Source organism: Oncorhynchus gorbuscha, unplaced genomic scaffold (genome assembly GCF_021184085.1).
Source record: "Oncorhynchus gorbuscha isolate QuinsamMale2020 ecotype Even-year unplaced genomic scaffold, OgorEven_v1.0 Un_scaffold_1669, whole genome shotgun sequence".
Classification (NCBI taxonomy): Eukaryota; Metazoa; Chordata; class Actinopteri; order Salmoniformes; family Salmonidae; genus Oncorhynchus; species Oncorhynchus gorbuscha.
Genome location: NW_025746383.1, coordinates 13,841 through 85,929, shown reverse-complemented (window position 1 = coordinate 85,929; position 72,089 = coordinate 13,841). Strand labels below are relative to the sequence as shown.

At 47.3% G+C, this 72,089-nt stretch overlaps 1 protein-coding gene and 1 pseudogene across 1 annotated transcript in view; both read left to right on the top strand.

Annotated features, from left to right (window-relative positions):
• Positions 1-5,461, top strand: part of LOC124023651 (26S proteasome non-ATPase regulatory subunit 13-like) — a 6,308-nt gene extending 847 nt beyond the window's left edge. Inside the window, exons 2-11 of the mRNA XM_046338007.1 lie at positions 46-159; positions 300-355; positions 499-629; positions 1,009-1,180; positions 1,372-1,451; positions 1,684-1,809; positions 2,106-2,168; positions 3,665-3,745; positions 4,488-4,604; positions 4,873-5,461. Of these exons, the coding sequence (XP_046193963.1) occupies positions 46-159; positions 300-355; positions 499-629; positions 1,009-1,180; positions 1,372-1,451; positions 1,684-1,809; positions 2,106-2,168; positions 3,665-3,745; positions 4,488-4,604; positions 4,873-4,968 (1,036 nt within the window). The 3' untranslated portion in view covers positions 4,969-5,461. The remainder of the gene's footprint in view (positions 1-45; positions 160-299; positions 356-498; positions 630-1,008; positions 1,181-1,371; positions 1,452-1,683; positions 1,810-2,105; positions 2,169-3,664; positions 3,746-4,487; positions 4,605-4,872) is intronic.
• A 24,863-nt stretch (positions 5,462-30,324) lies between these two features.
• Positions 30,325-63,227, top strand: LOC124023654 (annotated as a pseudogene).
• The last annotated feature ends 8,862 nt before the right edge of the window (positions 63,228-72,089 follow it).

Sequence of the window (72,089 nt, the reverse complement as noted above, 5' to 3'; positions counted from 1 at the left end):
CATGTAATTCTAGTACCTAACCATACCTCGTCTTTCCATTGACAGGTTGTGGCATCAGTTGACCCTGAAGCTCACAGACTTTGTAAAAGACCCTTGCTTTGCCACAGGAGATGGCCTCATACAACTGTATGATAACTTCCTCAGTGACTTTGACCACAGGTAGGACCAACACCAACCTACAGTAATAACTGCTTCTCTGACAATTGGAAGAGTAGCTAGAATTACAACACTGTTTAGTAGTCTAATCTCTGAGTGTTCAGTTGTAACCTTTTCTTTCTCTGTCTCTCTGTCGTTTCTAGAATCAACCCCCTGTCTCTGGTGGAGATCATCCTGTATGTTGCCAGACAGATGACAGGTAAGAACACAGTCGTGACATGCAGTCTGTAGTCCTATCACCTTCTTCGCTGATGCTAAGTAATTGAACATGAATCCACTCAGATACAGCATGTATCAGCACTCATGGTATTTCAACCAGCTCAACCATGTTCTCCTTTTCAGATCCTAAAGATGCTATCACTTTCCTTGAGAAGACGAAGGAGAAGGTGAAGAGCAACGACGAGTCGGTCATTCTGTGCAAGACATCTATTGGAGCCCTTAAACTGGAGATAAATGACCTTCCAGCCACAAAGGTAACACACTGTCTGGCTATACAGTAACTTACTTGTAGGTAAAAACCTGGAAAACAAACATCTCAATGGAGACCTGTCCCAAGATGGCAGGAATCAAAACAATCAAAAACATACAATAGCTTACTGAAGCCGGGTGTACATGTATGTACATTTCAATTCAGTGTATATTTTGATTTTATTTTACCTTTATTTAACCAGGCAAGTCAGTTAAGAACAAATTATTATTTTCAATGACGGCCTAGGAACAGTGGGTTAACTGCCTGTGCAGGGGCAGAACGACAGATTTGTACCTTGTCAGCTCGGGGGGCTTGAACTTGTAACCTTCCGGTTACTAGTCCACCGCTCTAACCACTAGGCTACCCTGCCTTCCGTCCTACAGATATTAATTGAGGAGGTGGAGGAGACGCTGAATAACTTGCCGGGTGTGACGTCAGTCCACGGGCGATTCTACGACCTGTCCAGCAAATACTACCGCATCGTGGGGAACCACGCCTCTTACTACAAGGACGCGCTGCGCTACCTCGGCTGTGTCGACATCAAAGACCTGCCAGGTAACATCTGTTTACAATGTACAGAGGCAGTATGTTGCACTGAAATCATACAGCAGAATTTAATGTTGGTAAAATCACAAAAGCATCATTAGAATTCTTTTTCTTTTTTTTTTTACAATTGTTTGAAGGCGTTATTAGTTGGTGTGCTAGTACTCACTAGCTGTCATAACTGATGTCTTTATATCCATCAGAGACAGAGAAGCAGGAGAGGGCTTTCACACTGGGTCTGGCTGGACTCTTAGGAGAAGGAGTTTACAACTTCGGAGAGCTGGTAATTACCCATCACCACCCTTGTGATAGTTGTGTTTTTGAGGTATCCTCCCATTTGGTGAGATATTAGTCTGGCTGATAATAAGCATCAAGCAGCCATTTTAAAGCTAGTTTTGGCTGAGCTACAGCCACCAAAGTTTGGGCTCAAGTTTTACCTTCAAAGCACCAGATGGCTTTGACAGCCTCGGTTTGACAGCCTCGGTTTGACAGCCTGTCTCTGCTTGTGTTTTTAGCTGATGCACCCGGTACTGGAGTCCCTAAGGAACACAGACAAACAGTGGCTGATAGACACATTGTACTCCTTCAACGGAGGCAACGTGGAGAAGTTCCAGGCCTACAAGTCTGCCTGGGGAGCGCAGGTAACCAGCACAACTGGCTATAGTACGGCCTACAACAGCCGGTTGAATGTACTCTATGGAAACTATCACTGCAAGAAATAGAGAGCGAAAACTATTGTAGCTCCCGTTGTCTCGATCCAGAATGTGTTATTGTTTATACACATGGACATGGGTTTGTTGATGTGCTATGATTGGAGGCCCATTTTTGTTTAAATGATAATGCAAGTTAATAATGTTACAATAATCGCAGAAGATTAGAAATCACCTGTCATTTAACCAACAAACACAACTCATCTCAACGTGTGTCTGTGTTGCAGCCTGACCTGGCAGCCAATGAAGCCAAACTGATGCAGAAGATTCAGCTGCTGTGTGTGATGGAGGTGGGTTCTCCTTTCTCTCTCTCTTTTCCCCCCCCCCACACGGCAGAACTAATGCTCTCTCTAATTGAATGTTTTATAGTGCAGGAGAACTGACGTTTGGATACAGGTTTTTACTTTTCATAATGAATGTGTTTGTTTTACCCAAGGGTAGGAACTGAAAAATGGCATGTTTTTAGAGGAACAGAATCTGAACTGGGAACGAAAGTGATCTATACAGTTCCGGAACAGAACAGTTATTTTGAAAGCATGGGAACCGATTAATAACTTTACATTTCGGGTATTTTTTTCTTGTCCCACAAAAAAACAAAGTGGCTATGCAAAGCTCTCCCTCTGTCACTCAAACTTCTTCCAGTGTCTACCTGCCCCTCCCCCTCCTTCTGAAGCCCTCACTTTGTCACTCAGAAACTTCTTCCAGTGTCTGCCTGTCAGATCTTTGCCAGTGTGTGAGTGAGTGGGCTACTGTAGCCCCTCCCCCCTCTGAAGCATAGGCTACTGTAGCCACTCCCCCCTCTGAAGCATAGGCTACTGGAGCCCCTCCCCTCTGAAGCATAGGCTACTGGAGCCCCTCCCCCTCTGAAGCATAGGCTACTGGAGCCCCTCCCCCTCTGAAGCATAGGCTACTGGAGCCCCTCCCCCTCTGAAGCATAGGCTACTGGAGCCCCTCCCCCTCTGAAGCATAGGCTACTGGAGCCCCTCCCCCTCTGAAGCATAGGCTACTGGAGCCCCTCCCCCCTCTGAAGCATAGGCTACTGGAGCCCCTCCCCCCTCTGAAGCATAGGCTACTGGAGCCTACTGATGTTACAGGCATGAAAACAGAAGAATGCTAGTTAATGATACTATAGTTATCAAATTTTATTTGTCACATACACATGGTTAGCAGATGTGAATGCGAGTGTAGCGAAATGCTTGTGCTTCTCATTCTGACCATTCACAACAACTACCTTTACACACAAGTGTAAAGGAATGATTAAGAATTTGCACATAAAAATATATGAATGAGAGATGGCCCAACGGCATAGGCAAGATGCAGTAGATGGTATAGAGTACAGTATATACATATGAGATGAGTAATGTAGGGTATGTAAACAAGATGCAGTAGATGGTATAGAGTACAGTATATACATATGAGATGAGTAATGTAGGGTATGTAAACAAGATGCAGTAGATGGTATAGAGTACAGTATATACATATGAGATGAGTAATGTAGGGTATGTAAACATTATATGAAGTGGCGTTGTTTAAAGTGGCTAGTGATGCATTTATTACATCCTGAAAAAGGGGACTTTTCTTTTTTGCTGAGCCAATTTTTTTTTTTTTTATGGTTCAGAATGAAAATAAATTAGGTTCCAACACCTGATTTTTACCAGCTTACTGTTGGATGCACTGATTGGTCAGTCTCTCTGGGTCACAGCGCCTGCTTAATGACGAGGATAAATTTAAGTGATGTTCCCAAACAGCCCTAACAGGTCTACCTCTTCTTCTCTCCTCCGTCTAGATGACGTTCACTCGTCCCGCCAACAACAGACAGCTGACCTTCCATGAGATTGGACAGAGTGCCAAGATCCCCGTGAACGAGGTCAGTTGGTCGTCAATCCACCAATCGTATGTCACTTATAACAAATCATTAATATCTGGAGGCTTCTTATGAACATAGGTCTGTATCCGTGGTCACCTGGTCCACAGGTGATTTGCCCAGCACAATAACAACTAAATAACATAACATTTAGTTGAGTCGGTGCTTTACTGTCTGGAACTATAGGCCTGCACATCCTGTGGCTCCACCTCCAGAGTTAGTGACAACTGGGGTTTATCTGGAGACCAGGGTTGGTGACAACTGAGGTTTATCTGGGCACCAGGGTTGGTGACAACTGAGGTTTATCTGGGCACCAGGGTTGGTGACAACTGAGGTTTATCTGGGGACCAGGGTCGGTGACAACTGGGGTTTATCTGGGGACCAGGGTTGGGGTTTATCTGGGGACCAGGGTTGGGGTTTATCTGGGGACCAGGGTTGGGGTTTATCTGGGGACCAGGGTTGGGGTTTATCTGGGGACCAGGGTTGGGGTTTATCTGGGGACCAGGGTTGGGGTTTATCTGGGGACCAGGGTTGGGGTTTATCTGGGGACCAGGGTTGGGGTTTATCTGGGGACCAGGGTTGGGGTTTATCTGGGGACCAGGGTTGGGGTTTATCTGGGGACCAGGGTTGGGGTTTATCTGGGGACCAGGGTTGGGGTTTATCTGGGGTTTATCTGGAGAGTTGATTGTAAACGGTTTGAACCTCCTGACTGGGTCTGATTGTGATTCTTGGTTGTCCCCTGCAGGTGGAGCTGCTAGTGATGAAAGCTCTGTCTGTGGGTCTGATCAAAGGAAACATTGACGAGGTGGACCAGAAGGTTCAGATGACCTGGGTGCAGCCCCGAGTACTGGACCTGCAGCAGGTAAATGCATACCACTCTTTAACATATTCATATTCACGGGCCAAGGAATAATAATCAATCAATGAGAAGCACCGGTTCTCAGAGGCTGGACATGACTCCTGGTTTGGACCAGAAACAGGGACTATAATGTCCTCTGTAACACAAGACATTGAGACCAATCCTAGTTGTAGTTAAAGTGGCTTTGAGCTATAGAAATCATGCTCGACATATGGAAAAGCTTTTTGAATGTTAACCTTTGACCCTGACTCTCTTCCTTGTCCTTTTTCAGATCAAGGGCATGAAGGACCGGTTGGACCTCTGGTGTGGGGATGTGAAAAACATGGCTGTGTTGGTGGAACAGCAGGCCCACGATATCCTCACCTAGACGGGCCTCCTCCCCCTTGGTTTAGCATCACTTAGACAGGCCTCCTCCCTCTGGTCTCCTCCATGGCCCTGTCCAGAACAACCCCCTAACCTCTAGACACTTGTAGAGATCAGAGAACATTTGATAGGTTTATGCAGTATGATGATAGTACCTTGCCCTCTGATAGTCTAGGTAGAGTTTTGGCCATATTGCTTCCACCAGTTAGATCCTCTCAGACAAGGGTCTAGGGTGTAGGTGCCAGGATGTTCTTCTGGACAGGGCCCTTCCCCCAGCCTGTTCACCCCTAGAACAGACCCCCCATCACAGGAATCCTCTCTTCATTCCTCTACCTACTTATCTCCCAGAAGGACTGATGCATCCAACTTTTTCAGTGTTTTTGTATTTTTGTTGGGGTTCTGTGTACGTTCTTGTTACTTTATAGCAGTAAATAAATACAAGAAAACATTGTTCAATTTTGAAATAAAAATGACAAATGCTTGTTGATGAAACATTACCCTTCAAGCATGAATTGTGGATGTGACTGTGTTTTTAGACCGATTGGTTGTATTGTACCAGGGGTACATGAGGTCCAGGACTAGAGGGGTATGAACCCAGGGGTACATGAGGTCCAGGACTAGAGGGGTATGGTGAACCCAGGGGTACATGAGGTCCAGGACTAGAGGGGTATGAACCCAGGGGTACATGAGGTCCAGGACTAGAGGGGTATGAACCCAGGGGTACATGAGGTCTAGGACTAGAGGGGTGTGAACCCAGGGGTACATGAGGTCCAGGACTAGAGGGGTATGGTGAACCCAGGGGTACATGAGGTCTAGGACTAGAGGGGTATGGTGAACCCAGGAGTACATGAGGTCCAGGACTAGAGGGGTATGAACCCAGGAGTACATGAGGTCCAGGACTAGAGGGGTATGAACCCAGGGGTACATGAGGTCCAGGACTAGAGGGGTATGAACCCAGGGGTACATGAGGTCCAGGACTAGAGGGGTATGAACCCAGGGGTACATGAGGTCCAGGACTAGAGGGGTATGAACCCAGGAGTACATGAGGTCCAGGACTAGAGGGGTATGAACCCAGGGGTACATGAGGTCCAGGACTAGAGGGGTATGAACCCAGGGGTACATGAGGTCCAGGACTAGAGGGGTATGAACCCAGGGGTACATGAGGTCCGGGACTAGAGGGGTATGAACCCAGGGGTACATGAGGTCTAGGACTAGAGGGGTATGAACCCAGGGGTACATGAGGTCCAGGACTAGAGGGGTATGGTGAACCCAGGGTTACATGAGGTCCAGGACTAGAGGGGTATGAACCCAGGGGTACATGAGGTCTAGGACACGGGGGAAACTGTTCATATAATTAAAATTACTGACTACTGAGCTTAAAAGCCTCCTGATATACGCTGAGTATACGTACCAAACATGAGGAACATCTGCTTACTATTTAGTTTCACCCCCTTTTGTCCTCAGAACAGCCTCAATTCGTCAGTGCATAGACTCTACAAGGTGTTGAAAGCCTTCCACAGGGTCTCTACAAGGTGTTGAAAGCCTTCCACAGGGACTCTACAAGGTGTTGAAAGCCTTCCACAGGGTCTCTACAAGGTGTTGAAAGCCTTCCACAGGGACTCTACAAGGTGTTGAAAGCCTTCCACAGGGACTCTACAAGGTGTTAAAAGCCTTCCACAGGGTCTCTACAAGGTGTTGAAAGCCTTCCACAGGGTCTCTACAAGGTGTTGAAAGCCTTCCACAGGGTCTCTACAAGGTGTTGAAAGCCTTCCACAGGGTCTCTACAAGGTGTTGAAAGCCTTCCACAGGGACTCTACAAGGTGTTGAAAGCCTTCCACAGGGTCTCTACAAGGTGTTGAAAGCCTTCCACAGGGACTCTACAAGGTGTTAAAAGCCTTCCACAGGGTCTCTACAAGGTGTTGAAAGCCTTCCACAGGGTCTCTACAAGGTGTTGAAAGCCTTCCACAGGGACTCTACAAGGTGTTGAAAGCCTTCCACAGGGTCTCTACAAGGTGTTGAAAGCCTTCCACAGGGTCTCTACAAGGTGTTGAAAGCCTTCCACAGGGTCTCTACAAGGTGTTGAAAGCCTTCCACAGGGTCTCTACAAGGTGTTGAAAGCCTTCCACAGGGACTCTACAAGGTGTTAAAAGCCTTCCACAGGGTCTCTACAAGGTGTTGAAAGCCTTCCACAGGGACTCTACAAGGTGTTGAAAGCCTTCCACAGGGTCTCTACAAGGTGTTGAAAGCCTTCCACAGGGTCTCTACAAGGTGTTGAAAGCATTCCACAGGGTCTCTACAAGGTGTTGAAAGCCTTCCACAGGGTCTATACAAGGTGTTGAAAGCCTTCCACAGGGTCTCTACAAGGTGTTGAAAGCCTTCCACAGGGCCTCTACAAGGTGTTGAAAGCCTTCCACAGGGACTCTACAAGGTGTTGAAAGCCTTCCACAGGGTCTCTACAAGGTGTTGAAAGCCTTCCACAGGGTCTCTACAAGGTGTTGAAAGCCTTCCACAGGAACTCTACAAGGTGTTGAAAGCCTTCCACAGGGTCTCTACAAGGTGTTGAAAGCCTTCCACAGGGTCTCTACAAGGTGTTGAAAGCCTTCCACAGGGTCTCTACAAGGTGTTGAAAGCCTTCCACAGGGCCTCTACAAGGTGTTGAAAGCCTTCCACAGGGACTCTACAAGGTGTTGAAAGCCTTCCACAGGGTCTCTACAAGGTGTTGAAAGCCTTCCACAGGGTCTCTACAAGGTGTTGAAAGCCTTCCACAGGGACTCTACAAGGTGTTGAAAGCCTTCCACAGGGTCTCTACAAGGTGTTGAAAGCCTTCCACAGGGTCTCTACAAGGTGTTGAAAGCCTTCCACAGGGTCTCTACAAGGTGTTGAAAGCCTTCCACAGGGACTCTACAAGGTGTTGAAAGCCTTCCACAGGGTCTCTACAAGGTGTTGAAAGCCTTCCACAGGGTCTCTACAAGGTGTTGAAAACGTTCCACAGGGACTCTACAAGGTGTTGAAAGCCTTCCACAGGGTCTCTACAAGGTGTTGAAAGCCTTCCACAGGGACGCTGGCCCCATGTCGACTCCAATGCTTCCTACAGTTGTGTCAAGTTGGCTGGATGTCCTTTGGGTGGTGGACCGTTCTTGATACAAACAGGGAAACTGTTCAGCATGAAAAAACGTTGCAGTTCTCGACACACTCAAACCGGTGCGCCTGGCACATACCTCGTTCAAAGGCACTTAAATCTTAATTTGACTGAAGTGGATTTAACAAGTGTCGTCAAAAAGGGATCATAGCTTTTACCTGGTCAGTCTATGTCATGGAAAGAGCAGGTGTTCCTAATGTTTTGTCCACTCAGTGTAAACGTAGGCAATATTATCACCACTGATTTACCATACAACAAATTATTAAATCGATGCATTACATTTATAGAAATGGTATTATGAATATCTATTCTAACTTCAACATTCTTAATGCAGCATCTTAATTCAATCTTAATAATGAAGGGTTTTCAGAAAATGTCTACAGGAAATCTATTGAGCTAAATTAGTCTTAGATTGTCCCTGAGGTAAAGGAACAGCAACCAACAACAACGAGAGGAGATCGTGACAAACACATCCACCAGCTCACTACGTGGTTTCCAAGGTGATTCATTAAAGTCTTCCATTCAATCAATACATTTTTATGAGGCTATGAACTACATAACCACATTATCAGGCTATGAACTACATAACCACATTATCAGGCTATGAACTACATAACCAAATTATCAGGCTATGAACTACATAACCACATTATCAGGTATGAACTACATAACCACATTATCAGGCTATGAACTATGTAACCACATTATCAGGCTATGAACTACATAACCACATTATCAGGACCATGAACCACTTATCAGTACATAACCACATTATCAAAACTATGCCACATTATCAGGCTTGATTAACCACATTATCAGGCTATGAACCACATAACCACATTATCAGGACATGAACCACTTGGACATGAACCACTGTGATTAAAATTATCAGGACATGAACCACTGTACATAACCACATTATCAGGACATGAACCACTGTACATAACCACATTGTCAAAATGCCACCTTGATTATCATAGGGGAAACATTGAGGTGATTAAAAAAAATATGTAATTGAACATCTGAAACTGTTATGAATTAACATAAATATGATGTGAAAACAGAAAACAAATATAAAAATGGAAAACGTTGATTTAATCAGGTATTTAATCATTATTAAAATTATTAGATCATCTTAATTTATGAAGATGCCCTTGCTTTTATTTTAATGCACTTTATAAGAGAGAATTATGTGGAAAATGTGTGGTTCTTATCCAAGAAAACGGTTCAAGACTCTCCCAATATCTTCATATTGGCAGACGGCGAAAGACGTGGGAGGTTCTGATTATCTGCGCTGTTATCAAAGTGAATTGTGTGATTGACTGTGGGTGCGACTCAAATGGACCCCTATTCCCTATAGAGCCCTACGGTCCCTGGTGGAAAGTAGTGTACCATACAGGGAATAGGGGGCCATTTGAGTCGCAGACTGTGATGTCATCCGTGTTAAATGGCTACATACTGAACACAGTGTAAATACAGTTGCCACAATCAATAAACTAAATCAATAATCCTATAGGCTGGTAGGTGTAGCCACAATCAATAAACTAAATCAATAATCCTAGGCTGGTAGGTGTAGCCACAATCAATAAACTAAATCAATAATCCTATAGGCTGGTAGGTGTAGCCACAATCAATAAACTAAATCAATAATCCTAGGCTGGTAGGTGTAGCCACAATCAATAAACTAAATCAATAATCCTAGAGGCTGGTAGGTGTAGCCACAATCAATAAACTAAATCAATAATCCTAGGCTGGTAGGTGTAGCCACAATCAATAAACTAAATCAATAATCCTAGACTGGTAGGTGTAGCCACAATCAATAAACTAAATCAATAATCCTAGGCTGGTAGGTGTAGCCACAATCAATAAACTAAAACACTAATCCTAGACTGGTAAGTGTAGCCACAATCAATAAACTAAATCAATAATCCTAGACTGGTAGGTGTAGCCACAATCAATAAACTAAATCAATAATCCTAGACTGGTAGGTGTAGCCACAATCAATAAACTAAAACACTAATCCTAGACTGGTAGGTGTAGCCACAATCAATAAACTAAATCAATAATCCTAGACTGGTAGGTGTAGCCACAATCAATAAACTAAATCAATAATCCTAGACTGGTAGGTGTAGCCACAATCAATAAACTAAAACACTAATCCTAGACTGGTAGGTGTGGCCACAATCAATGAGTTTGTTTAACACAGAATCAACATGCTGTAAACAGGAAGAACAATCCATGCCTACACTATAATCACCCTGTTGAACCGGCCTAATGGAACTACCATGTCATTATACATGTTACTACCAGTAATGTGGTCATATCATACCTACACTATAATCACCCTGTTGAACCGGCCTAATGGAACTACCATGTCATTATACATGTTACTACCAGTAATGTGGTCATATCATACCTACACTATAATCACCCTGTTGAACCGGGCCTAATGGAACTACCATGTCATTATACATGTTACTACCAGTAATGTGGTCATATCATACCTACACTATAATCACCCTGTTGAACCGGCCTAATGGAACTACCATGTCATTATACATGTTACTACCAGTAATGTGGTCATATCATACCTACACTATAATCACCCTGTTGAACCGGCCTAATGGAACTACCATGTCATTATACATGTTACTACCAGTAATGTGGTCATATCATACCTACACTATAATAAACCGGGCCTTTCTAAAAGATTTGAGGTAGAATGTCCATTGGTCAGAAGTATCTTTCATTGACTATGATGTCATGTATTTTGCAATATAAAGATAACTTTGATCAAAGGACGGCCTCGTGGTAATGGTCGGAGCAGAACCAGTGGAGGACGGCCTCGTGGTAACGGAGCAGAATCAGTGGAGGACGGCCTCGTGGTAATGGTCGGAGCAGAATCAGTGGAGGACGGCCTCGTGGTAACGGTCGGAGCAGAATCAGTGGAGGGCGGCCTCGTGGTAACGGTCGGAGCAGAACCAGTGGAGGACGGCCTCAGTGGAGCAGAATCAGTGGAGGACGGCCTCGTGGTAATGGTCGGAGCAGAACCAGTGGAGGACGGCCTCGTGGTAATGGTCGGAGCAGAATCAGTGGAGGACGGCCTCGTGGTAATGGTCGGAGCAGAATCAGTGGAGGACGGCCTCGTGGTAACGGAGCAGAATCAGTGGAGGACGGCCTCGTGGTAACGGTCGGAGCAGAATCATTGGAGGACGGCCTCGTGGTAACGGAGCAGAATCAGTGGAGGACGGCCTCGTGGTAACGGAGCAGAATCAGTGGAGGACGGCCTCGTGGTAACGGAGCAGAATCAGTGGAGGACGGCCTCGTGGTAACGGTTGGAGCAGAATCAGTGGAGGACGGCCTCGTGGTAACGGAGCAGAATCAGTGGAGGACGGCCTCGTGGTAACGGTCGGAGCAGAACCAGTGGAGGACGGCCTCGTGGTAACGGAGCAGAATCAGTGGAGGACGGCCTCGTGGTAACGGTCGGAGCAGAATCAGTGGAGGACGGCCTCATGGTAATGGTCGGAGCAGAATCAGTGGAGGACGGCCTCGTGGTAACGGAGCAGAATCAGTGGAGGACCGCCTCGTGGTAACGGTCGGAGCAGAAAAAGTGGATCTTGTGTGTTTGATGCCATTCCATTCGCTCCGTTCCAGACATTATTATGAGCCGTCCTCCCCTCAGCAGCCTCCCCTGCCTTTGATGTAATTAAAATGCTATATTCTATGGTTGGGTTCAGTACCATTTCAATTCCAGTCAATTCCCAAAAAATGTAAACCAAATTCCAAAACCAAATTTCCCCCATTGAAAAGCATTGAAGAGAGTTGGAATTGGAATGTCAATGTACTTCCTGAATTGACTTGAAATGTAATGGATCCCAACCCTACTATGTACAGTGGCAGGAAATAGTATGTGAACCTTGAACCCTATGGAACTACTTGGATTTCTGCATTAATTTGACATAAAATTTGATCTTATCTTCATCTAAGTCACAACAGTAGACAAATACAGTCTGCTTAAACTAATAACACACAAATTATTGTATTTTTTCTTGTCTATATTGAAAACATAATTGAAACATTCACAGTGTAGGTTGGAAAAATTGTGTGTGAACCCCCGAGGCTAATGACTTCTCCAAAAGCGAATTGGAGTCAGGAGTCAACTAACCTGGAGTCCAATCAATGAGACCAGATTAGAGATTTTGGTTTGAGCTGCCCTGCACCATAAAAAACACTCACAAAATGTGAGTTTACTTTTCACAAAAAGCATTGCCTAATGTGAACCATGCCGCAAACAAAATAGATGTCAGAAGGCCGAAGATTAAGAATTGTTGCCTTGCATAAAGCTGGGAAGGGTTACAAAAGTATCTCTAAAAGTCAGTCCACGGAAAGACAAATTGTCTATAAATGGAGAAAGTTCAGCACTGTTGTTACTCTCCCTAGGAGTGGCCATCCTGCAAAGATGACTGCAAGAGCACAGTGCAGAATGCTGAATGAGGTTAAGCATGTCAGCTAAAGACATACAGAAATCTCTGGAACATGCTAACATACATCTCTGTTGACGAGTCTATAAAACGTAAACAACATCAAGGCGGTGGCCCGTTCCTGTAGGTTCATGCTCTACAACATCCGCAGAGTACGACCCTGCCTCACACAGGAAGCGGCGCAGGTCCTAATCCAGGCACTTGTCATCTCCCGTCTGGATTACTGCAACTCGCTGTTGGCTGGGCTCCCTGCCTGTGCCATTAAACCCCTTCAACTCATCCAGAACGCCGCAGCCCGTCTGGTGTTCAACCTTCCCAAGTTCTCTCACGTCACCCCGCTCCTCCGTTCTCTCCACTGGCTTCCAGTTGAAGCTCGCATCCGCTACAAGACCATGGTGCTTGCCTACGGAGCTGTGAGGGGAACGGCACCTCAGTACCTCCAGGCTCTGATCAGGCCCTACACCCAAACAAGGGCACTGCGTTCATCCACCTCTGGCCTGCTCGCCTCCCTACCACTGAGGAAGTACAGCTCCCGCTCAGCCCAGTCAAAGCTGTTCGCTGCTCTGGCCCCCCAATGGTGGAACAAACTCCCTCACGACGCCAGGTCAGCGGAGTCACCTGAAACCCCACCTCTTTAAGGAATACCTAGGATAGGATAAGTATTCCCCCCCCCCCTTTAAGATTTAGATGCACTATTGTAAAGTGACTGTTCCACTGGATGTCATAAGGTGAATGCACCAATTTGTAAGTCGCTCTGGATAAGAGCGTCTGCTAAATGACTTAAATGTAAATGTAAATGTAAAACACTATGTTCATGGGAGGACACCATGGAAGAATCCACTGCTGTCCAAAAAAACATTGCTGCATGTCTGAAGTTTGCAAAAGAGCACCTGGATGTTCCACAGCGCTACTGGCCAAATATTCTGTGGAGAGATGAAACTACAGTTGTGTTGTTTGGAAGGAACACACAACACTATATGTTGAGAACAAAAGGCACAGCACACCAACATCAAATCCTCATCACAACTGTAATGTATGGTGGAGGGAGGATCATGGGTTGGGGCTGCTTTGCTGCCTCAGGGCCTGTACAGTTTGCTATCATCGATGAAAAAATGTATTCCCAAATTTATCAAGACATTTTGCAGGAGAATGTAAGTCTATCTGTCCGCCAATTAAAGCTCAACAGAAGATAGTGATGCAACAGGACATCAACCCAAAAGACAGAAGTACATCAACAACAGAATGGCTTGAACAGAAGAAAATATGCCTTCTGGAGTGACCCAGTCAGAGTCCTGACCTTCTGGAGCGACCCAGTCAGAGTCCTGACCTTCTGGAGTGGCCCAGTCAGAGTCCTGACCTTCTGGAGTGGCCCAGTCAGAGTCCTGACCTTCTGGAGTGACCCAGTCAGAGTCCTGACCTTCTGGAGTGACCCAGTCAGAGTCCTGACCTTCTGGAGTGACCCAGTCAGAGTCCTGACCTTCTGGAATGGCCCAGTCAGAGTCCTGACCTTCTGGAGTGGCCCAGTCAGAGTCCTGACATTCTGGAGTGGCCCAGTCAGAGTCCTGACCTTCTGGAGTGGCCCAGTCAGAGTCCTGACCTTCTGGAGTGGCCCAGTCAGAGTCCTGACCTTCTGGAGTGGCCCAGTCAGAGTCTTGACCTTCTGGAGTGGCCCAGTCAGAGTCCTGACCTTCTGGAGTGACCCAGTCAGAGTCCTGACCTTCTGGAGTGACCCAGTCAGAGTCCTGACCTTCTGGAGTGGCCCAGTCAGAGTCCTGACCTTCTGGAGTGGCCCAGTCAGAGTCCTGACCTTCTGGAGTGGCCCAGTCAGAGTCTTGACCTTCTGGAGTGGCCCAGTCAGAGTCCTGACCTTCTGGAGTGGCCCAGTCAGAGTCCTGACCTTCTGGAGTGGCCCAGTCAGAGTCCTGACCTTCTGGAGTGGCCCAGTCAGAGTCCTGACCTTCTGGAGTGGCCCAGTCAGAGTCCTGACCTTCTGGAGTGGCCCAGTCAGAGTCCTGACCTTCTGGAGTGGACCAGTCAGAGTCCTGACCTTCTGGAGTGGCCCAGTCAGAGTCCTGACCTTCTGGAGTGGCCCAGTCAGAGTCCTGACCTTCTGGAGTGGCCCAGTCAGAGTCTTGACCTTCTGGAGTGGCCCAGTCAGAGTCCTGACCTTCTGGAGTGACCCAGTCAGAGTCCTGACCTTCTGGAGTGACCCAGTCAGAGTCCTGACCTTCTGGAGTGGCCCAGTCAGAGTCCTGACCTTCTGGAGTGGCCCAGTCAGAGTCCTGACCTTCTGGAGTGGCCCAGTCAGAGTCTTGACCTTCTGGAGTGGCCCAGTCAGAGTCCTGACCTTCTGGAGTGGCCCAGTCAGAGTCCTGACCTTCTGGAGTGGCCCAGTCAGAGTCCTGACCTTCTGGAGTGGCCCAGTCAGAGTCCTGACCTTCTGGAGTGGCCCAGTCAGAGTCCTGACCTTCTGGAGTGGCCCAGTCAGAGTCCTGACCTTCTGGAGTGGACCAGTCAGAGTCCTGACCTTCTGGAGTGGCCCAGTCAGAGTCCTGACCTTCTGGAGTGGCCCAGTCAGAGTCCTGACCTTCTGGAATGGCCCAGTCAAAGTCCTGACCTTCTGGAGTGGCCCAGTCAGAGTCCTGACCTTCTGGAATGGCCCAGTCAGAGTCCTGACCTTCTGGAGTGACCCAGTCAGAGTCCTGACCTTCTGGAGTGACCCAGTCAGAGTCTTGACCTTCTGGAATGGCCCAGTCAGAGTCCTGACATTCTGGAGTGACCCAGTCAGAGTCCTGACCTTCTGGAGTGGCCCAGTCAGAGTCCTGACCTTCTGGAGTGACCCAGTCAGAGTCCTGACCTTCTGGAGTGGCCCAGTCAGAGTCCTGACCTTCCGGGAGTGGCCCAGTCAGAGTCCTGACCTTCTGGAGTGGCCCAGTCAGAGTCTTGACCTTCTGGAATGGCCCAGTCAGAGTCCTGACCTTCTGGAGTGGCCCAGTCAGAGTCCTGACCTTCTGGAATGGCCCAGTCAGAGTCCTGACCTTCTGGAGTGGCCCAGTCAGAGTTCTGACCTTCTGGAATGGCCCAGTCAGAGTCCTGACCTTTGGAGTGACCCAGTCAGAGTCCTGACCTTCTGGAGTGGCCCAGTCAGAGTCTTGACCTTCTGGAATGGCCCAGTCAGAGTCCTGACCTTCTGGAGTGCCCAGTCAGAGTCCTGACCTTCTGGAGTGACCCAGTCAGAGTCCTGACCTTCTGGAGTGGCCCAGTCAGAGTCCTGACCTTCTGGAGTGGCCCAGTCAGAGACCTGACCTTCTGGAGTGACCCAGTCAGAGTCTTGACCTTCTGGAATGGCCCAGTCAGAGTCCTGACCTTCTGGAGTGACCCAGTCAGAGTCTTGACCTTCTGGAGTGGCCCAGTCAGAGTCCTGACCTTCTGGAGTGGCCCAGTCAGAGTCCTGACCTTCTGGAATGGCCCAGTCAAAGTCCTGACCTTCTGGAGTGGCCCAGTCAGAGTCCTGACCTTCTGGAGTGGCCATGTCAGAGTCCTGACCTTCTGGAGTGGCCATGTCAGAGTCCTGACCTTCTGGAGTGGCCCAGTCAGAATCCTAATCTTCTGGAGTGGCCCTGTCAGGGTCTGACTTTCTGGAGTGGCCCAGTCAGAGTCCTGACCTTCTGGAGTGGCCCTGTCAGAGTCCTGACCTTCTGGAGTGGCCCAGTCAGAGTCCTGATCTTCTGGAGTGGCCTGTCAGAGTCCTGACCTTCTGGAGTGGCCCAGTCAGAGTCCTGACCTTCTGGAGTGGCCCTGTCAGAGTCCTGACCTCAACCTGAGTGGCCCAGTCAGAGTCCTGACCTCAACCCGATTTGAGATGCTGTGGCATGACCTCAAGAGATCAGTTCACACCTGACATCCCAAGAATATTGCTGAACTGAAACAGTTTTGTAAAGAGGAACGGTCCAAAATTCCTCGTGACCGTTATGCAGTTCTGATCCGCAACTACAGAAAATGTTTGGTTGAGGTTATTGCTGCCACAGGAGCGTCAGCATACGTTTCCCACAATGCACTGTGAATGTTTACACGGTGTGTTCAATAAAGACATGAAAACATATGATTGTTTGTGTGTTGTTAGTTTAATCAAGCAGACTGTGTTTGTCTGTTGTTGTGACTTAGATGAAGATCAGATACAATTTTAGGACCAATTTATGCAGAAAGCCAGATAATTCTAAAGGGTATCACAACCTTTTTCTTCCCACTGTACACGATATAGAGTGCTACATACATTAGGATGTCTTATGGACAGGCTGACTGGGATGTGGAAGAAACAGAAGCTTCAACAGGAAATACATTTGGTTTTATATTCTGCACATGTGTTTTTATTAAGGTTCAGAATAAGAATGTGAAAGTCCTTGAGTGGCCAAAGCCCACATTTTTTGGAAAGACTTGAAGATTGCTGTTCACCGCCACTCCCCATCTAACTTAACATACATAGCCTGAGACAAAATCTGCAGAGAAGAATGGGAGAAAATTCTTAAATCCAGATGTACAAAGCTGATACAGACATACCCAAGACAACTCAAAGCTGATACAGACATACCCAAGACAACTCAAAGCTGATACAGACATACCCAAGACAGCTCAAAGCTGATACAGACATACCCAAGACAACTCAGAGCTGATACAGACATACCCAAGACAAGTCAAAGCTGACACAGACATACCCAAGACAACTCTAAGCTGATACAGACATACCCAAGACAAGTCAAAGCTGATACAGACATACCCAAGACAACTCTAAGCTGATACAGACATACCCAAGACAACTCTAAGCTGATACAGACATACCCAAGACAACTCTAAGCTGATACTCTTACCCAAGACAACTCTAATTGATACAGACATACCCAAGACAACTCTAAGCTGATACAGACATACCCAAGACAAGTCAAAGCTGATACAGACATACCCAAGACAACTCTAAGCTGATACAGACATACCCAAGACAACTCTAAGCTGATACAGACATACCCAAGACTGTAGTTTCAAAGCTGATACAGACATACCCAAGACAACTCTAAGCTGATACAGACATACCCAAGACAACTCTAAGCTGTACAGACATGGTGAAGACAATCAAAGTTGATACAGACATTAAAGACAACTCTAAGCTGATACAGACAAGAAGTCAATCAAAGCTGATACAGACATACCCAAGACAATGGATCTCAGCTGATACAGACATACCCAAGACAACTCTAAGCTGATACAGACATGCAACTCTAAGCTGATACAGAATACCAAGACAACTCTAAGCTATACAGACATACAAGACAAGTCAAAGCTGATCAGACATACCCAAGACAACTCTAAGTTGATACAGACATTACCCAAGACAACTCTAAGCTGATACAGACATACCCAAGACAAGTCAAAGCTGATACAGACATACCCAAGACAACTCTAAGCTGATACAGACATACCCAAGACAACTCTAAGCTGATTTACATACCCAAGTCAAGAAAGCTGATACAGACATGGAAGACAACTCTAAGCTGATACAGACATACCCAAGACAAGTCAGGATACAGACATGACCCAAGACAACTCTAAGCTGATACAGACATAGGGGGAGACAACTCTAAGTGATGGGGAAGACATGATGGGAGACAACTCTAAGCTGATAGAGACATGAGGGGAAGACAACTCTAAGGTAAAGTGAGGGGAGAGGGGGTTCTACATCCCAGAGTATTGACTGTGTGAATACTTTTTTTTAAAGAAGAATAATTTTAGAGGGAGTGAGGGGGAGAGAGGAAGTATCCAATTGTTAGTCGCTACTATCTTGTCTCAGCTAGAACTCCTGAGGGGAGAGAGGCCCAGATTCTCTGGTGGCACAGCTGGGGAGTGCAGTGCCCTTAGCAGTGGTTACGTAAATGTGATGTTTCTGTATTTTCAATATATTAGCAAAAATTTATAAAATAATGTTTTCAATATTTCATTATGAGGTATTGTGTGTAGATGGGTGAAGAAAATGTTTTTATCAATTTTAAATGCAGGCTGTGACACAACAAGATGTGGAATAAGTCAAGGAGTATGAATGCTTTCTGAAGACAATGGATCTCATGATGCACAGTAAAGATCTTTTGACTCTCTGACATGCAATTGGCCAGAAGAAGAGCAGGAGAACTCCAAATAAAGGTCATGTCAGTCAGAAGTGATCTCATCAGTTTGTCTGCTTTGTTTTATTACAATGTTATAAATACAGAAATGAAGTCCGAGAGTACACTTTACGGGATCAGACAATCACAGACACAGAGCCACTAGTATACAACTAAATACATAGCTAACTTTCCAGTTGTTTATCTTAAAGAGGAAACAGGGAGAGGATGGAGAGAGAGAGAAAGAGAAAGAGTGAGGAGGAGAGAGGGGAGTGAGGGGAGAGAGAGAGGAGTGAGGGGGAGAGAGAGAGGAGTGAGGGGAGAGAGAGGAGTGAGGGGGAGAAAGGAGTGATGGGGAAAGAGAGGGTGATGGGGAGAGAGAGGAGTGAGGGGAGAGAGAGGGAGTGAGGGGAGAGAGGGGAGTGAGGGGGGAGAGAGGGGAGGGGGGAGAGAGGAGTGAGGGGAGAGAGGGGAGTGAGGGGAGAGAGAGGAGTGAGGGGAGAGAGGGGAGTGAGGGGAGAGAGAGGAGTGAGGGGAGAGAGGGGAGTGAGGGGAGAGAGAGAAGAGTGAGGGGAGAGAGAGGAGTGAGGGGAGAGAGAGGGGAGTGAGGGGGAGAGAGAGGTGAGGGGAGAGAGAGAGGAGTGAGGGGAGAGAGAGGAGTGAGGGGAGAGAGAGAGGAGTGAGGGGAGAAGAGAGGGAGTGAGGGGAGAGAGAGGAGTGAGGGGAGAGAGAGAGGGAGTGAGGGAGAGAGAGGAGTGAGGGGAGAGAGAGAGAGTGAGGGGAGAGAGAGGAGTGAGGGGAGAGAGGGGAGTGAGGGGAGAGAGAGAGGAGTGAGGGGGGAGAGAGAGGAGGGAGAGTGGGGGGAGAGAGAGGGAGTGAGGGGAGAGAGAGGGAGTGAGGGGAGAGAGGGAGTGAGGGGAGAGAGAGGAGTGAGGGAGAGAGAGGAGTGAGGGAGAGAGGGGAGTGAGGAGAGAGGGAGTGAGGGAGAGAGGGAGTGAGGGGAGAGAGAGAGAGGAGGAGAGAGAGGAGTGAGGGGAGAGAGAGAGGAGTGAGGGGAGAGAGAGGAGTGAGGGGGAGAGAGAGGAGTGAGGGGAAGAGAGGGAGTGAGGGGAGAGAGAGAGGAGTGAGGGGAAGAGGGGAGTGAGGGGAGAGAGAGAGAGAGTGAGGAGGGAGAGAGGGAGTGAGGGGAGAGAGAGGAGTGAGGGGGAGAGAGGGGAGTGAGGGGAGAGAGAGGAGTGAGGGGGAGAGGGGAGTGAGGGGAGAGAGGCGGGTGGGGGAGGATGGGGAGGAGAGAGCGGAGTGAGGGGGGAGAGAGAGAGGAGTGAGGGGGAGAGAGAGAGAGAGGGGACTGAGAGACAGAGAGTGGTAGAGATGCGCGAGGGAGGAGAGACAGACATTTGAAATATCTAAATTATTTTGTAAGTGTAATGTTTACTGTTCATTTCTAAATGTTCATTTTGTTTATTGTCTATTTCACTTGCCTTGGCAATGTAAACAATGTGACTGTACAAAAGACGAGGTGAATCCAGGTGAGTCCAGGTGAGTCCAGATGAAAGCTTTGATCCCTTATTGATGTTACCTGTTAAATCCACTTCTATCAGTGTAGATGAAGGGGAGGAGACGGGTTAAAGAAGGTTTTTAAAGTCTTGACACAACTGAGACATGGATTTGTGTACGTGAGCCATTCAGAGGGTGAACGGGCAAGACAAAAGGTGTACATGCCTTTAAACGGGGTGTGGTAGTAGGTGGTAGTAGGTGGTAGTAGGTGGTAGTAGGTGGTAGTAGGTGGTAGTAGGTACCTGGCGCACCAGTTTGAGTGTCCCAAGAACTGCAAAGCTGCTGGGGTTTTCCACGATCAACAGTTTTTGGTGTGTATCAAGAATGGTCCACCACCCAAAGGGCATCCAGCCAACTTGACACATCTGTGGGAAGCATTGGAGTCAACATGGGCCAGCATCCCTGTGGAACGCTTTCAACACCTTGTAGAGTCCCCGTGGAATGCTTTCAACACCTTGTAGAGTTCATGCCCCAACGAATTGAGGCTGTTCTAAGGGCAAAGGGGGGTGCAACTCAGTATAAGACATGTGTTGCTAATGTTTTGTACACTCAGTGTATGTTTCCCATGCCAATAAAGCCCTTCAAATTAAATTGAGAGAGACAGAGGGAGAGGTGTGAAACAGGGAAGGGACTCAGGGGCTATGCTAATTTGGTAGAGAGAAGACCTAACTCACTCCATTAAATTAATCAATACAGAAACATTTTACATTTGGCTAGAAATTCAAAAGGAAATGATCTTAACAGAAACAAATGTCCTCCTGTGTGCTACCTATACCCCCCATTAGAATCCCCATACTTTAATGAAGACAGCTTCTCCATCCTAGAGGGGGAAATCAATCATTTCCAGGCCCAGGGACATGTACTAGTCTGTGGTGACCTAAATGCCAGAACTGGACAAAAACCTGACACCCTCAGCACACAGGGGACAAACACCTACCTGGAGGTGACAGCATTCCCTCCCCATATGCCCCACTAGGCACAACTACGACAACATAACCAACAAAAACGGGTCACAACTCCTGCAGCTCTGTCGCACGCTGGGTATGTACATAGTCAATGGTGGGCTTCTAGGGGAATCCTATGGTAGGTACACCTATAGCTCATCTCTTGGCAGTAGTACTGTAGACTACTTTATCACTGACCTCAACCCAGAGTGTCTCAGAGTCAGCCCACGGACACCCCTATCAGACCACAGCAAAATCACAGTGTAGTTGAACAGAGCAATAATACTTCATCATGAGGCATCAAAGCCCAAGGAACTGAGTAATATTAAGAAATGGAAGGAATGTAGTTTGGAAACCTACCAAAAAAACAATTAGGCAACAACAAATTCAATCCATTTTAGACAACTTCCTGGACAAATCGTTCCACTGTAATTTGTATTTATTTATTTTATTTCACCTTTATTTAACCAGGTAGACCAGATCACCTTTATTTAACCAGGTAGACCAGATCACCTTTATTTAACCAGGTAGACCAGATCACCTTTATTTAACCAGGTAGATCAGATCACCTTTATTTAACCAGGTAGATCAGATCACCTTTATTTAACCAGGTTCATTTAAACCAGGTAGACCAGATCACCTTTATTTAACCAGGTAGACCAGATCACCTTTATTTAACCAGGTAGACCAGATCACCTTTATTTAACCAGGTTCACCTTTAACCAGGTAGACCAGATCACCTTTAACCAGGTTTAACCAGGTAGACCAGATCACCTTTATTTAACCAGGTAGACCAGATCCCCTTTATTTAACCAGGTAGACCAGATCACCTTTATTTAACCAGGTAGACCAGATCACCTTTATTTAACCAGGTAGACCAGATCACCTTTATTTAACCAGGTAGACCAGATCACCTTTATTTAACCAGGTAGACCAGATCACCTTTATTTAACCAGGTAGACCAGATCACCTTTATTTAACCAGGTAGACCAGATCCAGGTAACCAGGTAGACCAGATCACCTTTATTTAACCAGGTAGACCAGATCACCTTTATTTAACCAGGTAGACCAGATCACATCACCTTAAACCAGGTAGATCACCTTTATTTAACCAGGTAGACCAGATCACCTTTATTTAACCAGGTAGACCAGATCACCTTTATTTAACCAGGTAGACCAGATCACCTTTATTTAACCAGGTAGACCAGATCACCTTTATTTAACCAGGTAGACCAGATCACCTTTATTTAACCAGGTAGACCAGATCACCTTTATTTAACCAGGTAGACCAGATCAGGTAGACCAGATCACCTTTATTTAACCAGGTAGACCAGATCACCTTTATTTAACCAGGTAGACCAGATCACCTTTATTTAACCAGGTAGACCAGATCACCTTTATTTAACCAGGTAGACCAGATCACCTTTATTTAACCAGGTAGACCAGATCACCTTTATTTAACCAGGTAGACCAGATCACCTTTATTTAACCAGGTAGACCAGATCACCTTTATTTAACCAGGTAGACCAGATCACCTTTATTTAACCAGGTAGACCAGATCCAGATCCTTTATTTAACCAGGTAGACCAGATCACCTTTATTTAACCAGGTAGACCAGATCACCTTTATTTAACCAGGTAGACCAGATCACCTTTATTTAACCAGGTAGACCAGATCACCTTTATTTAACCAGGTAGACCAGATCACCTTTATTTAACCAGGTAGACCAGATCACCAGATCACCTTTATTTAACCAGGTAGACCAGATCACCTTTATTTAACCAGGTAGACCAGATCACCTTTATTTAACCAGGTAGACCAGATCACCTTTAAACCAGGTAGACCAGATCACCTTTATTTAACCAGGTAGACCAGATCACCTTTATTTAACCAGGTAGACCAGATCACCTTTATTTAACCAGGTAGACCAGATCACCTTTATTTAACCAGGTAGACCAGATCAGGTAGACCTTTATTTAACCAGGTAGACCAGATCACCTTTATTTAACCAGGTAGACCAGATCACCTTTATTTAACCAGGTAGACCAGATCACCTTTATTTAACCAGGTAGACCAGATCACCTTTATTTAACCAGGTAGACCAGATCACCTTTATTTAACCAGGTAGACCAGATCACCTTTATTTAACCAGGTAGACCAGATCACCTTTATTTAACCAGGTAGACCAGATCACCTTTATTTAACCAGGTAGACCAGATCACCTTTATTTAACCAGGTAGACCAGATCACCTTTATTTAACCAGGTAGACCAGATCCCAGATCACCTTTATTTAACCAGGTAGACCAGATCACCTTTATTTAACCAGGTAGACCAGATCACCTTTATTTAACCAGGTAGACCAGATCACCTTTATTTAACCAGGTAGACCAGATCACCTTTATTTAACCAGGTAGACCAGATCACCTTTATTTAACCAGGTAGACCAGATCACCTTTATTTAACCAGGTAGACCAGATTTAACACCTCACCTTTATTTAACCAGGTAGACCAGATCACCTTTATTTAACCAGGTAGACCAGATCAGGTAGACCAGATCACCTTTATTTAACCAGGTAGACCAGATCACCTTTATTTAACCAGGTAGACCAGATCACCTTTATTTAACCAGGTAGACCAGATCACCTTTATTTAACCAGGTAGACCAGATCACCTTTATTTAACCAGGTAGACCAGATCACCTTTATTTAACCAGGTAACCAGGTAGACCAGATCACCTTTATTTAACCAGGTTCACCTTTAACCAGGTAGACCAGATCACCTTTATTTAACCAGGTAGACCAGATCACCTTTATTTAACCAGGTAGACCAGATCACCTTTATTTAACCAGGTAGACCAGATCACCTTTATTTAACCAGGTAGACCAGATCACCTTTATTTAACCAGGTAGACCAGATCACCTTTATTTAACCAGGTAGACCAGATCACCTTTATTTAACCAGGTAGATCAGATCCCAGGTAGACCAGATCACCTTTATTTAACCAGGTAGACCAGATCACCTTTATTTAACAGGTAGACCAGATCACCTTATTTAACCAGGTAGACCAGATCACCTTTATTTAACCAGGTAGACCAGATCACCTTTATTTAACCAGGTAGACCAGATCACCTTTATTTAACCAGGTAGACCAGATCACCTTTATTTAACCAGGTAGACCAGATCACCTTTATTTAACCAGGTAGACCAGATCACCTTTATTTAAACCAGGTAGACCAGATCACCTTTATTTAACCAGGTAGACCAGATCACCCAGGTTCACCTTTATTTAACCAGGTAGACCAGATCACCTTTTTATTTAACCAGGTAGACCAGATCACCTTTATTTAACCAGGTAGACCAGATCACCTTTATTTAACCAGGTAGACCAGATCACCTTTATTTAACCAGGGTAGGCCAGATCACCTTTATTTAACCAGGTAGACCAGATCACCTTTATTTAACCAGGTAGACCAGATCACCTTTATTTAACCAGGTAGACCAGATCACCTTTATTTAACCAGGTAATTTAACCAGGTAGACCAGATCACCTTTATTTAACCAGGTAGACACAGATCACCTTTATTTAACCAGGTAGACCAGATCACCTTTATAGACCAGATCACCTTTATTTAACCAGGTAGACCAGATCACCTTTATTTAACCAGGTAGACCAGATCACCTTTATTTAACCAGGTACCAGACCAGATCACCTTTATTTAACCAGGTATACCAGATCACAGATCACACCTTTATTTAACCAGGTAGACCAGATCACCTTTATTTAACCAGGTAGACCAGATCACCTTTATTTAACCAGGTAGACCAGATCACCTTTATTTAACCAGGTCAGGTAGACCAGATCACCTTTATTTAACCAGGTAGACCAGATCACCTTTATTTAACCAGGTAGACCAGATCACCTTTATTTAACCAGGTAGACCAGATCACCTTTATTTAACCAGGTAGACCAGATCACCTTTATTTAACCAGGTAGACCAGATCACCTTTATTTAACCAGGTAGACCAGATCACCTTTATTTAACCAGGTATCACCAGATCACCTTTATTTAACCAGGTAGACCAGATCACCTTTATTTAACCAGGTAGACCAGATCACCTTTTATTTAACCAGGTAGACCAGATCACCTTTATTTAACCAGGTAGACCAGATCACCTTTATTTAACCAGGTAGACCAGATCACCTTTATTTAACCAGGTAGACCAGATCACCTTTATTTAACCAGGTAGACCAGATCACCTTTATTTAACCAGGTAGACCAGATCACCTTTATTTAACCAGGTATACCAGATCACCTCTATCTAACCAGGTAGACCAGATCACCTTTATTTAACCAGGTTAGGCCAGTTGAGACCAAGTTCTCATTTACAACTGCAACCTGGCCAATATAAAGCAAAGCAGTGCGACTCAAACAACAACAACAAAGTTACACATGGAATAAACAAACGTACAGTCAATAATACAATAGAAAGTGTATATATACAGTGTGTGGTAATGAGGTGAGATAAGGGAGGTAAGGCAATAAATAGGCCATGGTGGCGAAGTAAATACAATATAGCAATTAAACACTAGAGTGATAGAAGGTGAATGTGCAAGTAGAAATACTGGGGTGCAAAGGAGCAAAATAAATAAATAACGGTATGGGGATGAGGTAGTTGGATGGGCTGTTTACAGATGGGCTGTGTACAGGTGCAGTGGTCTGTGAGCTGCTCTGACAGCTGGAGCTTAAAGTTAGTGAGGGAGATATGATCCTCCAGCTTCAGTGATTTTTATAGTTTGTTCCAGTCATTGGCAGCAGAGAACTGGAAGGAAAGACGACCAAAAGAGGAATTTGCTTTGGGGGTGACCAGTGAAATATACCTGCTGGAGTGCATGCTATGAGTGGGTGCTGCTATGGTGACCAGTGAGCTGAGATAAGGCAGGGTTTTACCTAGCAAAGACTTGTAGATGACCTGGAGCCAGTGGGTTTGGCGACAAGTATGAACCGAGGGCCAGCCAACAAGAGCGTACAGCGTAATAGCGAAGGTGTGAACTTAGCAGTAGAAAATCTTAACAGTATATTTGACCTCTCAGCTTCCCTATCAAATCTAAAAATCTCAAATAGAAAACCGAAGAAAATGAACAACAATGGACAAATGGTTTGATGAAGAATGCAAAAACCCAAAAAAGATATTGAGAAACCTGTCCAACCAAAAAATATAGAGACCCGGAAACACTGAGTCTACGCCTTCTCTATGGTGAATCACTAAAACAATACAGAAATACACTACGGAAAAAGAAGGAACAGCATGTCAGAAATTAGCTCAATGTAATTGAAGAATCGATAGACTCTAACCACTTCTGGGGAAAATTGGAAAACACTAAACAAACAACAACACAAATAATTATCTATCCAAAATGGAGATGTATGGGTAAACCACTTCTCCAATCTTTTTGGTTCTATAACAAAGAACAAACAGCAAAAACATATACATGATCAAATACAAAGTTTAGAATCAACTATTAAAGACTACCAGAACCCACTGGATTCCAGAACCCACTTGATTCCAGAACCTGCTGGATTCTCCAATTACCTTGAATGAGCTACAGAACAAAATAAAAACCCTTCAACCCAAAAAGGCCTGTGGTGTCGATGGTATCCTTAATGAAATGATCAAATATACAGACAACAAATTCCAATTCGCTACACTAAAACTCCTTAACATCCTCCTCAGCTCTGGCATCTTCCCCAATATTTGGAACCAAGGACTGATCACCCCAATCCACAAAAGTGGTGACAAATTTGACCCCAATAACTACTGTGGGATTTGAGTCAACAGCAGCCTTGGGAAAATCCTCTGCATTATCATTAACAGCAGACCTGTACATTTCCTCAATGAAAGCAATGTACTGAGCAAATGTCAAAAAAAATGTTTAACCAAATTATCATATGACAGACCACGTATTCACCCTGCACACCCAAATTGACAAACAAACAAACCAAAACAAAGGCAAAGTCTTCACATGCTTTGTTGATTTAAAAAATGCTTCGACTCAATTTGGCATGAGGGAAAGTGGTGTTGGGGGAAAAACATACAACATTATAAAATCCATTTACACAAACAACAAGTGTGCGGTTAAAATTGGCAAAAAACACACACATTTCTTCACACAGGGTCGTGGGGTTAGACAGGGATGCAGCTTAAGCCCCACCCTCTTCAACATATATATCAACGAATTGGCGAGGGCACTAGAACAGTCTGCAGCACCCGGCCTCACCCTACTAGAATGTGAAGTCAAATGTCTACTGTTTGCTGATGATCTGGTGCTTCTGTCCCCAACTAAGGAGGGCCTACAGCAGCACCTAGATCTTCTGTACAGATTCTATCAGACCTGGACCCTGACAGGAAATCCCAATAAGACCAAAATAACGGTGTTCCCAAAAAGGTCCAGTCGCCAGGAGCACAAATACAAATTCCATCTAGACACTGTTGCCCTAGAGCACACAACAAACTACAGGTAACTTCGAGAAAGCTGTGAACGATCTGAGAGACAAGGCAAGAAGGGCATTCTATGCCATCAAAAGGAACATAAAATTCAACATACCAATTAGGATCTGGCTAAAAATACTTGAATCAGTCATAGAGCCCATTGCCCTTTATGGTTGTGAGGTCTGGGGTCCGCTCACCAACCAAGAATTCACAAAATGGGACAAACACCAAATTGAGACTCTGCATGCAGAATTCGGCAAAAAATATCCTCTGTGTACAACGTAGAACACCAAATAATGCCTGCAGAGCAGAATTAGGCCGATAACAGCTAATGATCAAAATCCAGAAAAGAGATGTTAAATTCTACAACCATCTAAAAGGAAGTGATTCCCAAACCTTCCATGAACCTGGAGAAGAGTCCCCTAAACACGCTGGTCCTGGGGCTCTGTTCACAAACACAAACACGCCCCACAGAGCCCCAGGACAGCAACACAATTAGACCCAACCAAATCATGAGAACAAAAAGATAATTACTTGACACATTGGAAAGAATTAACAAAAAAACAGAGCAAACTGGAATGATATTTGGCCCTAAACAGAGAGTACTCAGTGGCAGAATACCTGACCACTGTGACTGACCCAAATTTAAGGAAATTTTTGACTATGTACAGACTCAGTGAGCATAGCCTTGCTATTGAGAAAGGCCGCCGTAGACAGACCTGGCTCTCAGGAGAAGACAGGCTTTGTTCACACTGCCCACAAAATGAGGTGGAAACTGAGCTGCACTTCCCAACCTCCTGCCCAATGTATGACCATATTAGAGACATATTTCCCTCAGATTACACAGATCCACAAAGAATTTGAAAACAAACCCGGTTTTGATAAACTCCCATATCTACTGGGTGAAATTCCACAGTGTGACATCACAGCAGCAAGATGTGTGACCTGTTGCCACAAGAAAAGGTCAACCAGTGAAGAATAAACACCATTGTAAATACAACCCATATTTATGTTGATTTATTTTCCCTTTTGTACTTTAACCATTTGCACATCGTTACAACACTGTATATAGACATATAATATGACATTTGTAATGTCTTTGTGTAATGTTGACTGTTAATTTGTATTGATTATTTCACTTTTGTATATTATCTACTTCACTAGCTTTGGCAATGTTAACATATGTTTCCCCTGCCAATAAAGCCCCTTGAATTGAATTGAATTGAGAGAAAGGTAGAGAGAGAGAGCGAGGGAGAGAGAGAGAGGGAGAGAGAGAGAGAGAGAGAGAGAGAGAGAGAGAGAGAGAGAGAGAGAGAGGCGAGGGAGAGAGAGGGAGAGAGAGAGAACACACGCTGCTCTTCCCCTGTCCCTGTATCCCTGTCTCTTTAAGAGCCTGCAGGAGGAGGGAGGGAGAGAAAGAGAACACACGCTGCTCTTCCCCTGTCCCTGTATCCCTGTCTCTTTAAGAGCCTGCCGGAGGAGGGGATGAGACAGGGAGCGTGTGGGGGAGGGGTATTGGATGGGGTGGACCAGTCCTTCAGTAATGAGCAGATTTTAGAGCGAGAGAGAGAGAGAGAAAGCAAGGGAGAGAAGAGATCGAGAGACCAACATCATATGACTTGTGGGAAACTGGATATATTAATGACCCAGACATAAGGGGGTTGAGCTCTAAATACAGAAGATTAAGAGGAAAGGAAGACAATCATTATATATATATTTTGTTGTTGCATCAACCCTCCTCCCATGTTGTTCAGGAGAGAATGCAGCTCCATCGCTACAGCGCTGCAGGAGCACAGTGAGGAGGAGGAGGAGGAAGGAGAGAACAAGACAGAAGAAGAGGGGAGCAAAGGGGAATACACAGTCCGTTAGGTCGTCTGAGGTGTGTGTGTTCAGTGTGTGTGTGTGTGTGTGTTTTACGGATGTGTGTGTTCGGATGTTTCCAGCCCATTCTATAGCTATAGCCCATCTCTGTTTATTTCTGGGGCGTACTGGTGAGGTACGATCTCTCTCCCGTCTCTATCCTCTCTCCCTCTCCCGTCTCCTCTCTCTATCCTCTCTCCCTCTCCCGTCTCTATCCTCTCTCCCTCTCCCGGTCTCTATCCTCTCTCCCATCTCTATCCTCTCTCCCTCCCGTCTCTATCCTCTCTCCCTCTCCCGTCTCTATCCTCTCTCCCTCTCCCCGTCTCTATCCTCTCTCCCTCTCCCGTCTCTATCCTCTCTCCCTCTCCCGTCTCTATCCTCTCTCCCTCTCCCGTCTCTATCCTCTCTCCCTCTCCCCGTCTCTATCCTCTCTCCCGTCCCTCTCTCCCGTCTCCATCTCTATCCTCTCTCCCATCTCTATCCTCTCCCTCTCCCGTCTCTATCCTCTCTCCATTTCTGTGTGCCAGTACGGCACAGCTAGACGGGTGGTGGTGGTATGTCTGATTGAGCTCGCTGTGGCACTGCTGCCGTCAGGGCCTCTGGGACTATTAGAAAAGCCTGGGCCTAGCCTGTCTGGAGTGCCCCAGCCAACGGAGAGGTGAGTGGGTTAGTGCCATCCCAGCTGGCGAGGAGGGTGGAGGAGGAGGAGGAGGGTGGAGGAGGAGGAGGAGGAGGGAGGAGGAGGAGGAGAGGAGGAGGAGCGCATACAGCCGTGGGAAGCAGAATGCTCGGCCGGCAGTAGCATCTAGCATCCTTAACGTCGCGCCAGGTCCAGACCGAGATCCAGACCCTGCCACCTCCATTGACAGACAGATGAAACCTCTCTCTCCGTCCCAGGTGATGTTCTCTGGACCAAGCCCTGATTTGTACAAGACGGGGAACCTGTTTTTGATTCCATTATCATTAAAAAAACAACAACAAGAAGGTAAAGGGAAATACTAGGAGATCTAAACCTCCATGATTCTATCTCCATCTTCGCCTCCCGGCCCTGATCTTTCTGTGTAAATCTGATTTACTCTTCTTGACGTTCTGAGGATTTTGCCTAAACCTGTTTCATGCATGTCCACTGGAGGCAGGTTTGACTTTGATGACGGGGGTCGTACTGTGGAGGGTGGGAGCAGGGCAAGGCCCATGGCCGGGGGGTCTGCACAGGGCCACAGGGTCAGGGGGAGTACGCCGGGGCCTGGAGCCACGGCTTCGAGGTCCTGGGCGTCTACACCTGGCCCAGCGGGAATAGTTACCAGGGCACGTGGGCGCAGGGGAAACGCCACGGCGTCGGCGTGGAGAGCAAGGGCCGCTGGGACTACAGGGGGAGTGGACGCAGGGCTTCAAGGGACGCTACGGCCAACTGGAGAGCACGGTCAGCGGGGCCCGTTACGAAGGGACCTGGAGCAACGGCCTGCAGGATGGATACGGGACTGAGACGTACTCTGATGGAGGTAAGGAAGGGACACAGCAAGCCATCACGCTGAGGTTGCTCTTTACTATGCATCACACTTGTATTCATTCTATGTTGGTGTTAAGCCACTATAAAACAGGTGCTATAAGGGTCACTCTACCCTCTCCTTATCCTGTACCTCTCATCCTCCTTTCAACCCTCATCCCATTGTATTCTGTTCTCTCCATCTCTCTTCATACAGTATCTCTACCTACCTCCCCTTGTATCTGAAATGGTTATCCCATATCTGAGAACTATTTCAGCTGGGATTGATAACAATATACAGGTCACCTCCCCAGTCGGCAGTAATAGGTCTGAAACATGCAGAGAATCAGATATGAGCCCCTGCAGACTGGCACTAGATCCTAGAGAACATTCAGGACTCTGTCTGGATCTGGGCTAGCTGAATCAGAGAGGAGCCCTGGAGACTGGCACTAGATCCTAGAGAACATTCAGGACTCTGTCTGGATCTGGGCTAGCTGAATCAGAGAGGAGCCCCTGTAGACTGGTACTAGATCCTAGAGAACATTCAGGACTCTGTCTGGATCTGAGCTAGCTGAATCAGAGAGGAGCCCCTGTAGACTGGTACTAGATCCTAGAGAACATTCAGGACTAGGTCTGGATCTGGGCTAGCTGAATCAGAGAGGAGCCCTGTAGACTGGCACTAGATCCTAGAGAACATTCAGGACTCTGTCTGGATCTGAGCTAGCTGAATCAGAGAGGAGCCCCTCCCTGTAGACTGGCACTAGATCCTAGAGAACATTCAGGACTCTGTCTGGATCTGGGCTAGCTGAATCAGAGAGGAGCCCCTGTAGACTGGCACTAGATCCTAGAGAACATTCAGGACTCTGTCTGGATCTGGGCTAGCTGAATCAGAGAGGAGCCCCTGTAGACTGGCACTAGATCCTAGAGAACATTCAGGACTCTGTCTGGATCTGGGCTAGCTGAATCAGAGAGGAGCCCCTGTAGACTGGCACTAGATCCTAGAGAACATTCAGGACTCTGTCTGGATCTGGGCTAGCTGAATCAGAGAGGAGCCCTGTAGACTGGCACTAGATCTTAGAGAACATTCAGGACTCTGTCTGGATCTGAGCTAGCTGAATCAGAGAGGAGTCCCTGTAGACTGGCACTAGATCCTAGAGAACATTCAGGACTCTGTCTGGATCTGGGCTAGCTGAATCAGAGAGGAGTCCCTGTAGACTGGCACTAGATCTTAGAGAACATTCAGGACTAGGTCTGGATCTGGGCTAGCTGAATCAGAGAGGAGCCCCTGTAGACTGGCACTAGATCTTAGAGAACATTCAGGACTAGGTCTGGATCTGGGCTAGGCCCTATGTGTGTGTGCAAGCTTTACAAAGACAGAGTATGTAGGCTATATTGCTATTTCCAGTTCTGTAATAAAGTGGTGTGAGAGAAGAACACTTCATGTGGACTAGCAGTATAGTACATGTTACCACGCAAAGACAAACAATGATGCTGCCAGTAATGTCAGCTAACTGAAATGCATCAGTGTTTTTACATGTATATAGCATCTGACTGCCTGCCACCATCTTATCTGAAGCCTGTTGAATCATTATATCCTCTCAGCATCTCTATTCCCCCTGGGCTATTCCCCAAACCTGAATTCAGATCCTCCTCTATTCCCCTCCTAGACTGGCACTAGATCCTAGAGAACATTCAGGACTCTGTCTGGATCTGGGCTAGCTGAATCAGAGAGAGTCCCTCTGGCACTAGATCCTCCAGGACTCCTCTATTCTTCAGAGAGGAGTCCCTGCAGACTGGCACTAGATCCTAGAGAACTTTCAGGACTAGGTCTGGATCTGGGCTAGGCCCTATGTGTGTGTGCAAGCCCCCCTCTCGTATGTCCTCTAGGCTATATTGCTATTTCCAGTTCTGTAATATTCCTGGTCCTCTATTCCCACTTCTATGTGGACTAGCAGTATAGTACATGTTACCACGCAAAGACAAACAATGATGCTGCCAGTAATGTCAGCTAACTGAAATGCATCAGTGTTTTTACATGTATATAGCATCTGATTGCCTGCCACCATCTTATCTCCTCCCTGTTGAATCGTTATATCCTCTCAGCATCTCTATTCCCCCTCCTCTATTCCCCAAACCTCCTATTCCTCCTCCTCTATTCCCCCTCCTCTATTCCTCCCTCCTCTCTTCATCCTCCTCTATTCCCCCTCCTCTATTTCTTCATCCTCTATTCCTCCCTCCTCTCCTCTATTCCTCCTCCTCTATTCCCCCTCCTCTATTCCTCCTCCTCTATTCCCCTCCTCTCCTTCCCCCTCCTCTATTCCTCCTCCCCCCTCCTCTCTATTCCCCCTCCTCTATTCCCTCCCCCTCTATTCCCTCCTCCCTCTATTCCCCCTCCTCTCCTCTATTCCCCCTCCTTCTCCTCTATTCCCCTCTTCCCCCTCCCTCTATTCCCCCTCCCTCTCTTCCTCCTCCTCTATTCCTCCTGTTCCATTCCCCCTATTCTCCTCCTCCCCCTCTATTCCTCCTCCTCTATTCCCCTCCTCTTTGCCTTCTCCTCTATTCCCCCTCCTCTATTCCTCCTCCTCTATTCCCCCTCCTCTATTGCCCCTTCTCTATTCATCCTTGTCTATTCCCCCTCCTCTATTCCCCCCTCCTCTCTTCCCCCTCTATTCCTCACTCCTCTATTCCCCCTCTTCTATTCTTCCTCCTCTATTCCTCCTCCACTATTCCCCCTCCTCTATGCCTTCTCCTCTATGCCTCCTCCTCTATTCCCCCTCCTCTATTCCCCCTCCTCTATTCCTCACTCCTCTATTCCCCCTCCTCTATTCCCCCTCCTCTCCCTCTATTCCCCCTCCTCTATTCCTCTCCCTCCTCTGTTCCCCCTCCTTCCTCCTCTATTCCCCCTCCTCTATTCCCTCTCCTCTATTCCCCCTCCTCTATTCTTTCCTCTATTCCCCTCTATTCCCCTCTCCTCTATCCTCCTAATCCCCCTCCTCTATTCTTCCTCCTCCTATTCCCTCCTCCTCTCCTCCTATTCCCCCTCCTCTATTCTTCCTCCTCTATTCCCCCTCCTCTATTCTTCCTCTTCTATTCCCCTCTCCTCTATTCCCCCCTCCTCTCCTCTATCCCCCTCCTCTATTCCACCTCCTCTTTGCCTTCTCCTCCTCTATCCCCCTCTATTCTTCCTCCTCTCCTCTATTCCCCCTCCTCTATTCTTCCTCCTCTATTCCCCCCTCCCCTCCTCTATTCTTCCTCCCTCTATTCCCCCTCCTCTATTCTTCCCTACTATATACACATCCATTCTCTTTCTCTCCCCATCCCTCTCTCGCTCTCTGCTTATACCACAGACACCTCTGTACTGTAAATCCTCATGGTCCGCCCTCAGCAGGTCAGCCTGTCACTGGAGACTCTCTGTGTTCTGCGCCCTGATTGGTGCTTTGGCATTGTCACTCTTTTTCCTCCTTATTCGCAAAGGGACAGTTTGAAATTGACTGAGGTTTCCCCGGTCCAAAATTCCCTTTGTCTAGCTTTTCTATTCCCCCTTTTACTTCCCCCTCCTCTGGGGGATTTTCCTATTCCCTCTATTTGTATTATTAGGCACAGGGGAGGGTCCTCTATTCTTCCCCTGGTTTACATTCCCCATTTTGCAGGTTTAACAAAATAATTTCTTCAATATAGCCACATTTCCTCTATCTGCCTGCATTCGCTCCTCCCCCCTACCAAGGTGCTGTGGTATTTCCCCTGATGCTCTACACTTTTCTATATAACGTTTAGCCATATACAGTCAACTCTATCCTGCCCTCTGTACATAGTGACAATAGTGGTAGGTGGATCGTTTTCTTCTGCAATTCCCCCTCCTTAACTTCCAATCATACCACACAGAAAATCATTCAAATCTGCATCAATTTTCTATATAAATCCACAAGACCTCTGTAGAGGAATAACTGATTGGCAGAGGAGGGCCAGCCTGCAGAGGAGAGGCCAGGTGTAGAGGAGAGGCCAGGTGTCCAGGTGTAGAGGATGGTAACGCCGAGACAGCAGGTCAGAGGCCAGGTGTAGAGGAGGGCCAGGTGGAGATGAGGAGGGACAGGTGGAGAGGAGAGGCCAGGTGTAGAGGAGGGCCAGGTTTGTCTAGCTTTTTGTTTTACTTTGGTGTAGGGATGGGGCCAGGTTTTTAGAGGAGGGCCAGGTAGGCACAGGAGGGCCAGGTGTAGAGGAGAGGCCAGGTTTAGAGGAGAGGCCATTTTGCAGGTTTAACAAAATAATTTCTTCAATATAGCCACATTTCCTAATCTGCCTGCACGTCCTCCCCTACCAAGGTGCTGTGGTATTTCCCTGATGTCTACAGGAGAGGCCAGGTTTAGTAGGAGAGGCAGGTCTATCCTGCCCTCTGTACATAGTGAGGCCAGGTGTGGAGGTGGGCCAGGTGGAGATCTGAAGGCCAGGTTAACTAGCAATCATAGCCAGGTGGACATAAAATCATTCAAATCTGCATCAATTTTCCAGGTGTAGAGGAGAGGCCAGGTGGAGAGGAATAACTGGTTGGCAGAGGAGAGGCCAGGTGCAGAGGAGAGGCCAGGTGTAGAGGAGAGGCCAGGTGTAGAGGAGAGGCCAGGTGTAGAGGAGAGGCCAGGTGTAGAGGAGGGCCAGGTGTAGAGGAGAGGCCAGGTGGAGAGGAGAGGCCAGGTGGAGAGGAGAGGCCAGGTGTAGAGGAGGGCCAGGTGTGAGAGGAGAGGCCAGGTGTAGAGGAGAGGCCAGGTGTAGAGGAGAGGCCAGGTGGAGGAGGAGAGGCCAGGTGTAGAGGAGAGGCCAGGTGTAGAGGAGGCCAGGTGTAGAGGAGAGGCCAGGTGTAGAGGAGAGGCCAGGTGGAGAGGAGAGGCCAGGTGTAGAGGAGAGGCCAGGTGTAGAGGAGAGGCCAGGTAAGGAGGAGAGGCCAGGTGTAGAGGAGAGGCCAGGTGGAGAGGCCAGGTGTAGGGAGAGGCCAGGTGTAGAGGAGAGGCCAGGTGTAGAGGAGAGGCCAGGTGTAGAGGAGGCCAGGTGTAGAGGAGGAGTAGAGGAGGCCAGGTGGAGAGGAGAGGCCAGGTGTAGAGAGGAGAGGCCAGGTGGAGAGGAGAGGCCAGGTGTAGAGGAGAGGCCAGGTGGAGAGGAGAGGCCAGGTGTAGAGGAGAGGCCAGGTGTAGAGGCCAGGTGGAGAGGAGAGGCCAGGTGTAGAGGAGAGGCCAGGTGTAGAGGAGAGGCCAGGTGAGGAGAGGCCAGGTGTAGAGGAGAGGCCAGGTGCAGAGGAGAGGCCAGGTACTGAGGAGAGACCAGGTGTGTCATTACACATGAAATAAGAGTGAAGACACGCAGCTGAAACAAATGTAACTTACTGTATTTAAGGATTCCCTCATATAGAGAGTGGGTTCCCCCTATTGGCACGATGCATTATGGGGGTTTTCCTTTCACGCCAATGACCCGGGTTCACTCCCTTGTCCTGCCGTTCGGTGCATTGGTGTCAGAAGTGGGAATACCAAAAGGCTCAAATATATCGGTGAGGTACTATAAACTAAAGTGAAAATGCCATTGAATAATGGCGCAAAAGCCCCGATATTTGAATGTTTCATTCCGTCTGGATGAATTGTGGGTCTCCTCTTGATCTAGATGAGGCACCGTACAGGACAGTCTGGCTGTGTTTATCCTTCTGCCCGTCCTCATTCTCCCAAGTCGTCCTACATTGTGTAGCCACACAGTCTCATGCGCCCAGCAGGCCCAGTTATTCAGGAAAGATTAACGCGCGTTCTGCCTCCTTAACAATCAGAGTAGCTATTCCTTGACCTCAAACGCTTCAATATTGTCTAAATAATGGTCACTTAACTTAACTTTTGACATGTATTCATTTCACTAGGCTACTTAAAAAGGTGTCCTGTAGGCTACCTGCGCATGTTCATCCTCTCCACTGTAATATAAAGAGATAAAGAGACATCTGCCCCCCCGCACACACACACACACACACACACACACACACACACACACACACACACACACACACACACACACACACACACACACACACACACACACACACACACACACACACACACACACACACACACACACACACACAGTAAATGTCAAACTGTCCCCAATCTAGGCCGTTTGATAACAAAGCAACTCCATTGAACCGGGATGAGCCGAGAGAGGCAGGGAGGGGTGCCAGGGGAAGGAAGGGAGGAAGAGAGGGAGGTAGAGTGAGGGAGGAAGAGAGGGAGGTAGAGTGAGGGGGAGGAAGAGAGGGAGGGAGGTGGAGGGAGGGAGGAAGAGAGGTAGAGATAGGGAAAGGTAGAGAGATAGAGTGAGGGAGTGAGGGAGGAAGAGAGGAGAGGTAGAGATAGAGTGAGGGAGGAAGAGAGGGAGGTAGAGAGGGAGGAAGATAGGAGGTAGAGAGGTAGAGAGGTAGGGAAAGGTAGAGGTAGAGTGAGGGAGGAAGAGAGGTAGGTAGAGTGAGGGAGGAAGAGAGGGAGGTAGAGTGAGGGAGGAAGAGAGGTATAGATAGGGAAAGGTAGAGGTAGAAAGGGAGGAAGAGAGGGAGAGGGAGGAAGAGAGGGAGGTAGAGTGAGGGAGGAAGAGAGGTATAGATAGGGAAAGGTAGAGAGGAGGGAGGAAGAGAGGTAGAGTGAGGGAGGAAGAGAGGTAGAGATAGGGAAAGGGAGAGAGAGAGGTAGAGTGAGGGAGGAAGAGAGGAAGGTAGAGTGAGGGAGGAAGAGAGGTAGGATAGGAGGGAGGAAGAGAGGGAGGTAGAGTGAGGGAGGAAGAGAGGAAGGTAGATGAGGGAAAGAGAGGTAGGTAGAGTGAGGGAGGAAGAGAGGGAGGTAGAGTGAGGGAGGAAGAGAGGAATAGATAGGGAAAGGTAGAGGTAGAGTGAGGGAGGAAGAGAGGGAGGTAGAGTGAGGGAGGAAGAGAGGGAGGTAGAGTGAGGGAAGAAGAGAGGTATAGATAGGGAAAGGTAGAGGTAGAGTGAGGGAGGAAGAGAGGGAGGTAGAGTGAGGGAGGAAGAGAGGGAGGTAGAGTGAGGGAGGAAGAGAGGTATAGATAGGGAAAGGTAGAGGTAGAGTGAGGGAGGAAGAGAGGGAGGTAGAGTGAGGGAGGAAGATAGGTAGGTAGAGTGAGGGAGGAAGAGAGGTAGGTAGAGTGAGGGAGGAAGAGAGGGAGATAGAGTGAGGGAGGAAGAGAGGAAGGTAGAGTGAGGGAGGAAGAGAGGGAGGTAAAGTGAGGGAGGAAGAGAGGTAGGTAGAGTGAGGGAGAAAGAGAGGGAGGTAGAGTGAGGGAGAAAGAGAGGTAGGTAGAGTGAGGGAGGAAGAGAGGGAGGTAGAGTGAGGGAGGAAGAGAGGTAGGTAGAGTGAGGGAGGAAGAGAGGTAGGTAGAGTGAGGGAGGAAGAGAGGTAGGTAGAGTGAGGGAGAAAGAGAGGGAGGTAGAGTGAGGGAGGAAGAGAGGAAGGTAGAGTGAGGGAGGAAGAGAGGTAGGTAGAGTGAGGGAGGAAGAGAGGGAGGTAGAGGGGGGGAGGAAGAGAGGTAGAGATAGGGAAAGGTAGAGAGATAGAGTGAGGGAGGAAGAGAGGGAGGTAGAGTGAGGGAGGAAGATAGGGAGGTAGAGTGAGGGAGGAAGAGAGGTAGAGATAGGGAAAGGTAGAGAGATAGAGTGAGGGAGGAAGAGAGGGAGGTAGAGTGAGGGAGGAAAACAGGGAGGTAGAGGGAGGGAGGAAGAGAGGTAGAGATAGGGAAAGGTAGAGAGAGGGGGTCAATAAGTGATGCAGGGGGACCATGGAAACCAGATCCGTGGCTGCTGTGTTAGAGGTTGTTTACCAGCGTAGCCTGTAGTCTAATATCAGATGTACCGCAATGGTTTACATACCAGCAGATAACCTTGGTGTTATTTGGTTTATGAAGTAGCGGAGGCGACCGTAATAACACTCCAGAATTAGATCAAAAATAAATCAAAATAAAGACTGCGTCACGAGAGAGAGTTCGGTCTCTCACCTGGGAGATTAATATAGCACGCACGAGCTGACACATTTTCCACTACCCAATAGACGTGCTATTGTCGCTATACCAACAGCTACACATGTAATATTGTGTGTAGTGTAGGCTAATAACATGAATCGGTATTTTACATGGGGTCGGTCCAGCATAGCTTTGTCTATTGCGATCTGCATTTCAGCACCATGGACAGGTCCCGATCTCTTACACTTTGACAGACACACCCCAGCGAAGGTTCACGAGACGTCATTCCTCTGTTTTTAGATGATTGAAATGGAGGTGAAATGCCGTTTATTAGGCCACTAAAACGTGTTTATGTTCGCGTTAAAAACCTCACTACTGAAATTAGATGTAAACAATCTTTAAACAATCCACTGTATAAAACAACATAAGATAAAACGGATCATTATTTGCGGTCGGGCTTCAGCCAAGTTGTGAAATAAAACCTAACATCTTAGTTTTAATCAATGGAAAATGAAAAACATAATTTTGCCTGAGCTAGAGAGCATTGCGGTCCGTGATATTTAACCTGTTGTCATGGCGTGATGTGCGGTCCGTGATATTTAACCTGTTGTCATGGCGTGATGTGCGGTCCGTGATATTTAACCTGTTGTCATGGCGTGATGTGCGGTCCGTGATATTTAACCTGTTGTCATGACGTGATGTGCGGTCCGTGATATTTAACCTGTTGTCATGACGTGATGTGCGGTCCGTGATATTTAACCTGTTGTCATGACGTGATGTGCGGTCCATGATATTTAACCTGTTGTCACCCATGATATTTAACCTGTTGTCATGACGTGATGTGCGGTCCGTGATATTTAACCTGTTGTCATGACGTGATGTGCGGTCATGATATTTAACCTGTCATGTCATGATATTTAACCTGTTGTCATGGCGTGATGTGCGGTCCATGATATTTAACCTGTTGTCATGACGTGATGTGCGGTCCGTGATATTTAACCTGTTGTCATGACGTGATGTGCGGTCATGATATTTAACCACTGTGTGGCGTTCATTTTTTTGTTATTCTCCCGATCTTCTCGGGTCTGATGGTCTGATGGACCCACAACATTATTGGGTTTTTAAATCAATTCAGCCATAACAATTTAAGTAAACATACTTAATACTAAATACTTAGATGTTGACTTATATAAATTACAAGCAGTATAGACAGCATACATGGCTAATATTTGCCATTTACCTGCTCGATCACACTTATCAATAAAATTGCTATTATTTCTTTTTTATAAAATGTAATTATAATCAAATTGGAAGGACAAATTTTACATATAGTATTTTATGGAAATGATAAATGAGCCCCATTGAACACAAATGAAGGCCAGTTGACACACCACATGAGAGACAGAGTTTCTGTGTTTTACAAATGTATTTATATAAGGACACAAGACGAGACCCCGATGCAGACACACAAGAGAATGGCCATGGACAGGCAAAAGGTCAAAACCAGTTCAGAGTCCAGGAGGTACAGAGTGGCAGGCAGAATGGTCAGACAGGCAGAATGGTCAGGCAGGCAGAATGGTCAGGTAGGCAGAATGGTCAGGCAGGCAGAATGGTCAGGTAGGCAGAATGGTCAGGCAGGCGGATACAGAGTGGCAGGCAGAATGGTCAGGCAGGCAGAATGGTCAGGCAGGCAGAATGGTCAGGTAGGCAGAATGGTCAGGTAGGCAGAATGGTCAGGCAGGCGGGTACAGAGTTGCAGGCAGAATGGTCAGGCAGGCAGAATGGTCAGGCAGGCGGGTACAGAGTGGCAGGCAGAATGGTCAGGCAGGCAGAATGGTCAGGCAGGCGGGTACAGAGTGGCAGGCAGAATGGTCAGGCAGGCAGAATGGTCAGGCAGGCGGGTACAGAGTGGCAGGCAGAATGGTCAGGCAGGCAGAATGGTCAGGCAGGCGGGTACAGAGTGGCAGGCAGAATGGTCAGGCAGGCGGGTACAGAGTGGCAGACAGAATGGTCAGGCAGGCAGAATGGTCAGGCAGGCAGAATGGTCAGGCAGGCAGAATGGTCAGGCAGGCGGGTACAGAGTGGCAGGCAGAATGGTCAGGCAGGCAGAATGGTCAGGCAGGCAGAATGGTCAGGCGGGCGGGTACAGAGTGGCAGGCAGAATGGGCAGGCAGGCAGAATGGTCAGGCAGGCAGAATGGTCAGGCGGGCGGGTACAATGCCTTGCCCAGCTCCTCGAGAAAGATCTGTCTCGTCTGGAGCTTCTCTCTGTTCTCTTCTGTATACTTCCGGCCCTTCTTTGGACACTGTGTTAACAACCCTCCAGGCAAGTTTCAATGCCATACAAGTCTCCTTCCGTGGCCTCCAATTGCTCTTAAATACAAGTAAAACTAAATGCATGCTCTTCAACCGATCGATCGCTACCTGCACCTACCCGCCTGTCCAACATCACTACTCTGGACAGCTCTGACTTAGAATACGTGGACAACTACAAATACTTAGGTGTCTGGTTAGACTGTAAACTCTCCTTCCAGACCCAAATCAAACATCTCCAATCCAAAGTTAAATCTAGAATTGGCTTCCTATTTCGCAACAAAGCATCCTTCACTCATGCTGCCAAACATACCCTTGTAAAACTGACCATCCTACCAATCCTGGTTCACCAACTACTTTGCAGACAGAGTTCAGTGTGTCAAATCGGAGGGTCTGCTGTCCGGACCTCTGGCAGTCTCTATGGGGGTGCCACAGGGTTCAATTCTTGGACCGACTCTCTTCTCTGTATACATCAATGAGGTCGCTCTTGCTACTGGTGAGTCCCTGATCCACCTCTACGCAGACGACACCATTCTGTATACTTCCTGGCCCTTCTTTGGACACTGTGTTAACAACCCTCCAGGCAAGCTTCAATGCCATACAACTCTCCTTCCGTGGCCTCCAATTGCTCTTAAATACAAGTAAAACTAAATCCATGCTCTTCAACCGATCGCTACCTGCACCTACCCGCCTGTCCAACATCACTACTCTGGACGGCTCTGACTTAGAATACGTGGACAACTACAAATACTTAGGTGTCTGGTTAGACTGTAAACTCTCCTTCCAGACCCATATCAAACATCTCCAATCCAAAGTTAAATCTAGAATTGGCTTCCTATTTCGCAACAAAGCATCCTTCACTCATGCTGCCAAACATACCCTTGTAAAACTGACCATCCTACCAATCCTCGACTTTGGCGATGTCATTTACAAAATAGCCCCAAATACCCTACTCAACAAATTGGATGCAGTCTATCACAGTGCAATCTGTTTTGTCACCAAAGCCCCATATACTACCCACCATTGCGACCTGTACGCTCTCGTTGGCTGGCCCTTCATACTCGTCGCCAAACCCACTGGCTCCATGTCATCTACAAGACCCTGCTAGGTAAAGTCCCCCTTATCTCAGCTCGCTGGTCACCATAGCATCTCCCACCTGTAGCACACGCTCCAGCAGGTATATCTCTCTAGTCACCCCCAAAACCAATTCTTTCTTTGGCTGCCTCTCCTTCCAGTTCTCTGCTGCCAATGACTGGAACGAACTACAAAAATCTCTGAAATTGGAAACACTTATCTCCCTCACTAGCTTTAAGCACCAACTGTCAGATCAGCTCACAGATTACTGCACCTGTACATAGCCCACCTATAATTTAGCCCAAACAACTACCTCTTTCCCAACTGTATTTTATTTATTTATTTATTTTGCTCCTTTGCACCCCATTATTTTTATTTCTACTTTGCACATTCTTCCATTGCAAATCTACCATTCCAGTGTTTGTAATGTAGTTCGTCTGTTGTTTGTAAAGAGTCAGACCGAAATGCAGCGTGTAGGTTACTCATGACTTTTAATGAAGAAAATAGCGGTACATGAAATAACTGAAAATACGAAAACAACAAACGAGAGAAACTAATTACAGCCTATCTGGTGACTAACACAGAGACAGGTGCAATCACCCACGAAATACAACGCGCACTCAAGCTACCTAAATACGGTTCCCAATCTGAGACAACTAGAATCAGCTGACTCCAATTAGGAATCGCCTCAGGCAGCCAAGCCTAACTAGACACACCCCTACTAATACACACTCCCAATTAATACAAACCCCAATACGAAATACAACATATAAACCCATGTCACACCCTGGCCTACCCAAACATATAACAAAAACACAAGATACAATGACCAAGGCGTGACAGAAACCCCCCCCCTAAGGTGCGGACTCCGGGACGCACCTCAAGAGCATAGGTAGGGTCCGGGTGGGCGTCTGTCCATGGTGGCGGTTCTGGCTCGGGACGTGGACCCCACTCCATAAATGTCCTAGTTCCTCCCCTTCGCGTCCTAGGATAATCCACCTTCTCCGCCGACCATGGCCTAATAGTCCTCACCCTGATCCCCACATAACTGAGGGGCAGCTCGGGACCGAGGGGCAGCTCGGGACCGAGGGGCAGCTCGGGACCGAGGGGCAGCTCGGGACAGAGGGGCAGCTCGGGATAGAGGGGCAGCTGAGGACAGAGGGGCAGCTCGGGACAGAGGGGCAGCCCGGGACAGAGGGGCAGCCCGGGACCGAAGCAGCCCAGTACTGAGGGGAAGCTCGGTACTGAGAGGGAGCCCAGTACAGAGAGGAAGCCTAGTACTGAAAGGAAGCTCAGTACTGAAAGGAAGCTCAGTACTGAGAGGAAGCTCAGTACTGAGAGGAAGCTCAGGCAGGTAGTAGGCTCCGGTAAATCCTGGCTGGCTGGTGGACCTGGATGATTCAGGTTGTCTGGCCGATCTAGAAGATCTTGGCAGACTGGCACTTCTGGCGGATCCTGGCAGACTGGCACTTCTGGCGGATCCTGGCAGACTGGCACTTCTGGCGGATCCTGGCAGACTGGTGACGCTGGGCCGACTGGCGGCGCTGGGCAGACAGGAGACTCCGGCAGCGCAGGAGAGGAGAAAAGCTCTGGCTGCGCTGAACAGGCGGGACTGGACTGGGCCAACTGGTAGCACTGGTGGCGCTGGACAGACAGGAGACTCCGGCAGCGCAGGAGAGGAGAAAGGCTCTGGCTGCGCTGAACAGGCTCCAACAGTGCAGGAGAGGAGAAAAGCTCTGGCTGCGCTGAACAGGCGAGGCGCACTGGACGCGCTGGGCCGACTGGTAGCACTGGTGGCGCTGGACAGACAGGAGACTCCGGCAGCGCAGGAGAGGAGAAAGGCTCTGGCTGGCTGAACTGCGCTGAACAGGCGGAGGACTCTGGCGCTGGGCCGACTCCAACAGTGCAGGAGAGGAGAAAAAGCTCTGGCTGCGCTGAACAGGCGAGGCGCACTGGACGCGCTGGGCCGACTGGTAGCACTGGTGGCGCTGGACAGACAGGAGACTCCGGCAGCGCAGGAGAGGAGAAAGGCTCTGGCTGCGCTGAACAGGCGGGAGACTCCAACAGTGCAGGAGAGGAGAAAAGCTCTGGCTGCGCTGAACAGGCGAGGCGCACTGGACGTGCTGGGCCGACTGGTAGCACTGGTGGCGCTGGACAGACAGGAGACTCCGGCAGCGCAGGAGAGGAGAAAGGCTCTGGCTGCGCTGAACAGGCGGGAGACTCCAACAGTGCAGGAGAGGAGAAAAGCTCTGGCTGTGCTGAACAGGCGAGGCGCACTGGAGGCCTGGTGCGTGGTGCTGGAACTGGTGGTACTGGCGCGAGGACACGCACAGGAAGCCTGGTGCGGGGAGCTGCTACCGGAGGACTGGTGTGTAGAGGTGGCTCTGGATAGACCGGACCGTGCAGGCGCACTGGAGCTCTTGAGCACCGAGCCTGCCCAAGCTTACCTGGCTCGATGCCCACTCTAGCCCGGCCAATAGGAAGAGCTGGTATGTGCCTCACCGGGCTATGCTCCCGCACTGAAAACACCATGCGCTCCATAGCATAACACGGTGCCTGCCCGGTCTCTCTAGCCCAACGGTGAGCACAGGGAGTATGCGCAGGTCTCCTACCTGGCATAACTATTCTCCCTTCTAGCTCCCCCCCCAATATTTTTTTTGGGCTGTTTTTCCGGTTTCCTTGCCAACCGTGTTCCCTCGTATCGTCGGCTCCTATCTCCCGCTGCCTCTGCTCTCCTTAGTGCCTCCACCTGTTCCCATGGGAGGCGATCTCTTTCGGCCAATATCTCCTCCCAAGTGTAACAACCTTTACCATCCAACACGTCTTCCCATGTCCATTCTCCAAATAATTCAGCCTCCCTTTGCTGCTCCAGCTGTCGCTGCCTGTTTAAACCAGCGCCTCTCCGTTTTTCCGGCGTGTCTTTTTCGTTGATTCGATTCGCCTGTAGCCCTCTTCGCATTGCTGTAGGGAATCCCAGGCGGGCTCCTGCACTCGCTCTGGGTCGGCCGCCCACCTGTCGATTTCTTCCCACGTAGTATACTCCTTGCTTCTGCCGTCCATAACGTCCTCCTTTAGATCCTGCCAGTTCACACGCTGCTCGGTCTGTGAATGGTGGGTGATTCTGTAATGTAGTTCTTCTGTTGTTTGTAGCGAGTCAGACCGAAATGCAGCGAGTAGGTTACTCATGACTTTTAATGAAGAAAATAGCGGTACATGAAATAACTGAAAATACGAAAACAACAAACGAGAGAAACTAATTACAGCCTATCTGGTGACTAACACAGAGACAGGTACAATCACCCATGAAATACAACGCGCACTCAAGCTACCTAAATACGGTTCCCAATCCGAGACAACTAGAATCAGCTGACTCCAATTAGGAATCGCCTCAGGCAGCCAAGCCTAACTAGACACACCCCTACTAATACACACTCCCAATTAATACAAACCCCAATACGAAATACAACATATAAACCCATGTCACACCCTGGCCTACCCAAACATATAACAAAAACACAAGATACAATGACCAAGGCGTGACAGTGTTTTACTTGCTATATTGTATTTACTTTGCCACCATGGCCTTTTTTGGTTCCCCACCACCATACTGCTTTCATATACACACAGTGGTTCCCCACCACCATACTGCTTTCATATATACACACAGTGGTTCCCCACCACCATACTGCTTTCATATACACACAGTGGTTCCCCACCACCATACTGCTTTCATATATACACACAGTGGTTCCCCACCACCATACTGCTTTCATATACACACAGTGGTTCCCCACCACCATACTGCTTTCATATACACACAGTGGTTCCCCACCACCATACTGCTTTCATATATACACACAGTGGTTCCCCACCACCATACTGCTTTCATATACACACAGTGGTTCCCCACCACCATACTGCTTTCATATACACACAGTGGTTCCCCACCACCATACTGCTTTCATATACACACAGTGGTTCCCCACCACCATACTGCTTTCATATACACACAGTGGTTCCCCACCACCATACTGCTTTCATATACACACAGTGGTTCCCCACCACCATACTGCTTTCATATACACACAGTGGTTCCCCACCACCATACTGCTTTCATATACACACAGTGGTTCCCCACCACCATACTGCTTTCATATACACACAGTGGTTCCCCACCACCATACTGCTTTCATATACACACAGTGGTTCCCCACCACCATACTGCTTTCATATATACACAGTGGTTCCCCACCACCATACTGCTTTCATATACACACAGTGGTTCCCCACCACCATTTTTCATATATACACAGTGGTTCCCCACCACCATACTGCTTTCATATATACACAGTGGTTCCCCACCACCATACTGCTTTCATATATACACACAGTGGTTCCCCACCACCATACTGCTTTCATATATACACAGTGGTTCCCCACCACCATACTGCTTTCATATATACACAGTGGTTCCCCACCACCATACTGCTTTCATATACACACAGTGGTTCCCCACCACCATACTGCTTTCATATATACACAGTGGTTCCCCACCACCATACTGCTTTCATATACACACAGTGGTTCCCCACCACCATACTGCTTTCATATAGACACAGTGGTTCCCCACCACCATACTGCTTTCATATAGACACAGTGGTTCCCCACCACCATACTGCTTTCATATAGACACAGTGGTTCCCCACCATACTGCTTTCATATAGACACAGTGGTTCCCCACCACCATACTGCTTTCATATAGACACAGTGGTTCCCCACCATACTGCTTTCATATACACACAGTGGTTCCCCACCACCATACTGCTTTCATATAGACACAGTGGTTCCCCACCACCATACTGCTTTCATATATACACAGTGGTTCCCCACCACCATACTGCTTTCATATACACACAGTGGTTCCCCACCACCATACTGCTTTCATATATACACAGTGGTTCCCCACCACCATACTGCTTTCATACACACAGTGGTTCCCCACCACCATACTGCTTTCATATAGACACAGTGGTTCCCCACCACCATACTGCTTTCATATAGACACAGTGGTTCCCCACCACCATACTGCTTTCATATAGACACAGTGGTTCCCCACCACCATACTGCTTTCATACACACAGTGGTTCCCCACCACCATACTGCTTTCATATAGACACAGTGGTTCCCCACCACCATACTGCTTTCATACACACACAGTGGTTCCCCACCACCATACTGCTTTCATATATACACAGTGGTTCCCCACCACCATACTGCTTTCATATACACACAGTGGTTCCCCACCACCATACTGCTTTCATATAGACACACAGTGGTTCCCCACCACCATACTGCTTTCATATAGACACAGTGGTTCCCCACCACCATACTGCTTTCATATACACACAGTGGTTCCCCACCACCATACTGCTTTCATATAGACACAGTGGTTCCCCACCACCATACTGCTTTCATATAGACACAGTGGTTCCCCACCACCATACTGCTTTCATATAGACACAGTGGTTCCCCACCACCATACTGCTTTCATATAGACACAGTGGTTCCCCACCACCATACTGCTTTCATATAGACACAGTGGTTCCCCACCACCATACTGCTTTCATATAGACACAGTGGTTCCCCACCACCATACTGCTTTCATATAGACACAGTGGTTCCCCACCACCATACTGCTTTCATATACACACAGTGGTTCCCCACCACCATACTGCTTTCATATAGACACAGTGGTTCCCCACCACCATACTGCTTTCATATACACACAGTGGTTCCCCACCACCATACTGCTTTCATATAGACACAGTGGTTCCCCACCACCATACTGCTTTCATATAGACACAGTGGTTCCCCACCACCATACTGCTTTCATATACACACAGTGGTTCCCCACCACCATACTGCTTTCATATAGACACAGTGGTTCCCCACCACCATACTGCTTTCATATATACACACAGTGGTTCCCCACCACCATACTGCTTTCATATAGACACAGTGGTTCCCCACCACCATACTGCTTTCATATACACACAGTGGTTCCCCACCACCATACTGCTTTCATATATACACACAGTGGTTCCCCACCACCATACTGCTTTCATATATACACAGTGGTTCCCCACCACCATACTGCTTTCATATACACACAGTGGTTCCCCACCACCATACTGCTTTCATATACACACAGTGGTTCCCCACCACCATACTGCTTTCATATACACACAGTGGTTCCCCACCACCATACTGCTTTCATATATACACAGTGGTTCCCCACCACCATACTGCTTTCATATAGACACAGTGGTTCCCCACCACCATACTGTGGTTCCCCACCACCATACTGCTTTCATATATACACAGTGGTTCCCCACACACAGTGGTTCCCCACCACCATACTGCTTTCATATAGACACAGTGGTTCCCCACCACCATACTGCTTTCATATAGACACAGTGGTTCCCCACCACCATACTGCTTTCATATAGACACACAGTGGTTCCCCACCACCATACTGCTTTCATATAGACACACAGTGGTTCCCCACCACCATACTGCTTTCATATACACACAGTGGTTCCCCACCACCATACTGCTTTCATATAGACACAGTGGTTCCCCACCACCATACTGCTTTCATATAGACACAGTGGTTCCCCACCATTCATCCCATCATATAGTCCTTTAAAGACCCCTTTCACCTGCAGTAAACCAGGAAGCAGAGCTGGAATGTTGACGTGAGATAATGTCTCACTCTCTTATAGTTGATTCAAATGGAATAAACAAGCCATGTATGTGATATCAGTTAGTCACTTCCTGCTACCCAACGTGACAATTTTCTCCCAATGAAATACGATGTCACAACGCATGCAGCTATAATGCTTTATAACTTGTTATAAGCACTAACAGCCTTTCATAGTGTCTCATAATAAGACTTATGTTACACCTCTTTCCATCCATGCACCTTTCTGGGGGGGGGGGGTGACCTAATTGGTTATGCCTCTTTCCATCCATGCACCTTTCTGGGGGGGGGGGTGACCTAATTGGTTATGCCTCTTTCCATCCATGCACCTTTCTGGGGGGGGGGGGTGACCTAATTGGTTCTGCCTCTTTCCATCCATGCACCTTTCTGGGGGTGGGGGGGGTGACCTAATTGGTTATGCCTCTTTCCATCCATGCACCTTTCTGGGGGGGGGGGGGTGACCTAATTGGTTATGCCTCTTTCCATCCATGCACCTTTCTGGGGGGGGTGACCTAATTGGTTCTGCCTCTTTCCATCCATGCACCTTTCTGGGGGAGGGGGGGTGACCTAATTGGTTTTGTGGTGCAATGCATGCCCTCAGATCGCCCTATAATTTGACCCCTGTGACTCTCTCTTATAGGTACGTTCCAGGGCCAGTGGTTGGGGGGGATGCGGCACGGCTATGGGGTCCGGCAGAGCGTGCCATACGGCATGGCGGCCGTCATCCTCTACCCGCTCCGCACGTCCATAAACTCCCTCCGCTCCGAGCACAGCCACGGCCCCTCCACCCCGCTGGAGGACGGCGCCGGGACCACCGTCTCGCCTGCCGACGGGGTGGTGGGAGGCGGGCTGGTCGGGAGTCCCGTGGGGAGGGGGGGCTTCGCTCTGACTGCGCCCAGCGAGGCGGACCGTCGGGGAAGAGGAAAGGTGAGACTCTGCTGTTTGTGGGCAGCTGGTCGGGATCTATGAGCTAATACTTCCATTAGCCCTGCTTCTCTAGTCCAAATCTATTGGCACTTTGACATGGACTTACTGTTATTATGTCACACTTGTGTTTGTATGTCAGTTGTCCATTTCTGTAAAGTTGCATCGTATCGTATTTTGTAGGATAAATAACGTCGTGTCGTTTCATATCCCAGGCCGTTTCCGCCAGTCGATCCTGAGTGGTCTGAAGCTGCGTCGCTCCGAGTCCAAGAGTTCCCTGGCCAGTCAGCTGAGTAAACAGAGCTCGTTCTGCAGCGAGGCCGGCATGAGCACCGTCTCCTCTGCCGCCTCCGACATACACTCCAACGCTAGCCAGGACGGCGAGCAGGGCGCTCCTGTGGATGCCACGGTCACCGAGGCCTACGCCGGCGAGTGGCGCAGTGACCAGCGGGCGGGTTGGGGCGTCAGCCGGCGCTCCGACGGTCTACGCTACGAGGGGGAGTGGGTGGCCAACAAGCGCCATGGTTACGGCTGTACAACGTTCCCCGACAGCACCAAAGAGGAAGGGAAGTACAAGCAGAACGCGCTGGTCAGCGGGAAGCGGAAGAACCTGATTCCTCTGAGAGCCAGTAAGATCAGGGAGAAGGTGGAGCGGGCTGTGGAAGCAGCTGAGAAGGCTGCAGACATCGCCAAGCAGAAGGCAGAGATCGCCCTGTCCAGGTGAGACACAGACCCATGGAGTTGATCTCTGTTGCTGTGGTAACAGTAGTCAGGGTTAGCGCTAGCTGCAGACATCGCCAAGCAGAAGGCAGAGATCGCCCTGTCCAGGTGAGACACAGACCCATGGTGTTGATCTCTGTTGCTGTGGTAACAGTAGTCGGGGTTAGAGCTAAGGCTAAGGTTAGGCTTAGGTTAGGAAACCGGAGATCTCTGTTGCTGTGGTAACAGTAGTCGGGGTTAGAGCTAAGGCTAAGGTTAGGCTTAGGTTAGGGAACCGGAGATCTCTGTTGCTGTGGTAACAGTAGTGGGGTTAGAGCTAGGGGTACGGTTAGGCTTAGGTTAGGGAGCCGGAGGAGGTGGCCAACATCTATGTCTTTGACAAGTGCACTTAAAGATTCTCTGCTATCTTGCCATGTGCCAAATGGGCCGGTTTCCAGACTAAAAGGCCTAGTTGAGAATATCCATGAAAGGTTGTTTTTAAGTCCAGAAATAGGTTTAATCTGGGTCAGGTAAACTGTCCCTAGGGGTCCGATAGGCCTGTAGTCTCAGCAACTCTTCAAGCAGTATGGTTGTACCGTACTGAGGTAACAGGTCAGGTAAACTGTCCCTAGGGGTCCGATAGGCCTGTAGTCTAAGCAACTCTTCAAGCAGTATGGTTGTACCGTACTGAGGTAACAGGTCAGGTAAACTGTCCCTAGGGGTCCGATAGGCCTGTAGTCTCAGCAACTCTTCAAGCAGTATGGTTGTACCGTTGAGGTAACAGGTCAGGTAAACTGTCCCTAGGGGTCCGATAGGCCTGTAGTCTAAGCAACTCTTCAAGCAGTATGGTTGTACCGTACTGAGGTAACAGGTCAGGTAAACTGTCCCTAGGGTCCGATAGGCCTGTAGTCTAAGCAACTCTTCAAGCAGTATGGTTGTACCGTCTGAGGTAACAGGTCAGGTAAACTGTCCCTAGGGGTCCGATAGGCCTGTAGTCTAAGCAACTCTTCAAGCAGTATGGTTGTACCGTACTGAGGTAACAGGTCAGGTAAACTGTCCCTAGGGGTCCGATAGGCCTGTAGTCTCAGCAACTCTTCAAGCAGTATGGTTGTACCGTACTGAGGTAACAGGTCAGGTAAACTGTCCCTAGGGGTCCGATAGGCCTGTAGTCTCAGCAACTCTTCAAGCAGTATGGTTGTACCGTCCTGAGGTAACAGGTCAGGTAAACTGTCCCTAGGGGTCCGATAGGCCTGTAGTCTAGCAACTCTTCAAGCAGTATGGTTGTACCGTACTGAGGTAACAGGTCAGGTAAACTGTCCCTAGGGGTCCGATAGGCCTGTAGTCTCAGCAACTCTTCAAGCAGTATGGTTGTACCGTACTGAGGTAACAGGTCAGGTAAACTGTCCCTAGGGGTCCGATAGGCCTGTAGTCTCAGCAACTCTTCAAGCAGTATGGTTGTACCGTACTGAGGTAACAGGTCAGGTAAACTGTCCCTAGAGTCCGATAGGCCTGTAGTCTCAGCAACTCTTCAAGCAGTATGGTTGTACCGTACTGAGGTAACAGGTCAGGTAAACTGTCCCTAGGGGGTCCGATAGGCCTGTAGTCTCAGCAACTCTTCAAGCAGTATGGTTGTACTGTCCTGAGGTAACAGGTCAGGTAAACTGTCCCTAGGGTCCGATAGGCCTGTAGTCTGCAACTCTTCAAGCAGTATGGTTGTACCACTGAGGTAACAGGTCAGGTAAACTGTCCCTAGGGGTCCGATAGGCCTGTAGTCTCAGCAACTCTTCAAGCAGTATGGTTGTACCGTAGAGTAACAGGTCAGGTAAACTGTCCCTAGGGGTCCGATAGGCCTGTAGTCTAAGCAACTCTTCAAGCAGTATGGTTGTACCGTACTGAGGTAACAGGTCAGGTAAACTGTCCCTAGGGGTCCGATAGGCCTGTAGTCTCAGCAACTCTTCAAGCAGTATGGTTGTACTGTCCTACTGAGGTAACAGGTCAGGTAAACTGTCCCTAGGGGATAGGCCTGTAGTCTGCAACTCTTCAAGAGTATGGTTGTACCGTACTGAGGTAACAGGTCAGGTAAACTGTCCCTAGGGGTCCGGTAGGCCTGTAGTCTCAGCAACTCTTCAAGCAGTATGGTTGTACCGTACTGAGGTAACAGGTCAGGTAAACTGTCCCTAGAGGTCCGATAGGCCTGTAGTCTCAGCAACTCTTCAAGCAGTATGGTTGATCTGAGGTAACAGGTCAGGTAAACTGTCCCTAGGGTCCGATAGGCCTGTAGTCTCAGCAACTCTTCAAGCAGTATGGTTGTACCGTACTGAGGTAACAGGTCAGGTAAACTGTCCCTAGGGGTCCGATAGGCCTGTAGTCTCAGCAACTCTTCAAGCAGTATGGTTGATACTGAGGTAACAGGTCAGGTAAACTGTCCCTAGGGGTCCGATAGGCCTGTAGTCTCAGCAACTCTTCAAGCAGTATGGTTGTACCGTACTGAGGTAACAGGTCAGGTAAACTGTCCCTAGGGGTCCGATAGGCCTGTAGTCTCAGCAACTCTTCAAGCAATGGGTTGTACTGTTCTGAGGTAACAGGTCAGGTAAACTGTCCCTAGGGTCCGATAGGCCTGGAGTCTCAGCAACTCTTCAAGCAGTATGGTTGTCCTGCTGAGGTAACAGGTCAGGTAAACTGTCCCTAGGGTCCGATAGGCCTGTAGTCTAAGCAACTCTTCAAGCAGTATGGTTGTACCGTACTGAGGTAACAGGTCAGGTAAACTGTCCTAGGGGTCCGATAGGCCTGTAGTCTCAGCAACTCTTCAAGCAGTATGGTTGTACCGTACTGAGGTAACAGGTCAGGTAAACTGTCCCTAGGGGTCCGATAGGCCTGTAGTCTCAGCAACTCTTCAAGCAGTATGGTTGTACCGTACTGAGGTAACAGGTCAGGTAAACTGTCCCTAGGGGTCCGATAGGCCTGTAGTCTCAGCAACTCTTCAAGCAGTATGGTTGTACCGTACTGAGGTAACAGGTCAGGTAAACTGTCCCTAGGGGTCCGATAGGCCTGTAGTCTAGCAACTCTTCAAGCAGTATGGTTGTACCGTACTGAGGTAACAGGTCAGGTAAACTGTCCCTAGGGGTCCGATAGGCCTGTAGTCTAGCAACTCTTCAAGCAGTATGGTTGTACCATACTGAGGTAACAGGTCAGGTAAACTGTCCCTAGGGGTCCGATAGAGTCTCAGACAACTCTTCAAGACAGTATGGTTGTACACTGAGGTAACAGGTCAGGTAAACTGTCCTAGGGGTCCGGTAGACCTGTAGTCTCAGCAACTCTTCAAGCGGTATGGTTGTACCGTACTGAGGTAACAGGTCAGACAAATTCTGAAGTTGTTCACCAAGCAAGCAAACCATTTCCTTAGAAAAACGAACCCATACAGATTGATTGTTTTGGATGACTGTATTATGTCAAGTAAAACAAATAAAAATAAAAAATGTCCTGTTGTGGTGAATTGATTACATTTGAGCCGATGATACTGTCAAAAAGAGAACAGTAAGGGATTGTGGTGATACAGTGGATGGCTGAGCTGTCCTGTTGGGACCATGGTGATACAGTGGATGGCTGAGCTGTCCTGTTGGGACCATGGTGATACAGTGGATGGCTGTTCTGTCCTGTTGGGACCATGGTGATACAGTGGATGGCTGAGCTGTCCTGTTGGGACCATGGTGATACAGTGGATGGCTGAGCTGTCCTGTTGGGATCATGGTGATAGAGTGGATGGCTGAGCTGTCCTGTTAGGATCATGGTGATAGAGTGGATGGCTGTTCTGTCCTGTTAGGATCATGGTGATAGAGTGGATGGCTGTTCTGTCCTGTGGGATCATAGTGATAGAGTGGATGGCTGTTCTGTCCTGTTAGGATCATGGTGATAGAGTGGATGGCTGAGCTGTCCTGTTAGGATCATGGTGATAGAGTGGATGGCTGAGCTGTCCTGTTAGGACCATGGTGATACAGTGGATGGCTGAGCTGTCCTGCTGGGATCATGGTGATAGAGTGGATGGCTGAGCTGTCCGGTTAGGATCATGATGATAGAGTGGATGGCTGAGCTGTCCTGCTGGGATCATGGTGATAGAGTGGATGGCTGAGCTGTCCTGTTAGGACCATGGTGATAGAGTGGATGGCTGTTCTGTCCTGTTAGGCTCATGGTGATAGAGTGGATGGCTGTTCTGTCCTGTTAGGATCATGGTGATAGAGTGGATGGCTGAGCTGTCCTGTTAGGATCATGGTGATAGAGTGGATGGCTGTTCTGTCCTGTTAGGATCATGGTGATAGAGTGGATGGCTGAGTTGTCCTGTTAGGACCATGGTGATAGAGTGGATGGCTGTTCTGTCCTGTTAGGATCATGGTGATAGAGTGGATGGCTGTTCTGTCCTGTTAGGACATGGTGATAAGTGGATGACTGTTCTGTCCTGCTGGGATCATGGTGATAGAGTGGATGGCTGTTCTGTCCTGCTGGGATCATGGTGATAGAGTGGATGGCTGTTCTGTCCTGTTAGGATCATGGTGATAGAGTGGATGGCTGTTCTGTCCTGTTAAACCATGGTGATAGAGTGGATGGCTGTTCTGTCCTGTTAGGACCATGGTGATAGAGTGGATGGCTGAGCTGTCCTGTTGGGACCATGGTGATACAGTGGATGGCTGAGCTGTCCTGTTAGGATCATGGTGACAGAGTGGATTGCTGAAACTGTCCTGTTAGGATCATGGTGACAGAGTGGATGGCTGTTCTGTCCTGTTAGGATCATGGTGATAGAGTGGATGGCTGTTCTGTCCTGTTAGGACCATGGTGATAGAGTGGATGGCTGTTCTGTCCTGTTAGGACCATGGTGATAAGTGGATGACTGTTCTGTCCTGCTGGGATCATGGTGAAATGGCTGTTCTGTCCTGCCAGGACCATGGTGATAGAGTGGATGGCTGAGCTGTCCTGTTAGGACCATGGTGATAGAGTGGATGGCTGAGCTGTCCTGTTAGGACCATGGTGATAGAGTGGATGGCTGTTCTGTCCTGTTAGGACCATGGTGATAGAGTGGATGGCTGTTCTGTCCTGTTAGGACCATGGTGATAAGTGGATGGCTGTTCTGTCCTGCTGGGATCTGTTTGTGGAAACATTCCACTCCTTGCCAAGTTGTCAACACACAAGGACAAAATCAGAAAACGGACTGGATACCATTCTAGTAAAAATCATCCTTAAAATGGATGAAAACAGAACAAAAACCAGGCCATTTAGCTGAATGTTCCGGGTGTATTAACAGGAACAGTCTGAGAAAGGAACCATCCTGATAAAGAAAAACCCCAGGCCAGACAGATACAAGGTGTAAACAACAGTCCTTAAGGCAACACACAACAGGCCAGACAAAACAGTCCTTAGGCAACAGACAGATACCAGGCCAAAGATACAGTCCTTAAGGCAACACACAACCCCAGGCCAGACAGATACAGGGTGTAAACAACAGTCCTTATCAACACACAACCCCAGGCCAGACAGATACAGGGTGTAAACAACAGTCCTTAAGGCAACACACAACACAAAACCCAGGCCAGACAGATACAGGTGTAAACAACAGTCCTTAAGGCAACACACAGCACAAAACCCCAGGCCACACAGATTTAAATGTAAACAGCAGTCCTTATCTGTCTGGCATTTTAATATCTCTGTGTAAACAATCAGTCCTTTCACACAGCACAAAACCCAGGCCAGACAGATACAGGGTGTAAACAACAGTCCTTAAGGCAACACACAGCACCAAGACAATCTACACACAGATTTAAATCTACAACCAGCATCTACATCAAGCATTTTAATATCTCTGTCTCTCTCTCTCTCTCTCTCTCTCTCTCTCTCTCTCTCTCTCTCTCTCTCTCTCTCTGTCAATCTCTGTCTCTGTCTCTCTCTCTCTTTCTATGTGTCTCTCTCTCTCTCTCTGTCTCTGTCATTCTCTGTCTCTGTCTCTCTCTCGCTCTCTCTGTGTCTCTCTCTCTGTCAATCTCTGTCTCTGTCTTTGTCTCTCTCTCTGTCAATCTCTGTCTCTGTCGCTCTCTCTCTTTCTCTTTCTCTCTGTGTCTCTCTCTCTCTCTGTCTCTCTCTGTCAATCTCTGTCTCTGTCGCTCTCTCTCTTTCTCTGTCTCTTTCTCTCTGTGTCTCTCTCTCTGTCTCTCTCTGTCTCTGTCTCTCTCTTTCTCTGTTTCTTTCTCTCTGTCTCTCTCTCTCTGTCTCTCTCTGTCTCTCTCTGTCTCTCTCTGTCTCTGTCTCTCTCTTTCTCTGTTTCTTTCTCTCTCTGTCTCTCTCTCTGTCTCTGTCTCTGCCTCTCTCTCTTTCTCTGTTTCTTTCTCTCTCTGTCTCTCTCTCTGTCTCTGTCTCTGCCTCTCTCTCTTTCTCTGTTTCTTTCTCTCTCTGTCTCTCTCTCTGTCTCTGTCTCTGCCTCTCTCTCTCTTTCTCTGTTTCTTTCTCTCTCTGTCTCTCTCTCTGTCTCTGTCTCTGCCTCTTCTCTTTCTCTGTTTCTTTCTCTCTCTGCCTCTCAGGATGAGCCACGCGAGGGGAAAGGCGGATGCAGCTGAAGGTGTGGCCCTGAAGGCTTGCGAGGAATGTCGGATGGCCAGGGTCGCTGCCAAGGAACTCTCGCCGTCATTCCATACCCATGGAAACGGTGAATCCAACGGTGAGTCAATCACAGAGAAATTGACTTAGCTACAGTAACTACTGTACACATGCCCAACCAGGCAGAGAAAAATAATTCAAATCAATTGGAGAATTTGAAGTAACTTTATTGAAACGTCCTTTACAGACAATCTGGGCTGGATTCAGTCAGTAGTGTACCCAAATTCTAAGTCTCATTATGTTGTCCTCTTACCTGAGTTAACACAGTACATGGTGTACTGTGCTGTGTAATATTACCTGTGTAATATTATTGACCTTTTATTTTCCTCTTACTTGAATTAACACAGCTGTGTAATCCTGATGTACAGTTCCAGTTTTACAACACCTACACATTCTAGGATTTTTCTTTATTTAAAAAAAAACTATTTTCTACATTGTAGAATAATAGTCAATAATAGTCAAGACATCCACACTATGACATAACACATGTGGATACATGTAGTAACCAAAAAAAGTGTTAAACAAATGAAAATATATTTTCGATTTTCGATTTCTTCAAAGTAGCCACCCTTTGCCTTGATGACAGTTTTGCAAACTCTTAGCATTCTCTCAACCAGCTTCACCTGGAATGCTTTTTCAACAGTCTTGAAGGAGTTCCCACATATGCTGAGCACTTGTTGGCTGCTTTTCTCTCACTCTGTGGTCCAGATCATCCCAAGCCATCTCAATTGGATTGAGGTTGGGTGATTGTGTAGGCCATCGGATGCAGCACTCCATCCCTCTCCTTCTTGGTCAAATAGCCCTTACACAGCCTGGAGGTGCGTGGAGTTCATTGTCATGTTGAAAAACAAATGAAAGTCCCACTAAGTGCAAACCAGATTGGATGGCGTTTTGCTGCAGAATGCTGTGGTAGCCATGCTGTTTGAGTGTGCCTTGAATTCTAAATAAATCACTGACAATGTCACCAGCAAAGCACCCCCACATCAACAAACCTCCTCCTCCATGCTTCACGGTGGGAACCACACATGCGGAGATCATCCGTTCACCTACTCTGCATTTCACAAAGACAAGGCGGTCGGAACCCAAAAATCTCCAGTTTGGACTCATCAGACCAAAGGACAGATTTCCACCGGTCTAATGTCCATTGCTCATGTTTCTTTGGCCCAAGCAAGTCTCTTCTTATTGGTGTCCTTTAGTCGTGGTTTCTTAGCAGCAATTTGACCATGAAGACCTGATTCTCACAATCTCCTCTGAACAGTTGATGTTGAGATGTGTCTGTTACTTGAACTCTGTGAAGCAGTTATTTGGGTTGCAATCTGAGGCTGGTAACACTAATGAATTTATCCTCTGCAGCAGAGGTAACTCTGGGTCTTCCTGTCCTGTGGTGGTCCTCATGAGAGCCAGTTAACTCTAATGAACTCATCCTCTGCAGCAGAGGTAACTCTGTGTCTTCCTTTCCTGTGGTGGTCCTCAGGAGAGCCAGTTTCATCACAGCGCTTGATGGTTTTGCGACTGCACTTTCATGCCTTAAAGCAATGGTGGACTGTCATTTCTCTTTGCTTATTTGAGCTGTTCTTGCCATAATATGGACTTGGTCTTTTATCAAATAGGGCTATCTTCTGTATATCACCCTATACCATGTCACAATGCAACTGATTGGCTCAAACGCATTTAAAGGAAAGAAATTCCACAAACAAACTTTTAACAAGGCAAACCGTTTAATTGAAATGAATTCCAGGTGACTACCTCATGAAGCTGGTTGAGAGAATGCCAAGAGTGTGCAAAGATGTCGTCAAGGCAAAGGGTGGCTACTTTGAAGAATCTGAAATATAAAATACATTTTGAATTGTTTAACCCTTTTTGGTTACTACATGATTCCATAGGTGTTATTTCATAGTTCTGATGTCTTCACTATTATTCTACAATGTAGAAAATAGTACGAATATAGAAAAACCCTTGAATGAGTCGGTGTGTCCAAACTTTTGACTGTTCTGTATGTCTGGTGGATCTCTGCCAAATCCCCTCTTTCATTGTGTTTCGTCTCTTCCCGCCTGTCTGCCTTTCTGCCTGCCTGTCTGTCTGCCTGTCTGCGTGCCTGTCTGTGTGCCTGTCTGTCTGCCTGTCTGCGTGCCTGTCTGTCTGCCTGTCTGTGTGCCTGCCTTTCTGCCTGTCTGCGTGCCTGTCTGTCTGCCTGTCTGTCTGCCTGTCTGCGTGCCTGTCTGTCTGCCTGTCTGTCTGCCTGTCTGTCTGCCTGTCTGTCTGCCTGTCTGTCTGCCTGTCTGCGTGCCTGTCTGTCTGCCTGTCTGTCTGCCTGTCTGCGTGCCTGTCTGTCTGCCTGTCTGTCTGCCTGTCTGCGTGCCTGTCTGTCTGCCTGTCTGTCTGCCTGTCTGCGTGCCTGTCTGTCTGCCTGTCTGCGTGCCTGCCTTTCTGCCTGCCTGTCTGTCTGCCTGTCTGCGTGCCTGTCTGTCTGCCTGTCTGCGTGCCTGTCTGTCTGCCTGTCTGTCTGCCTGTCTGTCAGGTCTGGAGTGCCAGCGGCCCAATAAGCACCAGGACAACAAAGACCGCGAGATCATTTCCACGGGAACTGACAGTCCTGAGCTGTGCACCCCGGACACCACGCCTCCCTTGATAACGCCTGACCTCAGCCCAGTCCTGAGCGTCCCCCCCTCGCCCCCCTGCAGCCCGCCGACCTCTAAACAAGGCCACTCTCACCGTCCCAGAAACGCCTGCTTCATGCGGCAGAGCGCTGTGGACGACCAGGGAGGAGGAGCAGAGATACAGGTGCTAGTGGAGGGCGGGGCATGGATCTCCAGAGGGGAGGGGCTAACAACTGGACAGAGGACATGTATCCGGACCGGGGGGGTCACAGCAGCCAATCCACCACCCCGTCTCTACTGGAGGAGCAGGAGGGACAAGTCAACGGCCACCAGCAGGTCCCGTCCAACCACAAACCGAGGGACAAGGCCTCGACCAACCACAAGTCCCGGGAGCACACTTCCTCTTCCTATAGGTCGTGGGAGCACTCCTCCTCGTACAACCAGAAGCCCTCAAAGCACACCTCATCCAATCACAAGTCGAGGGAGTACATTCAGTCCAATCACAAAACATGGGATCATTCCTCCTCCTCCACCAATCACAGGGCCTGTGAGAATGCCTCTTCCAATTACAAGCAGCAGGTGCACATTTCATCCAATCACAAAGCCTTGGAGCATAACCTGTCCAATCACAAGACTTCTGAGCATGCTTCTTCCAATCACAAGTCGTGCCAAGATTATACCTGCTCCAATCACATCCCAGGGGACAATGTCTCCTCAGCCAATCACAACGACCCCCCAGAACATGTGTACCCCAACCACCACTCCAAGCAGCAGCACATCTCATCCAATCACAAGCTTAGCAAGCATGCCTTGCCCGACCCCGGGCTCGACAGCCCCGCAGAGGGCTGGACTGCCGAAGCGCCCTGCAGTGGAGCCCTGCCCACTCACGCCTCATGGACAGAGAGGAAGAGGAGGACAGGCTGGGAGACTACACAGTAGACATGAGGTTCCAGCCCCTGGACTCCACTACCCAGAGGTCCCCTGGCCATTGCCCCAAAGCAGGATGCGCCCGCGGGCCTGCGGCCGGTCAAGGAGGGCTCCATGGACTCTGTACAGATGCTGGACACTCTGAATGTGGGGGCGGAGCAGGAGGAGTGGCCCCTGCACAGGGACCTCACTCTCTCCCCACCTCTCAAGTCTCAGCCAATCACCTTGGAGCAGGATGGGGAGCATCACACCCTCAAATCAAACTCAGTGAGTGATTTATTGGTATCAGATAGATCTGTAACCTGGACCTCAGGTTTTAAATACTAATACTATACTCTTAACTGTAGAATGAAGTCTGAGAATTAACACTTTCTCTCTCTTCTCTCTCCTCTCTCCTCCCGTCTCTCTCTCCCCTCTCCACTCATCTGCTTTCTCTCTCTCACTCTCTCCCTCTTGTCTATCTCTCTCTCTCTCTCCTCTCTTCTCCGTCTCTCTCTCTCTCTCTCTCTCTCTCTCTCTCCTCCTGTCTCTCTCTACTCTCCTCTCTCCTCCTGTCTCTCTCTCCTCTCCTCTCTCCTCCTGTCTCTCTCTCCTCTCCTCTCTCCTCCTGTCTCTCTCTCCTCTCCCCTCTCCTCCTGTCTCTCTCTCCTCTCTCCTCCTGTCTCTCTTCCCTCTCCTCTCTCCTCCTGTCTCTCTCTCCTCTCCTCTCTCCTCCTGTCCCTCTCTCCTCTCCTCTCTCCTCCTCTCCCCTCTCCTCCTGTCTCTCTCTCCTCTCTCCTCCTGTCTCTCTTCCCTATCCTCTCTCCTCCTGTCTCTCTCTCCTCTCCTCTCTCCTCCTCTCCCCTCTCCTCCTGTCTCTCTCTCCTCTCTCCTCCTGTCTCTCTTCCCTCTCCTCTCTCCTCTCTCCCCTCTCCTCTCTTCTCCTTTCTCTCTCTCTCTCCTCTCTCCTCCTGTTTCTCTCTCTCCTCCTGTCTCTCTCTCTCCTCCTGTCTTTCTCACCTCCTTTCTCTTTCCTCCTGTCTCTCTCTCTTCTCTCTCCTCCTTTCACTCTCTCTCCTCTCTCTACACCTGTCTCTTCTCTCTCCTGTCTCTTCTCTCTCCTCCTGTCTCTCTCTCTCTCCTCCTGTCTCTCTCTCTCCTCCTGTCTCTTCTCTCTCCTCCCGTCTCTCTCTCCCTCCTCTCTCCTCCTATCTCTCCCAGGGCTCCAGCTCTGTCCTGGTTGTCATGGTTATTTTACTCAACATTGGAGTAGCCCTCCTCTTCATCCATTTCTTTATTTAACCTTCCTTCTATGATCTATTAAGTCGTGTTATGATGATGATGATAATGATGATGACTTATATTACATAAGTTATTATTGATCCAGACGTGACTCTGCCACGTGGAGCAGCGTGGGAGGAGCGTGGGAGGAGCATGGGAGGAGCGGAGGAGCAGTGTGGGAGCAGTGTGGGAGCAGCGTGGGAGCAGCGTGGGAGCAGCGTGGGAGCAGCGTGGGAGTCGACAGCATGGTGTTTCTATTGTCGTTAACCTCCTGCCTTCCCCAGCCCTTTGATGTTTAGCTCATCTCATGTCACAGACTCAGTTAAGGTATATAATTCAACGGATTTATCCATCTGCCTTGAGTTTATAAAACACTTTTAAAAAAAATGTAATTTAATTTTTTTAATGAATTGCCCTTTTTTTGTTGTGCTTGCAACCACGTGGAAAGGTATTTTGACTGTGGAAAGGAGTGGAACAGCAGCTTTGAGATGGTGATGATGCGATGTGGTGGCGTAGTCGGCCACAAACGGGTTCTGTTAGTAGGGCACCTGCTGTATGGAGGACAGGATACACAGGGCGCAGACTATGTCCACTGGGCCCATCCATCCAAGACTAGTGTACAGCACCCTCTGTCCTACACTGTATCCCACTTAACAATATGACATGCTAGCCCATGGTGATCCCACTTCTTCTTCTTCACCCACCTTAGCCCCTAACCCTATACCCGATGGCCTCATCCACCAACCGCTGGGGTGCCTCTCAAATGGCACCCTATTCCCTATATAGTGTACTACTTTTGACCAGAGCTCTATGGGGGCTACGGTTAAACACAGTGCATGATGGGTATAAGGTGGCATTAGGGATGCAGTCCAAACTATGCTGCAAGAGTAGATCCATGTTAAAGGGCTCCGCCATGTTTATTATCCTGTTCACTATAACACACACACACACGCACGCACACACACGCACGCACGCACGCACACACACACACACACGCACGCACGCACGCACGCACGCACGCACGCACACACACACACACACACACACACACACACACACACACACACACACACACACTCACACTAACTCACACATACACACACACTCTCTCACATGCACACTCTCTCACACACACACACACACACTGTCCTACATGCACACTCACACATACACACTCTCTCACACACACATACTCACTCTCACACACATACAGTCACACAGTCACACACACACGCAGTCATACACACACACACACACAGTCATACACACACACACAGTCACACACACACAGCCATTGCATTAAAACAGCATCTTTCTATCCCTCTGTCTGTTCCATCTGTTGTTCTTCATTTGTCCACAAACCCTCCTAGATGATCCATTCTTATGATTCACTGCAACTACAACCGAGAGTTGGGATCAATGCCGTTTCACATTCAGTCAATCAGGACACGGACATTTTTAAGATTTACATTCGATTCATGAATTGAATAAAAACCCACACTTTTCTATTCATTTTTTTTTTTAATTCAATGATCTCAACACGCAACAAAACACACGTACACACACACACACACACACACACACACACACACACACACACACACACACACACACACACACACAAACACACACACACACACACACACACACACACACACACACACACACACACACACACACACACACACACACACACACACACACACACACACACACACACACACACACACACACACACACACACACACACACACACACACAGGACTATGGAGGTGGGAGAATTCAGGCCCCTGTGTACAGCGTTGAGACTGTTACGTTATAACACTGATTCTAAATATATATATATATATATATATGTATGTATCATTATTATTCAAATGTTTGTTACTGTTGAGCATTTTGCCAGACAGAGAGAATGCTGAGTGCCTCGTATTTATTTATTTTTTATTAATGTAATGATTCACTTGATGAAACCCCCCTCGTGGGAAATGCAGTCTGGGAGGGGGAGGTGGGTGACCTTCAGAATGGTGAACGGTTGACCCCGCCTGAAGTGGCATGCACCGTTTAGTCCCTCTCCCTGTCGGCCTTCTTCCAGAACAGTCCACAGGGAGAACTGGGTCTCTTCCAGACTAGTCCAAAGTCCCAAATGGAGCCCTCTTCCCTATATAGCTAGTGCACTGCTTTGGGAGAACAGGTGGTCCAGAATGGTGCATGGTATATAGTGAATAGGGTGCTATTTGGGAATACAAGTGTGTTCTCCTTCAGTGTCACTTCCAGACATGCTGGGGGACCCCATGTTTTTCAGCATGTTTGTTTAGCCTGCTCAATCTGGTGTCAGTCAGTTTGTGAGTCTCTCTCTCGCTCTCTCTCCGGCTCTCCTGGTGTTTTCATCCAGCTACAGGTGGCTGACGCTGAGACAGAGACCATCATCGGTGTCAAATAAATTTTAAAAAAACGCTAGCTTTAAAAAAATAAACTCTTGTGGATTTTCAAAATGTCGATCCAGAGTTTTATGAATGAGCTTTAAAAAAAAAAAAATCTGTTCCGCCTTTTTATACTCGGCACCCGGTGACATCATGTTGTGACATCATGTTGTGACATCATGTCGTGACATCATGTTGTGACATCATGTTGTGACATCATTGCATGCCCAAGCATGCTCTTTTCTTACGTTTTTTGGTTTCTGACATGTGGAGAAAAATAATGAAAATGTTTGAAATGACTGTGTGTGTCGGTGTTGGTTACTGCCGCTCTCCTCCATATTATAGCCACACACACACACACACACACACACACACACACACACACACACACACACACACACACACACACACACACACACACACACACACACACACACACACACACACACACACACACACACACACACACACACACACACACACACACACACACACACACACACATAACGTATAGTGGACTGGATTTCAGATGTTAAAATACTTTTCCTAGTGTCTGAATGTATAGTAACGACAGGCTGACTGTAGTGACTTGTCTTTCTGCAGTATGTTTCTGTGTAAAAAAGGTCAGCCAGCACTCAACAAAACAACCTTCAGAACCCCAGTCACTCTTCACTCCTGTCATCATTGGCTGTTTAAAAAACTTTATTTATAAAACCAAAAATTAACATTCAAAGTGCAGCACAGGAAGGACACTTAGAACAATGTCTTGGGTATTTCATATAAAAGAGTTTGAAAACATTCAGAGCAAACAGAGTATTTAAAAAATAAAAAATAAACAATAACAAGACAAGGCACAGGAAGTGTGAAGAAAGCGTCAGGAATATCTCTGTCGGTAGAATACAGACAGTAACAACCCGATGATAACATTAGATAACTAGTTCAATAGGTCATCTCCTCCTCCAGCCGTCTCTCTCTCTCTCTCTGTCTCTCTCTCCCTCTCTCTCTCTGTCTGTCTGTCTGTCTGTCTGTCTGTCTGTCTGTCTGTCTGTCTGTCTGTCTGTCTGTCTGTCTGTCTGTCTGTCTGTCTGTCTGTCTGTCTGTCTGTCTGTCTGTCTGTCTGTCTGTCTGTCTGTCTGTCTGTCTGTCTGTCTGTCTGTCTGTCTGTCTGTCTGTCTGTCTGTCTGTCTGTCTGTCTGTCTGTCTGTCTGTCTGTCTGTCTGTCTGTCTGTCTGTCTGTCTGTCTGTCTAGAATGGAGCCTGGGGACTGACTCTGACTCATTCTGAATTCTAGTCACTATTTTACCTTCCCGAGATGTGCACTTCCTAAAGAACGAACTTCTTCAGGACCAAATATCATGCCTTCATACAACCAGTTATGTTGTCCAACTGGGGAAATGGGAATCAGGAGGGGGGAAGGGGGGAGACCTAGTCAGTTGTCCAACTGAATGTATTCAACTGAAATGTGTCTTCCTCATTTAACCCCTCTGAATCAGAGAGGTGCAGGGGAAGGGGGACCTAGTCAGTTAGCTGAATCAGTTTAACCCAACCCCTCTGAATCAGAGAGGTGTGGGGAAGGGGGGAGGGGGGGTTAGCTAGTCAGTTGTCCAGCTGAATGTATTCAACTGAAATGTGTCTTCCACATTTAACCCAACCCCTCTGAATCAGAGCTGCCTTAATCCACATCCACGTCTTCGGCGCCCGGGGAACAGTATCCGGGTTGGGGTCAATTCCATTTCAATTCAGGAAGTACAATGAAGTTAATATTCTCTTCAATGAGGAAACTGGTTTACTTTCTGAATGGAACTGAAATTGAGCCCAACCCTGCTTAGTACTCCTCTAGAACTTCCCAGTATAACATTTAAAGACACGCTCAAAATAAGGAAAACACAACAGTCTACATAAGTGCTATTTAAATATAGGAAGAAATGTAAACAAAAGACCAGAATACTGGAAAGACAGTTTGAAAATGTCGAGAACAGACAGCAAGGTGGGTTCTGTGTAAACAACCAGATTGTTAGGCCTCTACTTACTAGTTGGTCCCCCACCCCTTTCTTCTGGACACAATAACCCCCATCCCCACTGGTTAGGGGTCAAAGGTTAGGGATCAGAGGTCATAGAGTATTCAGAGTGATCAGCCTGAGATGAACACACATTGACCTTCCAGCACTGCTTCAGTGGTGATACAGCGGGAGAAAAGGATGAGTTGGGTTGCAGTGGAGAAAAGGATGAGTTCACGAGTCCTGAGGAACCACGTTCAGCAGCTTCTGACAGAACACGGACAACAAGCAAGAACCCCATTTCTACTAGTATACCCTTTACACCCTTTCATCACCACCAGTACTAGTAGTAGTAGTAGTAGAAACCCATCTCTACTAGTACACCCTTTCATCATCAGCAGTAGCAGTACTAGTAGTAGTAGAAACCCATCTCTACTAGTACACCCTTTACACCCTTTCATCACCACCAGTAGCAGTACTAGTAGTAGTAGAAACCCATCTCTACTAGTACACCCTTTACACCCTTTCATCACCACCAGTAGTAGAACCCATCTCTACTAGTATACCCTTTACACCCTTTCATCACCACCAGTACTAGTAGTAGTAAGAAACCCATCTCTACTAGTATACCCTTTACCCTTTCATCACCATCAGTACTAGTAGTAGTAGAACCCCATCTCTACTAGTATACCCTTTAGTACTAGTAGTAGTAGAAACCCATCTCTACTAGTATACCCTTTACACCCTTTCATCACCACCAGTACTAGTAGTAGTAGAAACCCATCTCTACTAGTATACCCTTTACACCCTTTCATCACCATCAGTAGCAGTACTAGTAGTAGTAGAAACCCATCTCTACTAGTACACCCTTTCATCATTTCATCAGTAGCAGTACTAGTAGTAGTAGAAACCCATCTCTACTAGTACACCCTTTACATCATCAGCAGTATCAGTACTAGTAGTAGTAGAAACCCATCTCTACTAGTACACCCTTTCATCATCAGCAGTAGCAGTACTAGTAGTAGTAGAAACCCATCTCTACTAGTACACCCTTTCATCACCACCAGTACTAGTACTAGTAGTAGTAGAAACCCATCTCTACTAGTACACCCTTTCATCATCACCACCAGTAGCAGTACTAGTAGTAGTAGAACCCATCTCTACTAGTACACCCTTTCATCACCATCAGTAGCAGTACTAGTAGCAGTACCCCATCTCTAGTAGTAGTAGAGTAACCCATCTCTACTAGTACACCCTTTACACCCTTTCATCACCAGCAGTACTAGTAGAAACCCAGTCTACTAGTAGTACTAGTAGAAACCCATCTCTACTAGTACACCCTTTACACCCTTTCATCACCACCAGTACAGTAGTAGTAGTAGCCCATCTCTACTAGTACACCTTTCATCACCATCAGTAGCAGTACTAGTAGTAGTAGAAACCCATCTCTACTAGTACACCCTTTACACCCTTTCATCATCAGCAGTAGCAGTACTAGTAGTAGTAGAAACCCATCTCTACTAGTACACCCTTTCATCACCACCAGTACTAGTAGTAGTAGTAGTCCCATCTCTACTAGTACACCCTTTCATCACCACCAGTAGCAGTACTAGTAGTAGTAGAAACCCATCTCTACTAGTACACCCTTTACACCCTTTCATCACCACAGTACAGTACTAGTAGTAGCAGAAACCCATCTCTACTAGTACACCCTTTCATCATCAGTCAGTAGCAGTACTAGTAGTAGTAGAAACCCATCTCTACTAGTACACCCTTTCATCATCAGCAGTAGCAGTACTAGTAGTAGTAGAAACCCATCTCTACTAGTACACCCTTTACACCCTTTCATCATCATCAGTAGCAGTACTAGTAGTAGTAGAAACCCATCTCTACTAGTACACCCTTTCATCATCAGCAGTAGCAGTACTAGTAGTAGTAGAAACCCATCTCTACTAGTACACCCATCATCAGCAGTTAGTAGTACCCATCTTACTAGTACACCCTCATCACCATCAGTAGCAGTACTAGTAGTAGTAGAAACCCATCTCTACTAGTCTCATCATCAGCAGTAGTACTAGTAGTAGTAGAACCCATCTCTACTAGTACCCTTTCATCATCAGCAGTAGCAGTACTAGTAGTAGTAGAAACCCATCTCTACTAGTACACCCTTTCATCATCAGTCAGTAGCAGTACTAGTACTAGTAGAAACCCATCTCTACTAGTACACCAGCAGTAGCAGTACTAGTAGTAGTAGAACCTAGTAGTAGTAGTAGTACTAGTAGTAGTAACTCTCTAGTAGCAGTCAGTAGTAGTAGCAGTACTAGTAGCCCCATCTCTACTAGTACACCCTTTCATCATCAGCAGTAGCAGTACTAGTAGTAGTAGAAACCCATCTCTACTAGTACACCCTTTACACCCTTTCATCACCAGCAGTAGCAGTACTAGTAGTAGTAGAAACCCATCTCTACTAGTACACCCTTTCATCATCACCAGTAGCAGTACTAGTAGTAGTAGAAACCCATCTCTACTAGTACACCCTTTCATCATCAGCAGTAGCAGCTAGTAGCAGTACCCATCTCTAGTAGTAGTAGAAGACCCATCTCTACTAGTACACCCATTTACACCCCATTTCATCATCACCAGCAGTAGCAGTACTAGTAGTAGTAGAAACCCATCTCTACTAGTACACCCTTTCATCATCAGCAGTAGCAGTACTAGTAGTAGTAGAAACCCATCTCTACTAGTACACCCTTTCATCATCACCAGTAGCAGTACTAGTAGTAGTAGAAACCCATCTCTACTAGTACACCCTTTCATCATCACCAGTAGCAGTACTAGTAGTAGTAGAACTAGTAGCAGTACTAGTAGTAGTAGAAACCCATCTCTACTAGTACACCCTTTCATCATCACCAGTAGCAGTACTAGTAGTAGTAGAAACCCATCTCTACTAGTACACCCTTTCATCATCACCAGTAGCAGTACTAGTAGTAGTAGAAACCCATCTCTACTAGTACACCCTTTCATCATCAGCAGTAGCAGTACTAGTAGTAGTAGAAACCCATCTCTACTAGTACACCCTTTCATCACCAGCAGTAGCAGTACTAGTAGTAGTAGAAACCCATCTCTACTAGTACACCCTTTACACCCTTCTCATCACCCTTTACACCCTTTCACCAGTAGCAGTACTAGTAGTAGTAGAACTAGTAGTACAGTACTAGTAGTAGTAGAAACCCATCTCTACTAGTACACCCTTTCATCATCACCAGTAGCAGTACTAGTAGTAGTAGAACTAGTAGCAGTACTAGTAGTAGTAGAAACCCATCTCTACTAGTACACCCTTTCATCATCACCAGTAGCAGTACTAGTAGTAGTAGCAGTACTAGTAGAAACCCATCTCTACTAGTACACCCTTTCATCATCACCAGTAGCAGTACTAGTAGTAGTAGAAACCCATCTCTACTAGTACACCCTTTCATCATCATCACCAGTAGCAGTACTAGTAGTAGTAGAAAAACCCATCTCTACTAGTACACCCACCAGTAGCAGTTTCATCATCAGTACTAGTGGTAGTAGCAGTACTAGTAGTAGTAGAAACCCATCTCTACTAGTACACCCTTTCATCATCAGCAGTAGCAGTACTAGTAGTAGTAGAAACCCATCTCTACTAGTACACCCTTTACACCTTTCATCATACCAGTAGCAGTAGTAGTAGTAGTAGAACTAGTAGCAGTACTAGTAGTAGTAGTCTCTAGTACTAGTAGTAGTAGCAGTACTAGTAGTAGTAGAAACCCATCTCTACTAGTAGTAGTTTCTCAGTACAGTAGCAGTAGTAGTAGTAGTAGAAACCCATCTCTACTAGTACACCCTTTCATCATCAGCAGTAGCAGTACTAGTAGTAGTCTCTACTAGTACAGTAGTATAGCACACCAGCAGTACTAGTAGCAGTAGTAGTAGTAGTATCTCACCAGTAGCAGTACTAGTCAGTAGTAGTAGCAGTACTAGTAGTAGTAGAAACCCATCTCTACTAGTAGTTTTCAGTAGCAGTAGTAGTAGTAGCAGTACTAGTAGTAGTAGTAGTAGTAGTAGCAGTACTACTAGTAGTAGTCAGTAGTAGTAGTAGTAGTACTAGTAGCAGTACTAGTAGTAGTAGAAACCCATCTCTACTAGTACACCCTTTCATCATCAGCAGCAGCAGTAGTATCATCTCTACTAGTAGTATCATCTAGCTAAGTAGTACTAGAAACCATCTCTAGTATCAGTACTAGTAGAGTACTAGTAGTATCAGTACTAGTAGCAATAGTAGTATCAGTACTAGTAGTACTAGTAGTAATAGTAGTATCACTAAGTAGTATTATCGGTCTACTAGTACAGTATCACTACTAGTAGTACTAGTAGTATCAGTACTAGTAGTACTAGTAGTATCAGTACTAGTAGCACTAGTAGTATCAGGTACTAGTAGCACTAGTAGTATCAGTACTAGTAGCACTAGTAGTATCAGTACTAGTAGCACTAGTAGTATCAGTACTAGCAGTACTAGTAGTACTAGTAGTATCAGTACTAGTAGTATCAGTACTAGTAGTACTAGTAGTAGCATCAGTACTAGTAGTATCAGTACTAGTTTACTAGTAGCATCAGCATTAGTAGTACTAGTAGTACTAGTACTATCAGTACTAGTAGTACTAGTAGGACTAGTAGTATCAGTACTAGTAGGACTAGTAGTATCAGTACTAGTAGTACTAGTAGTATCAGTACTAGCAGTACTAGTAGTATCAGTACTAGTAGTACTAGTAGTATCAGTACCCCATCTCTAGGAGTAGTTTCAGTCATCAGTACTAGCAGTACTAGTAGTAGTAGTAGTACTAGTAGCAGTACTAGTAGTACTAGTAGTAGTAGCTAGTAGTAGTAGCAGTACTAGTAGTAGTCTAGTAGTACTAGTAGTACCCTTTACAGTAGTATCAGCAGTAGCAGTAGTACTAGTAGTAGTAGCAGGTAGAACTAGTAGCAGTACTAGTAGTAGTAGTAGTACTAGTAGTAGTAGCAGTAGTAGTAGTTGTAGCAGTAGTAGTAGTAGTACTAGTACTAGTAGTAGTAGCAGCAGTAGTAGCAACCATCTCCACTAGTACACCCTTTCATCATCAGCAGCAGCAGTATCAGTATTAGTAGTACTAGAGGTATCAGTACTAGTAGTATCAGTACTAGTAGTACGAGTAGTATCAGTACTAGTAGTACGAGTAGTATCAGTACTAGTAGTACTAGTAGTATCAGTACTAGTAGTACTAGTAGTACTAGTAGTATCAGTACTAGTAGTACTAGTAGTATCAGTACTAGTAGTATCTGTACTAGTAGCAATAGTAGTATCAGTACTAGTAGTACTAGTAGTATCACTACTAGTAGTACTAGTAGTATCAGTACTAGTAGTACAAGTAATACTAGTAATAC